The sequence below is a fragment of the Lissotriton vulgaris genome, chromosome 5, assembly GCF_964263255.1.
Source record: "Lissotriton vulgaris chromosome 5, aLisVul1.2, whole genome shotgun sequence".
NCBI classification, from domain to species: Eukaryota; Metazoa; Chordata; class Amphibia; order Caudata; family Salamandridae; genus Lissotriton; species Lissotriton vulgaris.
The window spans coordinates 780,752,702-780,824,790 of NC_141693.1; positions in this window are offsets into that span (position 1 = coordinate 780,752,702).

The window sequence follows — 72,089 nt, forward strand, 5'->3', positions numbered from 1 at the left end:
ATTTTTTGATCTTTGATATGCAAACGTTACATGATCATTGTATAAGTTTTGTAAATCTGGCTCATTTTGTACCAGGTGCCAATGTTTATTGATGATTCTTTTGATTTTGGAGGAGTCGGTAGAATATTTCAATACACATACAGTTTTTTGCGTAGATGGTTTGGTCTTAGGTGTCAATAAATCAATTCTCTTTATTTTGTCAACTTTAGATAAGGCTTGAATGAGAATGTCATTAGGATACCCTCGTTTTTTGTACTTGGCAGTTTGTTGCGACAAAGCTTGTTTGGTTTGTTCTCCATCGGATGTAATTCGCTTTAGTCGAGTGTACTGCGAGAAAGGCAAGTGTTTTTTCAATGGGTCCGGATGGAAGCTTTGGAAAAGTAAACTTGAGTTTCTATCAGTGGGTTTTTGGAACACTTTGGTGGTGATCTCATGATTAGAAATACTGATAAGTACGTCAAGATAAGATATTGCTTCATGGGATATAGTGTAAGTGAATTTAATCCTTTCGTTTTGATCATTGAGTACCTTAATATTGTCTTCTAATGTTTCTCTTGAACCACACCAAATTAAGAAAATGTCATCAATGAATCTTTTAAACATGGTGAGACCTTCAATCCAAGTGCGGTTGCTCAGTATGTAATCATTTTCGAATTTCTGCATGAAAATGTTCGCGTATGAGGGGGCCCCCCCAAAACCCATGGATGTTCCATTAGATTGATTATAGAAAGCACCATTCCATTCAAAATAACTGTGATACAGTGCGTACTGCATCAGTTCCAATATCAAGATTCTCTGATAGTCTTCCAAGTCACTGTTCAATAAACTCCATTCCAGAGCTTCAATGCCCTCTTTATGTGGAATTGAAGTGTATAATGCCACTACATCAATCGTGCATAGCCAGTATGTGTCACTGGGTGATAGTTTGACACTGTATAACATATTCAAAAACGCAGTGGTATCTTTGATATACGTGACACTTTTCTGAACAAGCGGTTGTAGGAATTTGTCGACGAATTTGCCAATAGGTTCCGAAATCGACCCACAGGCCGAGACAATGGGTCTGAAAGGGGGTCTCCTGGGATCCTTATGTATTTTGGGCAACATGTAGAGTTGCGGTCTCCTAGGAAATTTGAGGTGAAAGAAAGCATGAGTCTTCTGACTTATCCATTTCATATTCAAAGCGTGGTCCACAATATTATACAAGATTTTTTGATATTCTGTTGTTGGATCGGTGGTGAGTGGTAGATAAATGTCTGCATTTTGAACATGCTCATTGACACTAGATATGTAAAATTTGGTATCCATAACTATGAGGGCGCCGCCCTTGTCTGCTTTTTGGAACGTGAGATCTTTGTCATTGTTGAGATTTTTTAGCGTATTCCATTCTTTAGCGCTTAAGTTTTGTTTCTTGGCTTTGCTGAAGGAAATTTTATGAATTTCAGACATCACTGACCTCTCAAATGCTTCTAATGTTTTGTGAGTGGTTGGAGCACAGAAGGTGCTTGGTGGTTTGAATTCTTGGTCCCACACTGGGATGGGGTCTGTTTGACTAGTATCTTTAAAGAAATATTTCAATTTTAAGTTCCGGAAAAACTTGAAGAGTGAAAGCTCTGTCTCTCCAATGTTAGACCTGTAAGTTGGTACAAATGTGGTTCCTTTGTTAAGTACTGCCAGCTGCATGGGGGTTAATGGTTTCTCCGAGATATTAATCACTAGGTTGTCTTCTGTACTTGACTGCGAGTTCGCTTCGCGATTTCTTCTGCTGTTTCTTTTCCTTTTTGCCCTTCTTGTTGCGACGTGGACGGTGGGGCGTTTGCTGCTGGACTTATGTCTAAAAAAGCTATTTGTGACACATCTGTTTGACTGGTTGATGCTGCTTCCACTTGTTTGGTGGTTTTCTTTAAGGGTGGCCTGTTTTGTGCAATATCCCCATCGGATACTACACTTTCTTGAGAGGAGGTAGTTGCTGATTGTTTTTGTTGTGCTTGTGGTTGCCATTTCCTTTTGTTGTAAATTTCAGCCCAAGAGTAAACCTCTTCCAATTTGTAATCTAATGTATCGCGACGATACTTGCGGATTTTTCTTTCGTTCACTTCTTTAGCGTATCTGTCGAGTTTCAAGTTTATTTCGTGCTAATTGGAGAGCCCAGTCCAGAAGTTAGTGATCCTAACCTCAATATATCGTTCAGTTGTTAAGGCACGTTCAGGCTACGTGCGACGACCTTGGGCACCCACCTGAAATTTTAAAGCAACTTTATTGAAACTGTTTACAATAAGAGTGCTCAGGATAACACAAATTGTTTACCACAGGAGTTCAGCCTTTGACAATCCTTGAGCACCACCCTCAAACATGCAAATGGATGATATAGCACTCTCTACCACAAATAGAGCTGAAACTTTAGTTTACTCAGCAGAAGCTGCCAATGAAATTTACGGACTCATCCAGGAGACCAGACGCATCACCCCTCAAAAAACAACTACTGCGCAAATTCTCAGGCAATTCGAGTATATAAGTAAAAAAGAAATAAATCAACGGTTGCACGCAACCACCCTTATACACTATCACAAAAATCAAAGGATCCCCAGGGGACTCAGGATAGCGCTCAAGCCGATGTTATGTTCGAACAATAAAAAGTTTTTGGAAAAGTGGTACCAAATTTTGAACAAGTGTTCTCTAGACTTGATACTGTTGATAGTTGAAGAATTATCGAAAGTGTTGTTAGAAATTGAAGAAGAGATCAAAACCGTTAAAGAGCAATTGAACAACATTCCTGACCTAGAAAAACTATTGGAGGAAATAAACTTGAAACTCGACAGATACGCTAAAGAAGTGAACGAAAGAAAAATCCGCAAGTATCGTCGCGATACATTAGATTACAAATTGGAAGAGGTTTACTCTTGGGCTGAAATTTACAACAAAAGGAAATGGCAACCACAAGCACAACAAAAACAATCAGCAACTACCTCCTCTCAAGAAAGTGTAGTATCCGATGGGGATATTGCACAAAACAGGCCACCCTTAAAGAAAACCACCAAACAAGTGGAAGCAGCATCAACCAGTCAAACAGATGTGTCACAAATAGCTTTTTTAGACATAAGTCCAGCAGCAAACGCCCCACCGTCCACGTCGCAACAAGAAGGGCAAAAAGGAAAAGAAACAGCAGAAGAAATCGCGAAGCGAACTCGCAGTCAAGTACAGAAGACAACCTAGTGATTAATATCTCGGAGAAACCATTAACCCCCATGCAGCTGGCAGTACTTAACAAAGGAACCACATTTGTACCAACTTACAGGTCTAACATTGGAGAGACAGAGCTTTCACTCTTCAAGTTTTTCCGGAACTTAAAATTGAAATATTTCTTTAAAGATACTAGTCAAACAGACCCCATCCCAGTGTGGGACCAAGAATTCAAACCACCAAGCACCTTCTGTGCTCCAACCACTCACAAAACATTAGAAGCATTTGAGAGGTCAGTGATGTCTGAAATTCATAAAATTTCCTTCAGCAAAGCCAAGAAACAAAACTTAAGCGCTAAAGAATGGAATACGCTAAAAAATCTCAACAATGACAAAGATCTCACGTTCCAAAAAGCAGACAAGGGCGGCGCCCTCATAGTTATGGATACCAAATTTTACATATCTAGTGTCAATGAGCATGTTCAAAATGCAGACATTTATCTACCACTCACCACCGATCCAACAACAGAATATCAAAAAATCTTGTATAATATTGTGGACCACGCTTTGAATATGAAATGGATAAGTCAGAAGACTCATGCTTTCTTTCACCTCAAATTTCCTAGGAGACCGCAACTCTACATGTTGCCCAAAATACATAAGGATCCCAGGAGACCCCCTTTCAGACCCATTGTCTCGGCCTGTGGGTCGATTTCGGAACCTATTGGCAAATTCGTCGACAAATTCCTACAACCGCTTGTTCAGAAAAGTGTCACGTATATCAAAGATACCACTGCGTTTTTGAATATGTTATACAGTGTCAAACTATCACCCAGTGACACATACTGGCTATGCACGATTGATGTAGTGGCATTATACACTTCAATTCCACATAAAGAGGGCATTGAAGCTCTGGAATGGAGTTTATTGAACAGTGACTTGGAAGACTATCAGAGAATCTTGATATTGGAACTGATGCAGTACGCACTGTATCACAGTTATTTTGAATGGAATGGTGCTTTCTATAATCAATCTAATGGAACATCCATGGGTTTTGGGGGGGCCCCCTCATACGCGAACATTTTCATGCAGAAATTCGAAAATGATTACATACTGAGCAACCGCACTTGGATTGAAGGTCTCACCATGTTTAAAAGATTCATTGATGACATTTTCTTAATTTGGTGTGGTTCAAGAGAAACATTAGAAGACAATATTAAGGTACTCAATGATCAAAACGAAAGGATTAAATTCACTTACACTATATCCCATGAAGCAATATCTTATCTTGACGTACTTATCAGTATTTCTAATCATGAGATCACCACCAAAGTGTTCCAAAAACCCACTGATAGAAACTCAAGTTTACTTTTCCAAAGCTTCCATCCGGAGCCATTGAAAAAACACTTGCCTTTCTCGCAGTACACTCGACTAAAGCGAATTACATCCGATGGAGAACAAACCAAACAAGCTTTGTCGCAACAAACTGCCAAGTACAAAAAACGAGGGTATCCTAATGACATTCTCATTCAAGCCTTATCTAAAGTTGACAAAATAAAGAGAATTGATTTATTGACACCTAAGACCAAACCATCTACGCAAAAAACTGTATGTGTATTGAAATATTCTACCGACTCCTCCAAAATCAAAAGAATCATCAATAAACATTGGCACCTGGTACAAAATGAGCCAGATTTACAAAACTTATACAATGATCATGTAACGTTTGCATATCAAAGATCAAAAAATCTGAAGGAACTGTTGAATACTCCTAATAAAGAGAAAAAGAACTGGAAAGGAATGACTAAATGCTTCAATTGCATCCATTGCAACAATGTGATCTGTGGCAACACCTTGATGCATCCAACTAAAGGCTTTCCCATTGAATTAGAGTATTCTGGCAATTGTGACACCATGAATTGTATATACTTAATAAAATGCCCATGTGGCAAGGTTTATGTTGGGCAAACTGAGCGGAAAGTGAAGATACGAATCACAGAACACAAAAGCAATATAAGGCTTAGCAACCTTAAGTCAGCCATAGCGTGCCATTGGAAGGAATCTAATCACCAAATATCACAGTTAAAATTCATGGTTCTTGAGGTCATCCAACAGCGCCCCGACATGGATCCGGTGAAACAAAGACTCAAAGCAGAGTTTTTTTGGATTAAAAAATTGAACTCGGCCCAGCCCATTGGGTTGAACGACCGAATAGAACACGCGTGGGTCTTATGACTCATCGACTTGTGCTCAGACCCTGGTTTCCCCACAGAACATGTGGAACTGTCATGAGATTTTGTATGCCAGCTTTGCCTTCTATTTTCCGTTATTTTATGGCACATCTTATTTGACTATGCACATAATGTTTATTCTCTCATGTCGTCATGTCCCCGCATGGACGTAAGCATAGCGTTTGCTATCCTCTGTTTGGTTTGAAGCACGCACATTGTACTTATTTTTATTTGATTTTGGTCGTAATGTTTATTCAGTCATGCTGTCATGTTCCCACATTGATGTAATCATAGCGTTCGCAATCCTTCGTTTGTTTTGAAGCTACAGTACTCTGTTCACGTGACCGCTGTGTTGCTACGCCATTGGCCGCAACCGCGATCACGTGACATACAGTTCTGCCTATCAGTACGCAGTTAGTTGGTCAGTGCTTATCCGCCAGACTCTCATAGAAGCGCCAGCGCGCGTTCAACCGTGTAAGTCTTGATCCAGTACTCTGTTATGCTAGCGAGTTAATGCGTAAGATTTGCACACTTGTACTATGGTGGAGCCTCTTTCGGCTCGTTTGTTTAGTGTTGAGTCAATTTCACTATGTGTTCATTTTACCTTGGGTTCTTATGGCACTGCTTTTTTCGCATTTTCGTTTGAGATAGGTATAGCCAGCTACTTACACTTGCACTATGGTGGAGCCTCCTTCGGCTCGTTTGTCCAGCGTTGAGTCTATTTCACAATTCAGTTAATCTTGGGTTCTTATGGCACTGCTTTTTTCGTATTTCCGTTTGAGATAGGCAAAGCCAGTCACTTATATTTTGTTGTTTAGATGGTCGGGTGACTAATTTGGTCCTGTTTGTTTTCCTTTATTTAGACCCCTGACGAAGGGTCATGGCTATTGTTGGACCCGAAATGCATTGGGTATTGCGGAAAATTTAAAGTTTTGGATGAATGCAACTTTGGTTCATACGACATAAGATGTTATTATGTTGAAATATCTATGAACAGTAAATATTCAATTCACGAACAGAAATTGAAAAATGTGAACTGCAAATAAATGTGAATAATCCAATGAGAAAACAGTGTTTTCGTGCTAATTGGAGAGCCCAGTCCAGAAGTTAGTGATCCTAACCTCAATATATCGTTCACCAAGTAGTTTATGACACATCCTCTTTCCTTAGGGAACGAAAAGCAGAAAAGTAGTACAAGCGTATAAGCCTCAGCGTAGAAATGTCATAAACACTGCAGAAGAAAAGATGGAAGAAACATTCCAGAGTAACACATATGAAATGTACTTATAACCATAGGTAGAATATATCAGAAAATGTGGAAGGAACATTCCATGATATAAACACGAAATAAACATGCATGCCCCTTCCCCCTCCCTTGGGGAAGAACAAAATTGCGAGGGCATGACTTGGAGACACTCACCGCCCCACAACCTCCCCGCATATGGGTGCACTCTACACTGAAAACATGACCGTGGCGCTAACCGCCTCCACAACCTACACTTAAAAACTGAATCGGAGCACTCACCGCCCCCACAATCTCCCCGTAATTGGGTACACTCTATACCATTGCAAACTTGAATTGGGCAAAACTTGAATTGGGAACACACCTCTCCCACAACCTCCCGGTAAATGGGTACACTCTATACTTAATAATGGACTGGAGCACTCACCACTCCCTCAACCTCTCCGTAAATGGGTACACTCTACACAATAGAAAACTTGAATTGAGCACACACTGCTGACACGTCAACTGACCTCCCCATGACAGGGTACACCGTAGTGTAAATGTCACCCTAGAAAACAACTTCTCCATAATATAGGACAGATCTCCCTATAAGCCAAAACTGGAGCATTCACCACCCCATGAAAGAGAACTGTGGGAATAACCATCCCACAGCCACCCCCACAAAACAATATAGTAGCAATGAAAATGAACAAATAGGAAGTGTGTTACTCCAGTGAGCAATCTCTCACCCAAGGTCTAAACCCAAAGTTCCATATAGCTGTTGGCATCCAATGCGTTGTACCGCAGTGACTTCCTCCTGGTAGCGTCTCACGTATGATGTGCAACGTAATTAAAGTTGCGATGTGTCATTCAACACTCCACACAAACTGCAATTAAAGTCCACAGTCCTGTGTGTGCTGAATGGCTTGAACAGGTAAGCCAAACCTCAAGGACTCGCGAGAATTAAAGCCAATCATGAGGAATGTTGCGCTTGGTAGAAAAGCGTATCTGCGTCCAAAGAAGAAATGCCACAGTCATGAGGAAGAGGTTCCAAGCAATTTTATTATAAGTCCTCTCCCAAAAAAAAACGTGATTGGCAGTGACAAAATCCACCACAGTATAGCAAGAAATACATTAACCTTGATGTGCTACTTCCAAGCACAAAATTGCGGCACGTCTGTGACGCTGAGCCAGATTGCTCACAGCATCACCGTGCTCCCAAACGTGCCAGACAACCTGAAGTCTCGTTGACGAGCAAACGTCACAGAGGACTGAAAGGAGGCATTGCCGGACTTCTGGATGTAGGTAAGGCAGCGCGCGCTCTGTGTGTGCACTGTGCATAGCCCATGCCAATTTTAAAATAACAGGTAGTGATTCAACTGCCAAGTTGTAGAGGCACACAGTGGTGAAGCGCAAAATGAAAAAAATACTCACAGAAAACATTCAAAACACCGGCTGGCAAAAAATGTGTCTTCCCCATGATAAACACAAGTGTCAGCTCAGCAGGGGTACAAAGTAAGAACAGCTGGTCTTCTCTTTTGTGCTCACTGGCATTGGACACTAACGATTGAATTTATCCCAAATCCAAATGGGCTGGTAAAAGGTGAGCCGGATGGCTTCAAAACTATCTTGTAAACACAGGCAAGCACAGACGAAAACGACATTGCTCCTGTGTGGCACCAAGCATGCTTACAAGTCAAGTTTGTTTCTATTTAGGCACACGTAACAAAGACAACTCACAATAAGTGGGGACTTCCAAATCCATGTAGACGCCTGTTAATAGACAAGTCTTCCAAGAAAGTAGGAAAAGAGCAGGTTCCACAGTAGTAGAAGGTCAAACGCCCTAGGCTGCAGGCTGTCCTGTTGATGAGGGACACTGGTGGGGCTGAGCAGGGCGTTTCCGTAACGTTTCTTTTTCCTTAAGGTTTTAGTGGTTCCAATCTTTTTAGTAGGTTGCTTAGTTCCGGTAGTTCCTTAGCTCCTTCATCCACAGTCTCTCTACTCAACGCGCAGGTTCCTTCAAATCGTCGCCAAAATGTAGAAAATGGAAGATCCATAGACCAGGTGCATAAACAGGTAACTTTATTCAGGCATGGTTCCAGGTAGAATAGTAGGAGACGATAAGTAGATAAAGTGTAGCCCCACCAGGAGCAGCCTCCCTGCAGCTCAGCCTACATCCACCAACTGACACTCCTCACATAAACACCCATTCCAGCATTCATCCTGGCTGAGCATTAGGGAAGAGACAACTACAGAAGAGAAATGACATGTAGTTTATGACAGATACCTTATGTAGAAAAAGGTTATGGAGCCATAAGAGCAAATTAAACCAAATAGACAAACAAAACTAAGAAGAGGGCTCAGCACTGGGGGATGGGGAAGTGGTGCCAAACAAGCCAAACAAAAACTATCTTCCTTATGCATTCCTGTGCAACAAAATGGAAAAGTGACCTAGCAGTGAGCTACACAAACTACTGTACGGAGGACATGATAATTTCCCACTAGGAAAAAAATTAACAACCTCAATTTTTATAACAACAAAAGCGAATGGCTTTCATTCATTTTGGACTTCCTATGTAGCACAATAAAACTAAAAGTACCAACGAAGCCCAACAAATAAACTACAATGCATATAAAATTTCAGAAATACTATATGTACAACTAAAAGACATTTTTATGGTCACGTGATTGTGTAAACCAATAAAAAAATACATAATGAATACAATAGATAAGAAGAAAGGAGTCACATTAAATCTGATTGCCATTTAGTAGTTATAGTTACGATTCCCAAAGATAGAAAGTCCTTGGATTTTTGCTCCATGATAACTTTACACCGATTTGACAAATTATCACAGCACTTTCCAGTCCTATAGCATTTTCTACATTTTGCAATGATGTACATTTTTGTGGTGAGTGAGTTGTTAAAAAGGTGAAAAGATAAAAGGAGGGTCCCACAACGCGTTTTTCCACAAATGCATTTCCCATAGACTGTTGTATTCGACGTAGCCCGAAAACAGCTGAACGTATTTACGTGAATGATTATACATCATAGTGCACAGGTGATCCTTTTTGCGTACTGCAGGTAAGTCGGTTGAGTATTACTTAACTTATAAGCAGCACTTTAAATGGGCCACTACTAACTGGTACTGAGTACTGGCACTTCTGATTTTTCACCCCTTGAGTTACGGCACTTCTCCTTGGCCAATGAGAGTACCTGTACTTATATGTGTAGCAAGCTCAGTGGAATATAAAGGGGCTGCTGACAAGCATGTCAGTCTCAGAGCTAGAATCTGCTGCTTACCGCGACTTGCAGGAAACCTATAAGTGATTACAATTGCAGCAGGGTGCGCTAGAACAACTGTGTAGCCAATCTGAGGTGTTAGGGGCTGAAACAGTGACAGTAAGGTAGAGCATGTGGTAACCGAGGCACAGCAGAGTGGACATCAGGGAAAATAAGCACTTGTAAAAAGAAATGTATTGACTGATATGTAAGCATGTGTGAGTGCCAGTATGTTCCTGTGCATGTTTGACTGTGTAGGTGCAGTTGTTTCCATCACCTTAGCTGGTATATAGCTACCAGCCCCTCAGGCTTTGCATCAGGACAGCCTGTCCTGTCTCGGAATCGTAATCAGCAGGGTTAGCTTGTAGCAGTTCAGAGCCTCCCAATCTCACCAGAGGGGATATGCCTTTTTCTGTGGGGGAGGCCCTACTGTCTCAAAACGAATGTACTTTGGCTCAAAGAAGCCATTCCTTTGCAAAGGATATAACTGTTTTTCTCCTGCCATGGTTTAAAGTGGTTTGTCAATCAAAGGAGGGAGGAGGAAGTACTGATCCTTCAGTTTCCTTTTCTTCAATGCAACTAATCAATGGGGAAGGATCACTTGTCCTGCATGAACCAGGGTATGCAAGAGGTAAGCGAGGTGTCTCCAATAAAAAACCCTCATGCACGTGTTGGGAAGTAGTGGTAGCAGTATATCTTGATTCTCCGCTCTTCATACACGTGTGTGCATAATCATGGGGTTAGTTTTCGTTATGCAGCCTCCACCTGGAGGTTCTTACCCATGGTTAAAAACAGTAGTGACCCAGAGATGTGGACAGTGTGCAGTTTAAAATATCCATACAGCCAGGTAAATAACTTTATTCGGTCTGGATTCGGATGGCCCCTGTAAGGGGAATGCTGAAAAAAGTGTGTTCTGTGAAATTGTTAGGAGTTCAGAACACGCTAGCAATAGGTGAGGTAAAAAATGGCCGACATGTTTCAGCCCAATCTGCCGGTGAATCGGACTTATGGGCTTTCTTCAGGACCAATAGTGAATCGTGATAGTGGTGCAAGTCTACAATATTCTTAATCTTATTGCAAACAAAGTGAGAAATAGGGAACATATCAACCTGTTTCTTTTCTGTAAGGTCTCAATGTACCTGCAACAAATTAAAACAAACATTGACATAGAGATATACAAGGGTATGGGTAAAGGGAGACATATATAAATAGTACTTCACTACTGTTTCATCAAAAATCAGAATCGATTGTATGGCAACTCAAAAAATGGCAATCCTTTATAGACCCCCTAGTAATTGGCAGTGTCAACTCTCTCTTTCTCCGCAAATGTGTGGCATGCAAAAAGTAGATAATTCATGGTATTAGTGATATTGGTCGTCTTCATACTGAGCATGCAGGACTGGTGTGATACCAAATCAGTGCTCGCTATGGCGCGTTCTTTAAAAAGCGTGCGTATTTGTTTAGAACATTAGAAAAAACGATTTCGACGTGCATGCTCGTCATCTTAACAATGCGCGTTTTAATGTGGGTCCCGAATCTTTCTCAAAGGCAATGGTTGTAAACATACCTGGAGTGTGATAATGCCACACTTCCTTCGGGTTTAGTCAAGGGCATCGAGGGGGCTAGACCCAAAAGAGAGGTATAGAGACTTTAGTACTAGTTCGTTAATACTTGCGGTTTTGTAGCCCTGATGTCGTACGATCAGAAACTCCCGCTACCTTCAGCTCCAATCCTCGTGCATCGCTTACGCTGATGCTGCCTCTCGTAACCCGGAAGTAGCTGACAGGCGCTTCCGGGTCTCCTCTTAGCATCTTAGTTGCGGTGAACATTAAAGAAAGACTATCGCGCTCTGTGATGGTTTAGGAGCCGAATTGGAAGTTATTCATATTAGGCTTTATTTCTAAGGGTTGAGCAAGGTTAATCACAAATTAAATTTTTTATTGTTTGTTTACAGAAGCACAATTAATAATTGTTTTAAAGTTTTGAGAAAGGGAAAACTTGGAAAACGGACTGGGTTAGCTTTTGGAAGTCTGTTTTTGTGAACCTGGATATCGGCACGTAATAAAGTGATTTTTGGACAACGTAATAATGTTTTAGGCTTTTCTATGTTGTGCAATTGATTGTAATGCCGAGAGGAGGTCTTAATAGTGACAGTGAAAGACCTACTCGGTGATAAACGGTAGAGTCTCATTTTGCGACCCATCTACCGTACTTGTTAAACAGTTCCCTGTCTGATGTATCCTTGTTACGGAGAATATGACCAAAGTCTCATGTTATCTCTCATGTAGTAGTGATGATAAATCCAAAAAAGGGCCATGGTTGTGTTGGGTAGTGCGCTGTAATGTCAACACCTGATTAAACCAGGTACATAGGCGATTCAGTTTTTGTGGCACTGTGTGAACACCGTTTGTAGGTATAGTTCTTATAACTCCTTTAGATTGGAAGAGGTTTTAATTTCAACAGGCTCAGCCATGGGATGTTATCATTAAGGCCTCTGGAGTCGGTGCCCAGACGATGGACCCAGCGATGCTCCTTTTCAAAGAGAATTTTCTCTGCATTTCTGTCTTTATTCTCTAATGTTTCCAAAACAACACAATTGAGTTCTTCCACTGTGTGGCCTTTCTCCAGATAGTGATTGGCCATCTTGGTGATGCTTCTTTTACATTTTATCTTGCTTCTGTGCTCTCCAATCCTCTGCTTCACTTTTCTGCATGTCATTCCGATGTATCGCATCTGACCGGGGCAGGCTATCACGTACACCATATGACTGGTGTTGCAATTGGTATGTTTTAATATCTTCCATTTGAAGTTAGGGAGAAGTTGCAGCTCTTTTGTTGGTTGAGTGAGGCTGCAAACTGAACAGGAACCACAGGGATAATGTCCTGTGGCTGGGGGGTGTCCGCACAAGTTCGCTCTCTCTCGTGGTATTGAGGGCGGTGGTCTCGTGTGGACAAGTATGTCTTTTAGGTTCCGGCTTCGTCTATTAGCGAACCTCGGTTTTGGCCATGTGAGAGAACCCGACGTCAAGATCCTCCAATTCTTGTTGATGATCTTCTTGACTTTATCAGTCACTGGGCTGTAAGTCGTGACACAAGTCGTCATTGCTTCTGGCTCTGTTTTGTCAAATGTTTCCAGAAGACCCGAAGGTAACGATCTCAATTGGGATCTGAGAGTTCAGTGGGCAGAAAGTGGATTTGTTTCTCAGGGATGTGTCACCATCCGTAGTGCTGATTGGTTGGTCCTTAAAGAAAGCTTTAAGCTTTAGTTTCCGACAGAACTCTGCCAATTCACATTTTGTCTTGAATATATCAGTGTTCGGGGTCGGCACATATCCTAGAACTTTATTTAGAATGCTTTCTTGTTCTCTGGTCAAAACTTTATTGGTGGGGTTCACAATGAGGGTGTTCTGCCTGGTCCTGTCTTGGCTTTTGTTACGCTCCTCGTTTGAACCTGGCGAGTCTGATCGGACCAAGTCACTCCTAGTCTCCTCGCTCATTGTGGTGCTTGGCCGTTCCCTAAAAAAGGGACCCTTTGTTGATAATTTTGGCCCTGTTGATGTGACATTTGTTGGTTCATTGGTGGAGGGCCTTGGAAAAAAGGACTCATCCAACCTTAAAATTGGGGGTTGAAAGGTTGGATTATGCATCTGAAAGAATGGAGGTCGCCACGAGTTCCGTCCTCGACGGTTGCCTCTCCTATTCTGGGGTTTCCCCCTGTTGTAAATGGGGAACTCGTCCCCACTTAGGTCTGATCCGTCTCATGAGGATCCGCTGGTTGAGCCATAGTTTGAGGCATTGTCATTGAATTTATAATTAGGGCTCCCGGTTTTATGGTATTTATTTTTTGACCATTTCCGTCTGTATTTATCCATATTTATTTTTTGGGCATTTTTTCTGTATTTATCCACATTTATTTTTGCCACACGCAAAAGACGCCACTACATCTAGTATTTTTCTGCATTTATTTAAATTGACAATGCACACCAGCGCCGGGTTGTTATTGGTCAACACAATACATTCATCTGAAAACTTTGCCATTGTAGTACAAGCACATGTGCATTTCCAGAGACTTTGCAGACATTGAGGCTCTTTCTGGTTTGTTAATGAAATGAAGACCACTGAAAACCAGTTCAATTTTTACTGATGACACTGGAAGGGCTCCTCCGAGCCCTGCTAACAACTGATGGCTATGGGAGGGACTGCTTGCACTAATGAGGTGAAACTACTCCCCAGACAGTATTAAAATGCGTACAAATGACCAAAACAATAGGTAATACTATCACAAAAGATGCCACATTATGCCTCATAATTTGCCCTTTCTTGCTACATAATTTAGTCTACCTTGTCACATAATTCCAATGCCCTGCACGTAGCAGACTCTCCAGAGCAATTCCCAAAGCAGAGATGGGGAAATAGAGGGAAAATACCTGTGCTGATTTGCAGCTGTCAATGGAAATGTCCCCAAAAAAAGTTGACGAATTGAGGAACTTGCTGTTTGCCAAGTTCATGCAGAGGTGAATCTGTGTTTTTTGGTTCACTCAAGGGGGTTGGTGTTTGTTCTCTGGACAAGAGTACATTGTACGTCTTTACAAGCTACTACAGGTTTTTAATTCCAATTTATACTGGGTTACAGTGTGGGACAGGAAGAAAACTAATCGTTTGGGGAGTGCTCTAATTTCAACTGGGTGAGTTACTTCAGTCATGCACTGCAGATTGCCCAAATGGAGCACACAGTGCTCCAATCGCAGGCAGAATATTGTGCCAGTGTGTAGTGCCGAGCACTTCCAATCAGGGGGTTCTTCCTTTTTCTTTATGCACCCTTCCAACGAGAATAGAGTTTGTAATGTCTGGGAATTGAGGAGTCTGTCGGGGAGATAGATGGCGCATAGCAAGAGAACAATCTGAATGCTCTTGCCCATAGGAAAAGAAAACGTAAACAGTCTCTCTCTGCAAAAGAACAAGGAAGCAACCACCATGAGGGGGCTGTGTCTGCTTGTTAAATTGAAATTTCCGGCATTGCGGGCCTTTTGCAATTTCTCGCCTAGTTAGCAATTCGGTCGCTATAAGCTGGCGGTTATGGCCTATGCACCTCTCATGCTCTGCAGTATGGACTTTGTGGATCAAAAGGCAGCATCCTTTTGCTACTAAGCATTGCGCTTTTTCAGGAGAAAAGAATCCCTGATTTCTGGAATTAATTTTTTAAGGACCGAATGTTTTTGCTTCAAAAGCTGGCTTGGCACAACATCTGTAGAAGAGCATATTGAGCTGCATTGTATTGCGAGAGTTGCTCCTGACTGGTTGTGGATTATTCAGAGGCTTAGGTTTGGTGAACATTTGCAATGCATTGTGGCAGCAATTAGTATGTGAATTTAGAATACAAAAATGTAGATTTAACAAAAGAGGTTACGTTGTGACTTACGTGTATGTCAATGGAAAAAATGTGGTGGGTAAAAAGGTGCCTTTTTACTTAATTGTTGCATTGTGCATAGACCAACATGAACCCCCCCCCCCCCCCCCCCCCCCAATTCTGGGGCTTAATCACTGGCCTCTCTAAGCTGCTTCTCTCCGTCCCTCTGCAGCCTCGGGCTACTGCCCTCCCTCCCCCACACCACGTAGGCAGAACCAGCTGTTTGCATCCCCGGTGGTCATTTGGGTTTTTCTTGTGATTGCATTTTTATTAGTCTTAGAAAAGTAACAAAGTCATATCTTTTAAGATTAAAAATGCAATCACAAGAAAAACCAAAACGAACACCGGGGATGCAAACAGCTGCTGCTGCGTGGGTGGGGGCGGTAGGGCAGGAGCCTGAGGCTGCAGAGGGAGAGAGAGAGGCAGGAGCGGCATTTAAGGCTATTGATCTGTCCACATAATAGGGCACATACAGGTGCCTTGAAAGTGCAAATGGCGGCGGGCTGGCGCAGGCTAACTCCGGCGGCGGAGTCCTGGATCCCTGGAAGGCTGGAGGTATTAGCACGCCCACACTGACTCTTCTAAACAACCGGGATTGGCTCAGGGTCACTTGAAGACCCTGAGCCAATAGGTCCACAGTACGTCACTGCAAAGGAATTCCCAGATCTGAGCAGGGCACGGCAACTCTGAACAAAGGCAGCAGCGCGGCAAAATTGACTTGTTTACTCGTATTTTTCCGCTTTTACATATAAATACTTTTCCGTCTGTATTTATATGTAAAAATCCGTAAATACGGAAAACCGGGAGCCCTATTTATAATCCTTACTGCTATAAGGGTGTACCCGCTCCAAAGAGAATCTTTTAAGTTCCTTCGCCAATTTCTGCAGTTTTGTTCGTGTGAGGTATTCCTGGGTATCATCCATTTCCTTATTTATTTCTTCTAGCCTCTTTTTGTAGATCGTGACATTAATCGTGTTGTTAAGTTTTGTTTCTAGAATTTTGATCTTCACAGTGAGCTCGTCCATTAGTTGTCTTAATAATTAGGACCAAATAGTCCCTCGTGCACTTCCATCAGATGGCCGACCAGTCTTTCCTGAATGCCAAGTTTTTGAGAAAAATGTGGGGGGCGTTGGTCACCCAAAGGCCTCTGGGGGTCGGAATTAGCATTTACAAAACCTTGAAAATTCACTGAAAAAACCATAGGTTATAGACCATATATAGTTAGGAATTAGCATTTACAAAACCTTATTTTACTCACACAAAACCATTGAAATTCGCATATATAGTTAGTTGCACTAACTATATATCGCGCACCCGCAATCCACTGCTGATCATGTCACATATTACATCATTCATGACATGGTCAGTGACATCACTGATGACATCACCGGTGACATCTCAAATGACATCACTGATGACATCACTGATGACATCTCATTTGACATTACTGATCACATCACTGATGACATTCATGTGATAATACGATGAACCTCTTCAGACTCTAATATAACCTTAGATACACTCAGTGTAAACAGACACTCACAGACTGTCACTCATCCATGGAGTTACTCACACACCTAGTCAGTCATGCAAAGAATCAATCACACCTCCATTTCCTCAACTATACAGTTATACACACCTTACTTATTCAAACATATACTAACACATATTTACTCTCTTATACAATCCCTGATACAAGTTCACAATGATCCATACAGCCACTCACACATTCACTGGCTCTTATGCATAGTTATTTATATATGTCAACTCTCACATGTACTGTGTTTTACATATGTACTTACTTTGACATGTAGCACTGAGCTATCCATTCACTCACCAATGCACTCATGCACACAGTCAACCGCCCATACAGCTGTTTCCACATGCACTTTTGAACCCATACATCTAGTGAATCAACTGCTCACACATCTATGCACAGAGTCATACACCTCCCAGCCACCCACACACACACTCAGTCTCCCATACAAATACTTGGCCAACCAATCAATAACCCATATAGTTACTCATATAGCTACTGATCAACACATGCAGCAGTTTACAGAACAACAGACATAATGATGCACAAATTAAGACAGTTTAGTCACTAACCCATGCACTCAGTGAGACACATTTAATCACTCACTCATACAGTCAGTCATGCACCTACTAAATCCTTCATCCAGACATTTATACATCCACTCATTCTTCAATATGTAAGACATATTTTAACTTTACAGAAACATACAGTCACTGGATGTTGTCATCAGTGATGTCATCAGTGATGTAATTTGAGATGTCATCAGTGATGTCATCAGTGATGTCACTGACATGTCATGAATGATGTAATGTGACATGATCAGCAGTGGATTGCGGGTGCGCGATATATAGTTAGTGCAACTAACTATATATGCGAATTTCAATGGTTTTGTGTGAGTAAAATAAGGTTTTGTAAATGCTAATTCCTAACTATATATGGTCTATAACCTATGGTTTTTTCAGTGAATTTTCAAGGTTTTGTAAATGCTAATTCCTAACTATATATGGTCTATAACCTATGGTTTTTTCAGTGAATTTCAATGGTTTTTTAATAGCAAATATCAAAAGCTGTAAAATGTATTCTTCTTTTAAAGGAAAAATATATTTTATATGTATTTAATATAATTTTTTTATGTATATACATTTTTTGAGGGAACAAATTTATCAACTATCATGCTGAAGAAGAGTGTGGGGAAAAAAACCAAAGAGGAGGACTAAGAGGAAAGAACAATCAGTTCAAAAATACAATTGCTTTAAAGCATGAAGTGCTTTTCCACACATTTACATTTAAATAACCCATATTAGAACATACAAAATATCTACAGAGGAGACGGTGTACATTGAATTTTAGACTCTTCATTGGTACCTACTTGTTGGTACTTACATCACCCACACAACACAACAGCTCTATTCAGAGCTACCCTACCTCAAAGCACTCTAAAATATTATTTTACTATTTCCCTTGGTTTTCCCTTTGTTACGCTTTCCGGAACACTACCCGGTGCGCGGACCGGGCGCTAACCGTGCAAAAATTTTTTTTTTTTTTTACATATATGGGCCTCCTCAGCCACCCTCAGAAAACCTAGGGGGTCAGGATATGTCTCCCGTGCCCCCTTATACCCATTCCCAACATTGTTTATCCTCCATCTTGTGACTAAATTCGTCCGAAATACAAGATGGCGGACTCCCGTTACGCTACCCGGTTCGCGTACCGGGTAGCGCTTCCACCGCGAAAAATCGAAAAAAATGTATTTTATTTTTTTGCCCCGCGGGGCCCTTTAATAGCCCCCACATCAATCCTAGGGGGTCAGGAGGGGTCTACCTTGCCCCTTTCATTCATTTCCCCCTTTGTTTATTTCCACCTCTTGTCTCTCGATCCTACCGAGAGACAAGATGGCGGCCGCTCCGGACTATTTAGAATGTTGAGAGTCACCGGAGAGCCAATCCGCTTCTCCTCGCGAAGTTCCGTTACGCGTCTGGTACGCGAACCGGGGCGCTAACCGGGACGCTGTCACAGATATATATATTTTTTTGAAAGTTAATTTCTCAAAATCCACAGGAGCACATCTTGAGACCTAGCAAAGGCACATCGGGCAAACAGTCTCTACAATTTTGCCAAGTTTCATAGAAATCCATTCAGCCGTTCGAGCTAAAAGTGAGTCCAACCGCCCTATGGAAAACTCAATGTTAAAAAAACGTTTTGGGACCCCCCTTTTTTCTCGGCCCCCGCTTGACGAAACCCCCCCCAAACTCTCAGGGGACCCTCAGAAACAAAATGTGACATTTTCCTGAAAATTTCAGCCAATTCCGTCCATCAACCCCAAAGTTATTCAACATAGAATTTTCAGAAATCCCTATTCACAAAAATCCTAACTATATATGCCTACTGGCGACCGCCAGTAGGTAATATATAAATATATATATATATATATATATTATGTGTTAAGAATTGTTACGGAGAACCACAATACATCCTAGGAAGTACTGTGCTACATAAAAAAAATCTTACTAAGTTAAAAAATATTGTAATACACTATAAAAGTGCTAAACAATTAAATACCAAACACAGAGCTTACCAGAAAACCGGATCAGAGTCTGCCAAAATGCAATTTAAATCAGCTGCAAAAATCCACTCTAAACTGGTTTGGAAAACAAGAAGAGAATGCACGGAGACAAAATGGCTTAAGATCTTTGACCTGTTGGCATCGAGTAAATCCCAAGAATTTTGGCATTACTTAAGCAACCTTACCCACGGGGCCACTAATAGAGAGAATCTAATTGACGCAGGCACTTGGGTAGCCCATGTGAAAAGCTTGTACTTGGACGTTTCCAACCCAACTGCTCTAACTAGCCCATTAACACCAGGGGGAACAGGCAACTTTACTCCTGAATCCACTCTTTCGCTTGATGATCCAACCCTTCCAAGTAAAGGATTAGTCTGCACTACCCTAAAGAAGATTCGATAGAACCTAGCACCTGGCCCGAATGGGCTGCCCGGCTCCCTCTTCAGAGAAGACATAATCTTCTGAATGGAAAACTTCACACAGCTATATGCCGAATGCAGGCTCTTGGAGGATGTTCCAGATTCCTGGAGGGGATCATTGCTCCACCCAATATTTAAAAAAGGGCTCAACACCGATCCAAGGAACTACCGCATGATCGCCCTGCTGGACTTCGAGGGCAAAGCTTATGCAAACACTCTCCTAGAGTAACTAGCAGACTGGGCTGGCAATGAAGGCCTTCTGCCCTTTTTTCAGACCGGGTTCAGACCTGGGGGCTCCACTGTGGATAACATCATTGCCCTGTCATATCTAGCCCAACAAGCAGTGACCCATCAAGCCCTGCCACTCTTTGCCTGCTTCATTGACTATTCAGCAGCCTTCGACGGGGTAGATCGTACCATCCTCTGGCAGAAATTGGCACGTTGGACTATCAGCCCGCCTTTACTACAAGCAATTAGATCACTGTATTCACAAACTTGGGTTAAAGTCAAACTCTCGACTGAGTTCGCCACAGAGGAAATCTCCACAGATCGGGGGCTAAAACAGGGCTGTGTCCTGGTCCCGATGCTATTCAATTTATATACAGCCGACATGGGTCAAGCCCTGCATGGAGCCACTTTATCCACCCCCAGGATCGGGCACACAAAGATCCAACTGATGCAATACGCAAACGACCTGATGATTTTAGATCACTGACTTTATGTCATAAAAGATTCTCTTTGGGCACCTTAATTAAGAGACACCAATTCTTTCGACAAATATAACTAAAACATAACTATTGAAGCAATGTCTAAATTATAAAAACATAACTCTATAATGACAAATAAATTCAGTTTGCACAGTTTATTCAAGTATCTTTTAAAAAAACAGGTTAAAATAGAAACATAATTAAAATTGGGAACACAGACAATATGTAAAGGAACAAAAAATATACAAAAAACCATAGACACTTCCTATTGCTAAGAAGGGAGGTACAACATAAGAATTAATATTCCGCAGCTGTCAGAATAATCCTTAATCAGTGTGCAATGTACTTCTCCCTTTATTTCAACGCGTTTCAACGGACAAATGTATTATAGCCGCCTTCATCAGGAATATATTAGCTGTCTTCCCAAAGACCACTGAAATTCAAATATAGTTTGTTTTAGATTCCAGAGAAATCATAATTAAAAATCTGATCTGAACAAACAAAGTAAATTGGAGTTGAGTTATCTACACATTGCTCCTGAAGTATTTACACATAGCAAGACATTAATACTAATCATATAATCCAACACAACAATACTTTTAGACTGTACATATATCAACATGTAAACAAACATCTTTAGTATAGAGACAACACCTAAAAAAGTTGCAAAGATTAAAACAATTGCAATAATCACTTCAGATAGTGTCCATTTCGACAGACCAAAATTCTTCATGCAGTTCATTGAAAGATATACAATCAAAAACCATATATGTAAATCTCAACACTTTAGTACATATTGGCTGATGGGTAATATCAACAGGGCATTAAACTGATCCCACGCTATAAGGAAAAGCTACATTCCCACACATACCTTTAAAAGCAGAACTGCCTTAACATAAGGGCTTTAAAGCCTCCTTCCTTGATGAAAAGACCACGGGCGATGTAACACCAGGTTATTATTTAGGTTGCACAAGGGTGTCTGAAATATATAATATAATGCAAAGGGCATAAGTATGTACATTAACTCTTTTCATGAATAAAAAGGATCTCCAGATTTTTCTTTCTATATACCTTAATCGAATTTCCACAATTTCTTTAAAATATTCTCTGCCGCAATCAAATGAATATGGAAAGCTGAAAAAGCAAGGGAGAATAGGAATTGGATAAAAATATCTTAATCCCAGTTGTCATCCCTAAAACTGGGACTAGAGATGCAATACTTACATCCTTATCACAAATTTCTACTTGGAATTAGCGACCCAAAATACATAGTCTCTGGTTCGATAAAAATTGGAACCTGTAAGACAGATATATAAATGTACCCTTAGTTCACTGGACATGCCACAATGAATCCCCGCGTTTGCATATGGCCCGATACCAATACTCACTTTATAAAGCGTAGCAATACGAAAGTTGTGCACGCGGTACTTTGGTCATACAGAAAAACGGTAAGCGTGTTACATGTGTTCACACTCGTCTCATCGTTCGCAATCTGCACAGAATTTAGAGATAAACAGAGGACACACGTTAGTACAGGGGTCTCCAACGAGTAGCTCGGGAGCCACTGGTAGCTCGCCAGTACCCTCAAAGTAGCTCTCAGAGGTGAAGTCAATACCAGTATCTCATTCAGAGAATATATGCAGATACTCTAAGTATATTAAAAAAGGTAGCACTGCTCATATGAAGATCTCTAGCCAACCAGCCTACAGGAGGGACTCATCTTAACAATCAAACACATATTGTGTCGGCCTACTGAGTCTGCCACATGGCCACCTTTATCCAGACTCAGACTAAGTCACAAAGTGATTGGCCATGTAGTAGTCCTCTGCATTATCAATTTCACCATGTGTGTGATCAGTGGGCCATAAATGAAGAGCGGTAGTGGTAGCCTGAGCAGTAATCAGTGCTGACTCACTATAGTGTGGGACTGCATCAGTCAGAGTGAAAATGTTTCAGTTGGGTGCATCAGGTGCCAAGGCCTGAGGAAAGCTATAATTCTGAGCAGAGAATATTAAGACCCACATCTGCATTCATTTATGTGTGCACCCATTATAAACACTATTGCTTTCTGTAAACTACACCGGGTGTCAAGGACCACCAAATGGGTATGCTCCCCCCAACATTTGGGTTTTGTCTGTGGCACAATTCTGTCAGTTTATGGCATAATAGTGCCAATTACATAATTAGGGCCATCCTTGACTATTTTGGGTATTCTTGGTCTAGTTATGGTATACTGGCAGTGATCAGTGACATATTAAGAGCATGACTGCACTATATTCAGGTGTCCCTGATATAATTCTGGCTGCCCCATGCGTCATAATGGCCTTGACTAATAATATTGTGGCCATCCTGGTCCTTATGGTGTTCCGCCTTGGCACAATTGTATACGGCTAAGCATTATTGGCATCATACAGTCGTCCTCTGTGCTATGGTGCCATAGCTTATGACTGTAATAACTGAGCATTTAAAGCAGTCTGTCCATGTGAGGCGTTTTTACAGGTGAGTGCTCAATTAAATTGACAAGCTGATGTTTGGGGGCTGTGTATTTCCTAAAAATGAAAATGTGTATTTTAAAGGACTTTATATTTTACAAACAAATGTTTTCTTCAGGAAAATTTAGTTTGTTTGCCCAAAATGGAAAGTGGTGATAGAAAAATATGTGTATTTTCAGACATTGATATACTGATGAAGACAAAAGGTTGCAATTCCAAAACACATTCAAAGTTGATACTTAAAAGATAATTCAAGCTGAATTGATGAGACTTATTGCTGTGGTTATGTCCTTTGTGCCACAAGGCATGTGAAGATTTGAATGTTACTTTATCAGTCAGGTGGGGATATTGATAAATGTTTCCTTAGCATCACCTGGAATACTTGGGTGCCACTTTTTAATCCAGCCTAGGGTGGTCATAGAGTAATGTTGACATGTGCAGTCAATATTTTACAGCGATAAAATATGCAAGTAGCTCGATAGGACTTTGCTTGAGCTTAAGTAGCTCTCAAAACATAAAAGGTTGGAGACCCCTGCGTTAGTATCACTCTTATATGTCGCTAATGTTACTAAATAATAGGGGAGCTTTAGGCCGCTATACTTACATAGATAATTTTTGGCTGACGGAGACTGTACTTAGAAGATGGAGAGCTCTATCCAGCCTCTCATGTCAGTTCCGTTAAATTAAATGGCTTCTGTGAAAATATACAGGCCAAAGTTACAGCCATTGAAAGAGCGATGCTAGCTTACTACAGCAATCCCTAACTAAAAAACAAATTTACGGGGGGCGTGGCTACGAGCCGACCGAGATGGCGGCGTAGTGCGAGAGCTCCGAGACCGAAACAGCTCTAACTTCATTAATCCGCCTATTCATCCAGCTTATTTTGCCTTCTGAAGCCTGACCGGAACGCCGGGGCGGAAGGGGCACAGACTGTCCCAGTCCCGGGCGTAATCGAGCGACACCAGCCGGAGATAGATCGAAGAAGCGAGGCAGGCCCTGCCGCGTATCCGGATACCTGGTCGACTGCGGACCGTGTTGGAGAGCGGCTCGAGTGAGAGCGGAGGTGGGCCTGTTCTCGGACAATCGCTTGCCCAGCGGTGCCATTGCATCTAACTGTGAGGAATCTGTACTGGTAAAGGAGACCAGGGCATGCTTTGCTGACCGCTGGGAGTCTGAAACTGTACCCGGCTGGGACTACGGTGATCGGTGGGACTAAGTAATAGTAACATCTAGACAATCAATACTGTCGGGCGATCAGGGGAGTTGAGACCGGTGACTTTGATACTGGGACAGCAGAGGTGCCTACACTGCAACACTTCCTCCTCGCGTCCGCCATCACTTTGCTCCCCTTGGTGACAGACAAGGGGCCCTGAAATGAGGAAATATACATTTTATGGTCAAGAAATGTTCCCTAACGTGTACCCCACCGTCTCCATGTACGAGCTTAAAGTGCATGTAACTTCCCTCCTGTGTCAGCTATGAAGACGCAAATACATTTGCGTCCAACGTTAACATGTCCTCTTTCAGATCCGCCCTGAATGGGTCGGATATTCCATTCCTAAATATGCCATGCCACCGTCTTTGTATGGTGCACTTTCACGTATTCCTGGCTCTGTGCGAGTTAGGCCCTGTTTTCTGTCATCGAGCCTCTTTTCAAAAGCATCTCTGCCTCCTGAAACTGCAACGTGGGATGCCCCCACCCGTGACTCTGTCCTACTCCCTGCGAGGCGAGCGGAGCCTGGCTCGGCCTGCCTGCCTGCCAAAGACAGTATTTTACCTTCATGCTATCAGTATAGCCAAGCTCAGCTTCCCGAAAACACATTCCAGTCCAGCAGAATAGATAAACAATCCTCCGCTGCAGAGCAAAGGGCCCGGCCTCTCTGTCTCCATGCAAGTAATTCATAGCTCCCGTTACCATGGTAGGCCCATGACCCCCTCGCTCTACACACAGACACGTAGGCACATATGCACGCATTCATAGTCAGTATAGGATAGCCTCTGCCCAAGAGACCTTTCCTTCTAGATAATATGGTTCCCAAACATCAGATATCAGATATGCTATAGGTACGAGTTGATCTGACATGCCAGACTTCTGTCTCTTTCCTCTAGTGTAAATGTCAAGTCCCCTTGCACCCTCCAGTTTCACGCCAATCACACGTCATGCAGCTGCGCGCGCATCCAGACTTCAGATTTCTGCTGACATTGCAAGATTCTGCTATGTACCCACCCACTTGTGACACTTTCATATGACGTCTTCTAGCACACACCTCTGTACACGCCCTAGTTCACGCCTTCTGATTACGTATTGCTAACACGTGTGTGTTCTTATCTTGTTTCTCTCAGCTGTTACGCCTTCTGCATTGATTTTCATTTTGTGCATTAAGTATAAAAGTTATGTATTGTCAATAAAGTATGCTCTATCCCTTCCTGAACCCCAGTGGTGTCAGGAATCCGATATCCGGTTCTAGAACCATTCCTTTTGAAGGAATAAAACCCCTAAGAACTCTAACACCACGGACTCTGCGTCTTTCTTTCCGATTGAGTTATTTTATTTTAAGTACTTACCTGCATAGAAATTAGGACGGTAATTAAATATTTACCACATTAATCTGGCGCCCGAATAGGGACCCCTCCTCCACCCCACGCGCCGGTTGGTGCGTTGCAGCCTGTGCCCCCTGCCACAGTCGAGACGGACAACTACGCGTACCCGCAGGATTTCCTGTATCTCCCTCAGGCCTACGGAGGTGACGGAGACTGCGATCAGCACCCAGACGAGGCGGTGAGGAGTGCGGAGGATCCCGACCAGAGCCTAGCCGAAAGAAGCAAGGTCCGAGGTGTCAAGAGGCCCACCAGTTCCGAAGTATTCACGTATCGAGTCGAGTCGAGTCCGGTCCAGTCCAGTCGAGTTTTCCGAGGCCTTCTGTTCCGTGCTTCCCGGTGAGTACCGTTGCTGGGGACGCATCTAGACGGGTGCATTATTATGTATCCGGTAAAGACGGGTTTGGGTACACAAACACGGTCTGCGCTGTTTTAGGCAGTGTATCTGTGCTGTTTAGCAGTACATAAAGTATTCAAGGTTTCAATTTTTGTTCTCGTTTTTCTGAAACTCAAGGGTAGTTCATATGTGTTCAAATGTTTCATGTGATTAATGTCGTGGTATGAGTGACTGTTTGACGTATATTACTGTGCTCTTGTGTAACTAGCTGTGTTCAGAGTAAGTAACAAGTATCGAGTGTTCAGTATCAAGTAACAAGATGCCGTTTTTCAATAAATTAAGACAGATAGGAACTAGGAAAGGGATACTAGAGGAAGAAATTCCTATTCCCCCTAGGGATACTCCTGGAAATTTTATGTACCATAAGCATGGCATAGATGCCATACTGTATCTAGATTTATGGGCTGATTATACCAAGCACCTAGAAGAGAGACACCGGTGGCCTGCTACAGGAACATGGGATGCCGAGTGCATCATGAGAGTAGAGGAAGCGCTATGGAAAAAGAAAGCCAGACAGTCCCAGAAAGATGCCATAGAATTGTGGCGTAAAGAATCACATAAGCGTACAGAAAAAGCACTCCGAAAAGCTGAGAAACATAGAGAAGAGTCAGATGAAGTCCGAGAGAACGAATTAGTTATTGAAGGTATCCGAGTAAAAGCAGAACAAGTAGACCGCATGCAAAACACTCTTGCCAATGGCATGTATTTAGTGACCGAGGGTTCACCTAAGGCCACTCCAGAAATACCGAATGATCTGCCGCCACCATTGGTTCCGACTAAAGTAAGCCACAGGACCACAAAAGACATATTCCTTGCCTCCTATCTAGACGATGTAGCTCCCGCTTACACCAATTCACGTACTAATGTACCGCCTACTGACGGTGACAGTGGTGGCAACCCACCCCGAGACAATGCCCAGCCCGTACCGCAACAGAGTTCACCTGCCCGAAATCCTGTTCCACCTGTTGCTCCACCACTTCCAACACCAAAGATGAATACACTGAATCCATTTGGGCCTGACCCTGGTAAAACACCAGTTCAGTTACTTACACAGACTCCACAGACAAGTCATGCTCAAGCCTCCGCCTCAGGAGGTGCGACAGGAGGTCACCAGACCCCGCCACAAACACATAGGTTAAACCTTAGGGACATATTAAAGCAACGTACACCCCGAACACCAAGTTTCAACATGCTTAAAGAACCCCTTCCAATTTGCAGATACGATCCAGTACCCGGTAAAGACGACAGGATGTTGTTAGCATCTCTACGCTTACGAAAAGTTACAGATTACTTATTGTTATTCCCAGGAATGACTGAATACCTAGATAGAATATACCATTTTATCCAGACTGGGGAAGATCCTGAAAGTATTAAAGAGGCCCTGGCTCACCAGAAAGTTGACACTCAAGGTTGTATATTACGCTTCTTCATAAACTGTTTAATAAGAGAACGAGACAGGCCTGGGGTAGACCAGGACGAGATGGATGCACTAAACAAGTGGGGTCAGAATATAGCCGATGGAAAACACGATAAACAGAATTGTATAGCAAGTATGTATAAAAAGATCAGGAAAGAAGTAATAGAAATACACGAAAGAAAGGAACAAGAAAAGGAAAGAGATAGCGACAGGAATAACTCCTCCGAGGAGGACGAACCAGAGGAACAAGACTCGGCTAAAGAAATAATAGCATATGTAGGTAAGGGAAATTACCTTAAGAAAGGCATTCGTCCAGAAAGCAAGAGAGTTTTTCTCTCTGGCATCTCAAAAACAAGTTCTCCTGAATATCTGTTTCAGGCTACCGATAAAATTCTTCAAGAACGAATGGGATACCATGTACTCAATTCTATGGATGAACAAGAACTAGCCCGGTCAGCAGTACTATGGGCTGACAATCCTAGCACATATAATGATGATACAGTAGCACAGACATTTTTGAACCTTTCCCCAGACGAGCAGAAATTAGCTGGTATGTACATGATTCAGCATCTCATCACGTTATACAGACATCAACATTCTGATCCAGGTCCTTTACCTGATACATTAGAAGCACTACTTATGAATAGATGGAGAGGCCTAAGTACCAAGTTAATTCAAATAATTCTAGAACAACGGCACAGATATAACGCTTTCTTAGGCCCACAATACGTTCCAGCTCCGCCCCCAGAAAGAAAAGAAATGTTTCATTTTGACAGGCAGAATCCTTTACGAGAAGTACACCCAGTTATGAATGCTGATAATACCCTACGACGTGTGTTTGTGTACACACCTTTAACAAAGTTGGAATTGTTAGAAATGAAGAAACTAGTGCCCTGTCACGATAAAGACCCTGCAGGTTTTCACCGAGAACTTAAGGACATGTTACTCATGGGAGATTACACGTATACGGATATTATGAAATTGTTAAAAGTACTGCTGCCCACGGGTATTTACGAGAAACTAAAGGAAAAAGAATGGGAGGTGGGAGACAAAAAGATTATATGGACAGAAATAGAGGACGAGGAAAAGGGTCGTACTCCAGGGCTAGGCCTTGGGGACAAAGCTAAAGCATTACCAGGGTTAATAGTACAGGTCCTGCCAAGATTACTGACAACTAAAAAGGAAGATTGGGACGCAATCTCAGCTTGTAAACAGAAACACGATGAAGATACTAGTGACTTCTATTCAAGATTCGAGAAATGTTTTATTATTAATAGTGGCCTGAAACCAAGCAGCGAGTCATACCCACACCTTTTTGTAAGCAAATTAGTCGAGAATTCCCTGACACAGGTTAAGAATCGTGTATATAAAGTCGAAAGTACATGGCAAGCAAATACGCCATCTCAGATGTTACAAATGTTACAATATCACCAGAACAGAATTAGAGAAGAGCAAGAACATGAACATAGACGTATGAAAGACACGAAAATGAAAATGCTAGTTGCCCAGTCAGTCCCAGCTGACGGTCAGAAAAAGGGTGTGACACAGACGAGTAATTCAGCAGCTCCCGTTAAAGGGACATGCAACTATTGCAAGCAGCCAGGCCACTACGTAAACGAATGTCCAGTCCTGAAACACAATATAGCAACAGGTAAAACTAAAGAAAGACCGCGTCAGCCTAGACAAGACCAGGTCCAGCAACAGACTTCACAGAATATACAGCCTATGCATGCTTCCCCACATACAGCGCAGACCGTAGCGGTATCACAGCCACAGCCCATTGCCGCGACCCAGCAAGTTTCGCAGCAGATGTACCAGTATGCCCAATCTGATTATCCCGATTATCAGCGATACACATGAAATAGCCTAGAGAGGGAGGTTGGCTTGCCTCTTATTGAGATTCCTGTAGATCAAGAGGGTCCTTATGTACATAGTCAAGTATTAGGAAAAGACAGAAAGTTTCTAATTGACACAGGGGCAAGTCGCACCACAATCAGTCACGACGAAGTTCCAGGGGCACCCCTCTCAGGCTCACAGAATGTTTCCCTTGGTTTTTCAGGACAGCCTATTGTAAATGAAGTATCAGAACCCGTTTCCCTAGCAGTAGGTCCATTATCACGTGTTACAGACCTGTTACTCACGAAGTCATGTCCAGAAAACTTATTAGGTATCAAGACACTGAAGGCTCTAGGAGCAGTGATATGTTGTTCTCCGGAAGGAGTTAGACTTTTTCTACGTGACTTTAAGGGTCACTATGTATTACGAGAGTTTGATGTCAGATTGAAAAATGTACCGAAACACTTGTGGGCACAAGGCCCAACCGATGTAGGTTGTATGCACATTACACCATACCGTGTTACACTCAAACCAGGAGTTGTTTTACCCCGAATCAGACAATACAAGTTACCGCCCGATGCTGTAGTGGCTTTACTGGAAATCATTGAAGAGCTTATTGCCCAAGGAGTGGTCGTAGAAACCGACTCCAATATCTGTAATTCCCCTATCATTCCGATTCTTAAACGTACTGATCCCAATGCACCGCCAGTATATCGGCTGGTGATTGATTTACGAGAACTGAACAAATGCATTGTACCACAGTATCCTGTGGTTCCCGATATCTCATCCTTATTGACTGCTATTGATTCAGAAGCGACGTTCTTTACTGTAATTGACCTCAAGAACGCCTTCTTCAGTGTACCCATTGATCCAGAGAGCCAATATCTCTTCGGATTCAGTTTAAATGGCCGAAGCTTCAAATTTTCACGCGCACCTCAAGGATTCACAGAAAGCCCCAGCATCTATAGCCAAGCACTAAAAAGACAACTTGACTGTATCCAAATGCCAGTTAACACAGCCTTACTCCAGTACGTCGATGATCTGCTGATCACCGCACGAAGTGAACCCGAATGTGAACAAGCATCGCTGACAGTTTTACACTTTCTGGCTGACAAGGGACACAAGGTGTCTCCTTCGAAGCTGCAATTCTGTGTTCAGCAAGTAGTGTACCTTGGGCACTTGCTGAACAAGTGGGGGAGACAGCTCACACCTGATCGCATTCAGTTAATCGTACAGTTACCACAACCCAAGACACAAAAGGAAGTGCGGGCCTTTATAGGCCTCACCTCGTACTGCAGACAATGGATTCCTCAGTATGCATTTCTAGCTAAACCACTGATACAGTTGACAACACAGGAGGCAGCGACTTCGACTGTCCTCCCTTGGACTCAGGAACATACGCAGGCTTTTGAGGAATTAAAGAAAGCTTTATGTCAAGCACCAGTTCTAGCGACACCATGTTACAGCAAACCTTTTACACTTTTTGTTACAGAACGTGATGGTACAGCGTTGTCTGTCCTCACACAAGATCAAGCAGGTTCACATAAGCCTTGCGCTTATTTTTCAAATACATTGGATCCAGTGGCCCAGGCCCTGCCTGCGTGCCTAAAATCAGTTGCAGCGACAGCCTTAGCAATCAGACAAAGCGATTCAATAGTATTAGGACACCAGTTGACAGTACAAGTTCCACATTCTGTAGAAGTCCTTCTAAACCGAACACAGACTCAACACCTGACTATAGCACGACTGACAGGTTATGAACTGACACTATTCCAGCCACACATAGAAATCAGACGTTGTAACATTCTAAATCCTGCCACGTTGTTATGACAGATTCAGCCCCGCATGATTGTATAGAAATAATTAATGCAGTAACAAAGCCCCGACGAGACTTAACAGATGTTGCACTGACAAATCCCGACCTGACACTTTACGTGGACGGTTCATGCATGAGAACAAGCACAGGAGAATTAGTGGCCGCATATGCAGTGACCACCGAAACTGAAGTCAAAGAAACACACCGTATTGATACACTGTCCGCTCAAGCAGCAGAGCTTATCGCTCTGACTCGAGCCTGTATACTAGCCAAGAACAGAAATGTTAACATATACACAGATTCACGTTATGCTTTCGGAGTTGTACACGACTTCGGAATGTTATGGCAAGAACGAGGTTTCTTGACCTCTCACGGTGCCAAGATCCAACACGGTCCCCTCATTCAAGCACTGTTAGAAGCAATACATCTGCCTTCAGGCATATCCATCATGAAGTGTAAAGCACATACTAAAGTTACTGACTCTATTTCCCAGGGTAACGACCTGGCAGACCAAACAGCAAAACATACCGCATTGACTCACACCCAGACAACTTATGTGACAAAGACAATAGTACCGACACATTGTATGACAGTTAGGGATCCCACACTAGATGTAATAGATATTCAGACACATGCTACTCCAGACGAAATCAAGAAATGGACTGAGCTAGAAGGGATCCAGACAGATCAGGGATGGATGACGAAGGGAAAATCTACATGGTTTCTCCCCGACTCTATGGTTCAAGTCATAATAAATACAGCACATAGTCCAGCACACCTGGGAGAAAAGGCTATGTTAGACAGTTTACAGAATCTCTGGTACAACAAACATTTACGAGCAGCAGCAAAACAGAAAGTGCGTACTTGCATGATCTGTTGTCAGTTCAATCCAGGAAAAAGCGTCCCTGTAGAGCAAGGTGGATTTCATCCTCCCGATCACCCTTTTGAAGTCCTCCAGATGGATTATATCCAGATGGAACGTTGTCGAGGATTCAAGTACGTCCTCGTAGTTGTTTGTGCACTTTCCCGTTGGACAGAAGCATATCCAGTCCCAGACTACACTGCCCCGACCACTGCCAAGCAGCTGGTTCGAGAATTCTTCCCACGGTACGGCTTGCCTCGTATCGTATACTCAGATAACGGACAGCCATTCTCATCCGAGCTCATGAAGCAGGTTTCGCTCCTGCTAGGATATCAGTGGAAATTCCATTGCGTCCGACACCCCGAGGCAGCTGGCCTTGTAGAGAGACACAATCAGACACTGAAAACCCGTCTTGCTAAAGTTTGTAAAGAGAAAGGGGTCGACTGGATAGTCGCCTTGCCAGTTGCACTGTTCTATATGAGAATGGTCCCACATTCGAGATCAGGGCTATCCCCGTATGAGGTGGTCTTTGGCCGGCCACCAAATATGTGGGGGACGCCCATGCCTAAGAAAATAACCGATGTCGACTGTAATATGCTGACAGATTACCTTGCCTCCTTGATGTCTGCACTCCAATCATGTCGTTCACAGGTTGCCGCAGCCTTTCCCGACAACACTGACGTGAAGCCACACGATGTCCGTCCCGGAGATACTGTACTGATACGTAATTTCGACAGGAGGAGTCCGCTGGAGCCCCGTTGGCAGGAGCCGAAGCTCGTCTTCTAACCACGAGGACTGCAATCAAGGTTGAGGGCAGAAAAGGGTGGATACATACAAGTCACGTCAAAAAATGTAATGAACTGCTGCCGCTAGAAACTGACTCTTCCACCCCCTCAAAGGACTGCCCAGATTCTAGTGACTTTAAACTCCCCATGGTAGAGAAAACTCCGCAAGAGGAGTACAAGTTAAAATTGCGGTCTAGCAAGTCAGACAGTTTAATTGTTTAAGTCCTCCCCTAGGTGAATCGGTTAAATAGTTTCTGACATGTATCCCCTAGACCCCAATAGAGAGAGAGATAGAGAGAAACAGATCAAGAAGCAACGATATTGCAAATCTCTCAAAAGCTACGGTATTGTTACCTTATGGATTATGTTTTCTTTAAGTCTTACGATTATTGTCACAAGTGTAATTCTACATATATACTTTCCTATTGCTACACGTGCACATTCTTCTTCTAATGACACTGCCGAGCATTCTTTTAGTGAGTTACCCCTTCATGAATTGTCCTACCGACTTGCGCTGCGCAACAATACATTCATTAGTATGTTACACCACTCGCATCAGACCAGCAACGCTACAAATTGTTGGATATGTGGCCGACTCCCTCCCTACCAGAAATACAAGGGAGTTCTGCCCCTCTTCCCGTACCCGTTCACTCACAATGGGTCATGTGGAGCTTGGTTCAGTTTAATTAATTCCTTAGATTCAAATTCCGTAGTGTATCAGGGTAACTGGGTATGGGGAAACCTGAATACAGTTCTCCATAGAGTATGTTATCCTGACAAGGAGGGACTTCCCATAAGAACAGGAACTGATCTAGAAAATGAAGTATATGGATTAGGAAATTTTACACTTAACCTCATGATTCTAAATGTTGAATCCGAAACCGAGCCAGACTTGCCCACTATGTCAGTACTACCAGTCAAAGGTGAATTATGTATCCGAAAGAAGGGTTCAATACACCTGGGTCATAGTAAATGTACTACCATGATCGAATTTAGTGATAAGGGCAAGTCCACATTCAAAGCTACACGTCATTCCTATTTCATTTGTGGTCAGACCGCATATGTACGTTTGCCTTTAGATTGGGATGGGACCTGTTACATTGGATTCTTACTGCCACCTGTTTTCCTAGCTCCACCAGATTATCATAGAAATTCCCGTCTAGTTCACAGACCCAAGCGGGACCTCCCAATTGTCGACTATACGGAAACGGCATGGGAAAAATTCACAGATTTCAATAAAGGTTTCTTTCCCTACTTAGGTGCTATCTTTAATAGTAAGTCTATACGTCACTTAACCAGAACTCTCGAAGCAGTAGTGAAAGAGACTACTTCCGCCCTAGGTAACCTGACTGAGGAACAGTCTGCTATGAGACTTGTCGTTCTTCAAAATCGTCTTGTTATTGACGTCATACTAGCCGATCGCGGAGGAGCCTGTAAGGTCCTCGGGTCAGCTTGTTGCGTTTTCATCCCAGATAATGCTCCGTCCGTATATAAGGCTATTACCCGTCTCCATAAGATAGCTAGTCAGATACATCAGAATCCAGGCACTTGGACTTGGTCCGGTTGGCTCTGGACTACTATTTCAGCCTGGGGTTGGAAAATACTGTCACTCCTTGGAACAATACTACTTATAGTGTTCAGTTGCTGTCTATGTCTACAATGTGGGCCAGCGATTTGCGGCTTGTGCGCCACATCCTGCACTCCCCATTCAAGTCAACGTTCTAAATCCCATGTGAAAAAGGATGAGCAGATGATGCTAACTACTCAAATAAATAGATTAATGACGATTGATATATCATGAAGGGTCCGTAGGGAACAAGGAGGGAATGAGGAAATATACATTTTATGGTCAAGAAATGTTCCCTAACGTGTACCCCAACGTCTCCATGTACGAGCTTAAAGTGCATGTAACTTCCCTCCTGTGTCAGCTATGAAGACGCAAATACATTTGCGTCCAACGTTAACATGTCCTCTTTCAGATCCGCCCTGAATGGGTCGTATATTCCGTTCCTAAATATGCCATGCCACCGTCTTTGTATGGTGCACTTTCACGTATTCCTGGCTCTGTGCGAGTTAGGCCCTGTTTTCTGTCATCGAGCCTCTTTTCAAAAGCATCTCTGCCTCCTGAAACTGCAACGTGGGATGCCCCCACCCGTGAACTCTGTCCTACTCCCTGCGAGGCGAGCGGAGCCTGGCTCGGCCTGCCTGCCTGCCAAAGACAGTATTTTACCTTCATGCTATCAGTATAGCCAAGCTCAGCTTCCCGAAAACACATTCCAGTCCAGCAGAATAGATAAACAATCCTCCGCTGCAGAGCAAAGGGCCCGGCCTCTCTGTCTCCATGCAAGTAATTCATAGCTCCCGTTACCATGGTAGGCCCGGGCCATGACCCCCTCGCTCTACACACAGACACGTAGGCACATATGCACGCATTCATAGTCAGTATAGGATAGCCTCTGCCCAAGAGACCTTTCCTTCTAGATAATATGGTTCCCAAACATCAGATATCAGATATGCTATAGGTACGAGTTGATCTGACATGCCAGACTTCTGTCTCTTTCCTCTAGTGTAAATGTCAAGTCCCCTTGCACCCTCCAGTTTCACGCCAATCACACGTCATGCAGCTGCGCGCGCATCCAGACTTCAGATTTCTGCTGACATTGCAAGATTCTGCTATGTACCCACCCACTTGTGACACTTTCATATGACGTCTTCTAGCACACACCTCTGTACACGCCCTAGTTCACGCCTTCTGATTACGTATTGCTAACACGTGTGTGTTCTTATCTTGTTTCTCTCAGCTGTTACGCCTTCTGCATTGATTTTCATTTTGTGCATTAAGTATAAAAGTTATGTATTGTCAATAAAGTATGCTCTATCCCTTCCTGAACCCCAGTGGTGTCAGGAATCCGATATCCGGTTCTAGAACCATTCCTTTTGAAGGAATAAAACCCCTAAGAACTCTAACACCACGGACTCTGCGTCTTTCTTTCCGATTGAGTTATTTTATTTTAAGTACTTACCTGCATAGAAATTAGGACGGTAATTAAATATTTACCACAGAAAGACAACGCCATTTTGGATATCGCCTCCCCACAGCCCAGGACGGCAGTGCTGTCGACACGCTGAGTGACGAGGCCACAGGAGCAAACAGCGGAAAAGACTGCCGATTGAAATGGTGGGAAGGGGGCCCAGACATGCTACGGCGCAATCGAAACTGGAGAAGTACGCCTTTGAAAAAGCTGCCGCGCAACATCCGGAGGGCCGCCGGTCCACGGGAAAGAGCCCAGAGGGAGATGGATCCAAAAAAGTGACACTAGAGGACCTCATGAAGACGCTCTCCAGCGTTCAGACAACGGTGGGGTCTATCGCAACGGACGTTGGCCTATTGCGGGCTGACCTCCACAAGATGGCGGAGTGTGTGGCGCAGGTGGAAGTCGTCACTAAATCCTTAATGGAAGACACCTCGAACTGCAACTCACTACCGAGCGACTGGAAGCAGTCGCCAAAAAACTGCAGGAACGCCTAGATGATCAGGAAGGACGCTCACCGAGGAATAACGTCCCCATTCTAGGTATTCCGGAATCGGAAGGCAAGCAAGCGATGGATCTATATGTGGAGGACTTAATCAAAACGAAACTGCAACCGAAAGGCCTCTCCCATTTCTTTTCCGTTGAGCGAGCACATAGAGTTCCAGGGGGTGCAGCGAAGCCGGGGGCACCGCCGCGTCCAGTACTGGCCACACTTTTTAACTTCCGTGATCAGGATGCCATACTCCAGACAGCCAGGGTCTCTGAACCTATTAAAATACTAAACTCCACCATTGCCTTCTTTCCAGACTATACGGCTGAGGTGGCCCGGCGCCGGAAAACCTTCACCGACATAAAAAAAGCTTTGCCGGCCAAAGATTTACCCTACTCCATGCTTTTTCCGGCGAGACTGAGAGTCGTAGACAATCACAAGGCATGGTTTTTCGACACCCCGGAGGCGGCAAGAGACTGGCTAGATGGTTGGAGACGCACTTAGGCCCCGCGATGAACCGGTAGGGGTCAACGCGACCAAAAGACTGCTCAGGCGGATCACCAGGCATCACAAGGACATAGTCGGGACCTATTTGCTGAATCGGGCCTAGAAGAGGGTGAGCCACTGGAGGAGTGAGCGCCGGACCTAGAGACCCTTGTTTGAACTTTATACGACACACTGACTATGTAACCATTGATATCAGGCGGACGAGGTTACACGGAGCTGGTTGCAAGATCACAGAGCTACTTACCCCTTGCAAGCAAGTACAATGGGTTGGGTTGGGATCACGCGCTCTGCTAAGTTTGGGGTGGCGGGCGGTTTCAGGCCCGTGCAGCAGGGAGGCAGGGAGGGGGGAGGGAGGGGGTTGTTTGGATGTTTTTGTTTTTGTTTTTGTAATTTGCGACAAAACACAATATGTTCTGCACAATACGATGGAGATTGACCTATTGGTAACGGTGCGCGGTAAGGCCCATCCCCTGTTGGACTGCACACAACCATGCATGCACTTGAATGGCAGCACAAGTAATGGATACACCTGACAATCCTACGCCGCATCCTTCTCACACATCGACCTTAACAGTGATGATGTGGAATGTCAGGGGACTGGGAGACAGGGTGAAGAGAGGCCTAGTCCTACAATATCTGAAGCGCTGCAGGCCAGCAATAGTTCTATTGCAGGAAACACACCTGGCCGGTACAGCCTCGAAGGCGATGGATAGATGAGGGTATAGGTTTATTGCGCATGCAGACTTCTCCTCCGGCTCTAGAGGGACGGGCATACTTATTCGGAAGAATTTTTAAATGGTGTGTCAACAGATTAAAATAGACAATCAGGTGCGCTTTGCAGCGGTGACGATACTATGGGAAGGCCAACTGTACAATTTTGTGTCCGTATACGTCCCTCCTGGGCTGCATGCCACTGCACACACTGCCCTTGCCACTTTTCTCCTGTCATTGCCGGCGGCGACGCTAGTGTTGGGGGGTGATTTCAATGACGCTCTAGACCATGAGATGGATAGACACCCATGTACTACAGCGCCACAGGGAAGCGGGCGACTTGCTGGATTATTAGATGCCTTGGGTCTGACGGACGGCTGGCGACATAAACATCCCCATGACAGGCAATACACTTATTACTCTGCGACACACCACTGCTTATCACGTATAGATTACATCTTAATGTCCGGTGACGGACTGCATGGCATTGAGGAGGTGGGCATCCACCCCAGACGAATCTCTGATCACTCTCCGTTGCGACTCACACTCACGACTCATCGCTCCAGTAGAAGCCGCGTTTTTCCTATCCATGCGGGCTACCTTCAGAGCGCCCCTTTCAGAAAGTCCCTTTCCAGTGCTGCTACACACTACTTTCAGGAGAATCTGGGTACCGTAGGCTCCCACAGTACCCTATGGGAGGCATACAAAGCGGTTATACGTGGGCAATCGATTGCATCCATAGCCGCCCATAGACGGACTCAGAATCAAGAACTTAGCACTCTTGAGTGTGCACTTAAAGATGCCATCTCTGATCACAAGACCCACCCGTCCCCAGGAGCCGCTCAAACAGTCCAGCTGCGGCAGGTTCAATGGAGGGCGTATCAAAGGGAAAGGATGCAGACTACACTTCGGGCCTCCCGCCATAGGGTGTATGAGCTGGGTGATAAAGCCGGGAAGATGCTGGCTTGGCTCGACAAAAAAGAAAAAGCAGGCAGGGTCATTGCACAACTGCAATTGCCTGAGGGCAATTTGACCTAGGACCCCGGAGTTATAGTTGAACAGCTGGCTGATCATTTTGAGTCAATTTATGCTCCCCAAATGTCATACACGACAGATGAAGCCTATGACTACATTAAAGATTTGACAATTCCCAGCCTCTCACCTGAGGCGGCTCTTTCGTTGGAGGCGGACATTACTGTGGAGGAGGTACGGGAAGCGACCGACGCACTGGCGTCCGGCAAGGCCCTGGGACCCAACGGACTCCCAGTGGAACTCTACAAGCAAACAGCTTCCATAACGGCCCCCCATTTACTCAGAATGTTCGTAGACAGCCTAAAAGTAGGGGAACTCCCTAAAGATCAACGCCTGGCCACGATCATCCCGATCCATAAAACTGGTAAAGCTCCGGAAGCATGCGGCTCTTATCGTCCCATCTCCTTGCTAAACGCCGAGCCAAAGACATTCGCCAAACTATCACAACGTTTGGCCCCCCACCTTGCCACCTTGGTACACCCGGACCAGTCCGGCTTTATGCCAAATCGTAACACCTCCCATAACCTGCGCCGTCTACAGGCGGTGCTAGCTCGTCGGGAATACATACAGGAACCAGCAGTACTTCTCTCCCTTGACGCCACCATGGCGTTTGACATCGTGAAATGGCCTTACCTATTCGCGGTGCTTCGTCACATGGGTTTTGGCCCTAAGTTCTGTGCGTGGGTCCACCTGCTTTATACCGGGCCTTTGGCTCAGATAGCAGCTAATGGTCACATCTCCAGAGACTTTCCGCTTGGACGTGGGACAAGGCAGGGCTGCCCATTCTCCCCCTTGCTGTTCACACTAGTCCTTGAGCCGTTGGCGATTTGGGTTCGGTGGGAACCGTCCATCAAAGGTATCAGATGGTCTCCGTCATGGGAGGATCGGATATCTCTCTATGCAGACGACATCCTTCTTTATTTGACATCCCCTAAAAAATCTATCCTAGAATTACTTAATGTTTGCGAGAAGTTCGGGAGAGTCTCTGGATACAGAATTACCTGGGCTAAATCAGTCCTATACAGCCTTGCTGGTTGCCCGCTGCCACTCCCGGCTGACTGTCCACTGCGATACACTGGCACCCCCTTCAAATATCTGGGAATCCACGTATCGCCCAACCCAGACGAGTTCCACGCACTAAATCTGAAACCCCCTCTGGCACGTTTCAATCGAGATGTAAAGGTATGGCGGCCCCTCCCTCTCACCCTCCTGGGCAAAGCCGCGTTATTTAAAATGATGACAAAAAAACAACAAAAATGCAAGTACGTCTACGGACTCTGACCTTGGATATGTTTTCCGTAGTAGCAAGAGGTTTTCACAAGACCCAAAGTCTCCCCCACATATTGCCCAGCCTCAAACTCCATCTTATGCAGGCTGTGGGGAGAGAAGCCCTAAATAGAATTCTATCTGCAAGACTACATCCCCTCCCTCTCAAAGATCTATATCCAACTGGGAAAGTAAGGTCAGCCATTACGGAGTGCCGCCTTTGTAACTACAAACGCGAGTCTTTGGGCCACATTCTACTATGCTGCCCGGCCCTGCGTCTAGCCCGCAGACTCTACCTTAGACCAATTCTGCTCCAACTGGGCACTCGCACTGCACAGGAGGCAGTCCTTCACCTTTACACGTTGGACACAGTGAAGCACATGGCCAACTTTGGCAAATTTGTCCACCTCACTCGCCTAATACTGATAGGCACTTCGCCCTAGGCTGGAAGGCGGGCTCTGCTGGGGCTGCCGTTCGCCCGCCTCCTTAAAACAGACTGATTTAATACAAAAGACCGATTTAATATAAAAGACTGATCAACACTTGGCTGTTTTTACCCAATTAAGTAAAGAAAATCTTACACTGCATCATATATACACTTGCTTTTTAAAGATTTTTTAGACTTTATACTGTTTTTACATAAACTGTATTCTTGTAATGGTTTTAAGTAACCACACAAATAAAGAATTCATTCATTCATTCATATGGGCAGGAGTCCTGGTTTTCTGTACATCTCATCAACCCACTTGGCCAACATTATCATTGTGAACCCACATGTGAAAATTATATTGGAGTTATGGAAGCAACAGCACCCACCTGGGTAGGATATGGAACTACGAGAACCAGCAGGCTATTTTGCCACGCCCATACAGGGCGGAACTTGTACTATTTAAATGAGATGTTCCAGAAAATCTATTGCCTCTGTTTTGATAGCCAGTGATCAAGGTCATAAGATTGTCCAAAATGTGTTTGGCATTTTAATGAGAACCGGTGTAAGATACGGATACTGCTGCTGCCGGTAACTAATGTGTGCTTTACTCCTCGTGTGTGGCGTCTTCAGTGGGGCAACCTTTTTGGGGAAAAAAAAAAATATATATATTATATATACATGTGTTAAGAATTGTTACGGAGAACCACAATACATCCTAGGAAGTACTGTGCTACGTAAAAAAAAATCTTACTAAATTAAAAAATACTGTAATACACTATATTTCACAAATATAGTATAGTACAGTGTATTTTCAATGTTTAACATATTTAATTCCTTAAAACAAAGTGTACGAAGTAGTGCTGGAATACCTATAAAATACTGCACAAATACTGCGCAACATAAAACAGTTTTTTTTAAACCCTAAAAAATACAGTACTTACTAACTGTAGTGTCTTGCGAGTTAACAATGACGGAATACTTTTGGCTCATGACGAACTTGGTAAAGCTATGTCGTAATGGATAGAGTGTATCGCAGTGAAGGTGGCTTTAGAATGTTGAGTTCGCAGTTACAAGCAGACGAATAAAGACATGCGATACCAAGCTCCGTGTGTGGCATAGTTATTTACATGCACCCTGGCTGGGAAGACGCTACAAATGTTGATGAGATAGATGATAAATAACCTGAAGATTGACAGTGCTCTCTCAGAGAGGTTGCTGTGGTCCAGGGAAACTGCTTGTGCGCACAACGTGTGCTGTTGTTGAAGTACATCATTCACACTGAATGCATGTGGAGTCAAAGCGCAATTGCAGCCGCTGTGAAGCAGTTGAAAACAAAAGCATTTACAGAGAATCTACACATTGTAGGTCGAGAACCTGTTGGTCAGGCCATACATAAAGGTACTGTGCTACTGCGCAATATAGAGCCATATCTAGTATCGAGTGAAATCACTGAGATTACAAGTGCTGCCAAGCATAGGTCAACAAAGTGTCAAAAAGTACAGAGTGACAGCCAAGTGCAAGATAACGCTGCTGTTTTAAGTCTTGCTGGTAGAGATCAACCATGTTAAATCAAGTGCACAGAGACGCCTGAGGCAAAGCAACCTAGTTGCAAAAAACAGTTGTCTACTTACCAGAAGTAATTAAAGAGAGTCTTCATGCAGCAGCGCTGGGCAAAGAGCCTGGGGTTGTGCTCATGCAGCCGTCTATACCTGAATAGGCGAGCCCCTAGAGCGATTTAGTGGGGCTCAGAACAATTCCACTGTCCTTTGAAGAGTGAAGATTCACTGACCAAGAAGAAAATCACGTTTCCAGTTATCAAGGTTGATCCAGAGACAAGTACGTCACAAGGTCTCAGTGAGAATGAGTTAGTAACAGTGGCCAAAAGACAGCCACGTCCCGCCTCATTAATTTCCACACTGGTCTACAATGCTGTCGCTTTTTTGAACCCACCATTATCATTCGAAATCACCAAAAAGCAAAATAATGCCGACCAATGGACTATGTGGAAAGAGGCATTTGAAGATTTGATTGATGCACTTGATGAGACTGATTACAAAAAGATGGTCAAATACCTCAAACATCTGGCTGGTGATGGCATAAAGGAAGTAAAAGAAAATGCCACAAACTGATGAAGAAATCACATACTGTCAGATTAAAGACAATTTGAATCTCAAGTACAATCCAATACCAAATGTTGACAAAGAACGATATATATTCGGTCAAGAACAATAGAAAGTTTGGGAAAACATAAATACATTTGTAGAAAGACTTAATTCAGTGATAAAGAAGCCATATGTCTCGGGTCATTGATAGGTGCATGTCCGATTCATTCAGATGGCGAATGCTGGGAGAAACTGAGTATCAATTAGTGTTCATGGCTGCCAGAGCTGAAGAGTGTGCCGATCGACAAGCTACTGACATGGAGGCTGGAGGGGCCCAGAATGAATCAATCATGATTATGAAAGGCAAGTCAAAGTAAAAGATTTGAAGGATACAAGATGATGTCTACATGTAAAAAGAAGTTATGTTTTTGATGTGGATCTTCATTTCTACACAACAAATGTCCCTCCATTGAACAGATATATAAGGGCTGTGGGAAGGAGAACCATTTTATGATGTGCAAAGCACAGGGAAAAACAAGTGTTTCATGCCGCGAAGACAAAATGGCTGTGGGAACGTTCCAGAAGCAACGTTCGATGCACAGCCACAAGGCCCAGGATAGACGTCCAGTATGACCATTCGACACTGAATTAAGTTGATTGTCATCTAAATCATCTTCAAACAGTTCCTCCTTATCAGTATCAAGTGAAAATGAAGTAGATGGTTGTGCCATGTCGATGTTTACTTCAGAAAAGCGTGCTCATGTTGGACTGGCCACGCATGAACAAAATATAAGTCATGAAAAGTCAACATGCCAAAGCACTAAAGCCATTCAAACACTGGCCGGAAATTACACAAAGTAAATGGTTGTTTGATACCTTTCATCATCGACAGTAGTGAATCGATAAGCATTATGCCTGTGGAGAAATATAATGAATTGCATCCCTTACCACAACATATGCTGTTGAAAACCAAAGTGTATATATGGGCTGCATCAACACCCTTAAATGGTCCGGGTTCATTAGTAGCGACGATGAAACACTAGAAAGCGAAGGTGCAAGCACCCATCCATGTACTTCAAGTGACAGCGGCAAGTGCCTGTTTACTAAGCTTCAGCACAGCTGCTGATATGGGACTGATTTCCTTTTAACTACAACATAAATGCTCACCATGAAATAATAAGCCTGTTCCCTTAGTTGTTTCATGGTTTGGGAAAGCTTAAGACTATGAAAGTAAAGTTGCATATTAACAAGGACATCCAACCTGTTGCTCAGAGGCGTAGGCGAATTGCTTTTCATTTACGAGATGCTGTTAAAAACTAACTTGAATCGTTACTTAAGCATGATATCATTGAGAGTGCTACTTGAGCGTGACTTGCATCAGGCAAATAAGGCACTTGAACGAGAAGGACATCCATGTGCGCACATTGCTGATATGATAACACAAGTGAATGGTGCAAAGGTTTTCTCTTGCCATGATTTGAATAAAGGTTATCTGTTGGAACTTGAAGAAAACTGCAGGAACATTACCCCCTTCTCTACACATGTTGGACTATTTGGATATAAAAGGATAAGCTTTGGTGAATCACCAGCTACAGAACTTTTTCAAGACGTCATTAGATGTATCATACATCTGTCATGAATTATAGAGATGACATATTGTTTTTTGGAGCTACCCAAAGAGAGCACAATAGGCCTCTCACACAAGTATGTTGGTTACTGCCTGATGCAGGTTTTACTTTGAATGCTGATAAATGTGAGTTCCATAAGACAAAGTTAAAATTCTTTGGGCATATCTTTTCTGATGGGGTATCATACCTGATCCTGATAAAGTACAAGCACTGTTAAGCGCTGATATATACGAGAAGTGCCTCCTTTGAAAAAGTTGACGAAAAAGAATGTTTCATTTCAGTGGTCACATGAATGTAAGAACAGTTTTAAGAAAATTAAACAAGCTCTTGAGAATGTTAATGAAATTACGTATTTCTTTTTTTTTTGTAAATTTTATTTGAATCAGGAAACAGCAAGAGACATTGTAAAAAAAACAACAGAACATAATAGCAACACGCAGACAAGACAAAATCATGGAGTAATGATTATAAATACAATTCCATATAAACACTTGAGAGATACATAACTAAATGAGAGAAAAACACAGGGGAAAAAATGGCACAAAACAGCAAGGTGAAGAAAAGGAGTGTGAGAAAGTGTTATCTAGGGCAAGATGTGAAAAAAAATTCCCATCCAACAAAATCATTAACCGTATTTAAATGAGATCAGCCAAAATCAAATAGTCCCAGACGCGGGGTTAGGCCTGCTTTCCATTTAGTGACTGGCAGCCAAATGGCATCCCCCCTTTTCTTTGATTTAAACCCTCTAGTATCATAAATGGCCACTTCATAGCTATAAACTGCTAAAAATCTAGCTAGCCACATCTGAAAGCTGGGGGGGTCGGGCTCTTTCCAGCGAGCAGACAAAATTAACCTTAATACAACTGTACCAATAAATAGCAGTCTTTCTTCTGTCTTCGATAGTTTTAAGGAGTTATCATGTCCCAATAAGAAAAGAGTTTCCGACTCGGGTAATTTGTGGCCAAATAGCTCTTCCCAAAAGGTTGAGATCATACTTTTGATTAAGACCAGCTCAGAGCAGTTGCTAAACATGTGGATAAGAGTCGCGGGTCCTTGTGAACATCTGGGACACAGGTTATTCTCTCTTTTGCCCCAAGTGAACAATTTGTCCGGGGTATAATAGAGGTCAAATAGGGTTTTGAAGAGTTGTGCTTTCAGATTACTAGCTATAAAGAGATTGTGACTCCACTCCAACACTCTATCTATGTCTACATTAGGATTAGTTAATTTAGTCACCCATTTTGTTTCGGTTTTTTCAAGGTCATCGTGAGTTTTAGTCAAAAGAATATTGTAAAATGTTCCTATTGTAGTATTTACTCTAAACATAACATCAATAATTTCAATTCTTGACAAACAAATAATAGGCTCTTTAGCTTTAAGTTTAGCAAATATTTGCGCAAATTTGAGAAAATCACCCTTAGACAAGTCGTATTTAAGTTTCAAATCCGAAAACATTGTATCAAAGTCATTTAACAAAAAATCATTGACAGTTCTAATGCCCAGCCTTTCCCACTTCCTTGCAAAAAGATCAAACTCAAGACCATGTGTTACGTTTGAGTGCCAGAGAAGTGTGTAGCGATTAGTTTTCCCAAAGTGCATATGCTTAGTAACTTTATCCCAGATTTTCCAGGCACTAATTATGATTTCTCCCTTAGATTTCTTGTAATGCTTTGCCTCAGTTTGTTTTAGGAATAGGCCTTTGGCTTTTTGACCAAGTAGGAGCTCACAGATTGAAGGTATTAGATCAATATCCATCATACTTTCTTCGGTTGGGATGTTAATTAAAAGGGTGAGTTGTTTAAGAAATGTTGCCCAATGATAGAAGATAATGTTGGGTATAGTGAGCCCCCCTCTATAGAGTGGAAGTGACATGAGACTATGGGATCTCCGGATCTTGCCATTCTGCCAGATAAATTTGGACATGAGAGAGTTAACCAGTATTAGCATTTTATGCTCTACAGCTAGAGGAATCGCTCGAAATAAATATAGACATCTGGGTAACACGTTCATTTTTTGAAAATTGATTCTGCCTATAATCGTAAGGTGAAGACTATTTATCCTGTCCAAATCCCTCTTTATCTTAACAAGAAGAGGATCAAAATTGAGCTTCACTAATTGTTAAGTGTTGGAGCAGATGGTTACACCAAGATAGGTGGCTTTCTCAGCTCTCCTTTGATCCGAACATACAATGTTGTCGGTACACAAAATAACTGTCTTTCCTCTGTTAAGGGAATATCCCGAGCAATTACCATATTCTGTTGCCAACTTCTCTATTTCACGGATAGCCTCAATCGGGTCGGGTGTAATAATGCGATATCATCGGCATAGGCCATTACTTTTGTCTCATATTGACCACTGAGCACTGGTTTAATAATATTACTCTCCAAAAATTTCAAAATTAACGGATTAATATACAGAGCAAAGAGCAGGGGTGAGCATGGACAACCCTGCCGAGTGCCTCTTGCAATGTCGATTTATCCAGATTCTGATCCTAACATTTGGAGTTTAGCTTTGGGGCGTGAATACATAGACTTGATTGATTTCACAAATTTTGGGCCGAAATTGTTACGAGACATGGCTGTCCACAGAAAGTTCCATGAGACGCGATCAAAGGCTTTCTCAGCGTCCAGTAGGATCATTGACATCCGGCTCCCCGCGACAGACATGGCATCGAACAGGGCTATAGCCCGGCGTGTATGGTCAGTAGTCCCCTTACCCGGGACGAAACCATGCTGCCACGGAGAGACAAGATGTTCAATGACCACACTGAGCCTGACAGCCATCACCTTTGCGTATAATTTGGAGTCCGAATTCATTAAAGAAATAGGGCGATATGAGGATTGGTGTCAGTACAACGCGTTCTTTTATGTCGCGTTCCGTTACAACGCAGATTTTACAACGCAGGATCCATTACATCGGATGCCATTACAACGCATGGCATTACATAGCAGATGCTATTACAACGCATGGCATTACATCGTAAGTATAGGTAAGTATACCTTTTTTTTAAATGTTATTAAGTTAATTTAATTAATTTTATTTAAACAATTTAATTAAAATACATTTTAAAATAGTCATTAATTTAATTTAATAAAATAATATCTATTTAATAAAAGTAATTTTAATAAAAATTGTAATTAATTTAAATAAATTAAAATAATGAAATTAGTTTAATGTACATATTTTTAAAATTGAAATTAAATTAATATTAATAATTTATTTAATTTATTTAATGTAATTTAAAAATGTAATTAATGTAAAATAATTAATTTAATTTATTAAATATATTTTAATTAATTTAAAAATGGTAAATATAATTTAATTATCCCTAAACACAAACCTACCCCTGAACCCTAAAACACCCCTGTACCCCAAAACCCAAACCCTGCCCTAAAACCTAAAAACACCCCTGTACCCCAAAACCCAAACCCTGCCCTAAAACCTAAAAACACCCCTGTACCCCATAACCCAAACCCTGCCCTAAAACCTAAAAACACCCCTGTACCCCAAAACCCAAACCCTGCCCTAAAACCTAAAAACACCCCTGTACCCCAAAACCCAAACCCTGCCCTAAAACCTAAAAACACCCCCATACCCCAAAACCCAAACCCTGCCCTAAAACCTAAAAGCACCCCTGTACCCCATAACCCAAACCCTGCCCTAAAACCTAAAAACACCCCTGTACCCCAAAACCCAAACCCTGCCCTAAAACCTAAAAACACCCCTGTAACCCAAACCCTGCCCTAAAACCTAAAAACACCCCTGTACCCCAAAACCCAAACCCTGCCCTAAAACCTAAAAACACCCCTGTACCCCAAAACCCAAACTCTGCCCTAAAACCTAAAAACACCCCTGTACCCCAAAACCCAAACCCTGCCCTAAAACCTAAAAACACCCCTGTACCCCAAAACCCAAACCCTGCCCTAAAACCTAAAAACACCCCTGTACCCCAAAACCCAAACTCTGCCCTAAAACCTAAAAACACCCCTGTACCCCATAACCCAAACCCTGCCCTAAAACCTAAAAACACCCCTGTACCCCAAAACCCAAACCCTGCCCTAAAACCTAAAAACACCCCTGTACCCCATAACCCAAACCCTGCCCTAAATCCTAAAAATACCCAAACACCCCAAAACATATACCTCAGTACCCCAAAACATATACTCCTAGTCTCATACTTATTAAAAAAATTACTTAAATTAATATATTTAATTTATAATATTTAAAAACATAAATAAATATTTATTTTATAATTAATAATAATTAAATCAAATATATAATATTAAATAAAATTAAAAAAAATGATATACTTACCAATACTTACGATGTAATGGTATGCGTTGTAATAGCATCTGCTATGTAATGCCATGCGTTGTAATGGCATCCGATGTAATGGATCCAGCGTTGTAAAATCTGCGTTGTAACGGAATGCCTCGTAAAAGTTGCGTTGTAAGTGTTACACACCCGATATGAGGGTAGTTGCGGGGTATTAGCCTCATCCCAAGACTCTGGGGAAAGCCCACTCCACTATACTCCTAGAAATAAATCATGAAGAATGGGAACGGAATGTAACGGAATGCGACGTAAAAGTTGCGTTGTAAGTGTTACACACCCGATATGAGGGTAGTTGCGGGGTATTAGCCTCATCCCAAGACTCTGGGGAAAGCCCACTCCACTATACTCCTAGAAATAAATCATGAAGAATGGGACATAATTGATGACCTAAGATTTTATAGAGGTCGATTGGCAGTTTGTCTGGGCCCACCGCTTTGCTGGGCGCTAGTAAGGATAGTGCAGCTATCACCTCGGCAAGTGTAATTTCACTTTCTAGCTCTTCCCTGGTAATGACATCTAACAGCCTCACAGCCTCAGGATTATTGAGAAGATTATCAAGATATCCTTCTATGTCATTCACAGTTGCAGTCATTTCCTCCGAATACAATTTTTGGTAGAATTGTTGAAACCGATAGATAATATCTGCCGCTTGGGTAAAAGTCTGCCCGCTATCTGTTATTAAGGCGATGTTATTTATTACATTTTTCTGGCGGGTTCGGAGTGCCAACTGCCTACCAACTGCCTACCAACCTTTTCACCACTCTCGTAAACTTTTTTCCTGAGGGCGGCTTTGTGGCTGAGACAGGAATTTAATTCAGACTTCCATACTGCCACTTGATAAATCAAGCGGTTAGCATCTTATCCTTGCGAGATCATTAGGGTGTGCTCTTCTTCAGCTTTAGCCAGGGCTGAAACCTTTACCTTGTATTCATTTCTTAATTGTTTTCTGGCCTTTTTTTTGAAAACTAATAGTTTCCCCCCTGTAATGGCCGGATTTTATGCTTAGATGGGATCAGCCCCTAGGGGCCCCTCTAACCCAGCCAGAACGTAACCACATCCCTCCTCAGGACCATCTATCCAGGCACCTGGGTACCTACCTGAGGATGGGGAACTCGCAATATACAAGCTCATATTATCAGAAACACCACTAAATCTATAGGGATACTAAGAATACTCACTGATTACTAAGGATATCCATGCCCTACACCACACTCATACCTTATAGTCTAGCGACCACATGGGTCCAGACTAATCTACCCTGGGGTAGTTCTGATTATCTACCATTACACACCAGTATCCTCCCTGGTGTTCTCATTACACACATGGGTCTGCAGCCCCAGTGCTCTCATTTATATCTGGTCTACAATCCGGCAGACCTCCACACCGTCTCCTTCCGGTGCTCTCACTTACACACGGCCCGCAATCCGGCAGGCCTCCACACCGTCTCCTTCCGGTGCTCTCACTAACGCCACTTACCAATGACGACCACTTTCCTATGGACACCTATGGTTTTCTCTCTATATGTTGGGAAGTCTCTCTCACTATTCACTAAGGGCTTGCTACTACAATAATAGAAATTGGTATAAACCTTTATCCCTTAGTTGCAGGTCTTCTATCTCCCTAATTATTCACTATTACTTACCTGATCAGGGGTAGCATCTGTTCAAACAGTAATAACTGACTAGGAAACTAGATTACCCTCACTGTATAGGGACAAAAATATACACACTATGTGATTGAGTTATTCCTTGATTTAAGCGCTCCCACTCCCTTCTGAAGACAGGCTAGCTTTATCATAAACAAACTCATGCACACTAGTTCACTAATTAAATGGGGTCACTTTATTGTAACAATGATAAAGACACATACACAGATCTGTATTATAATGGACACATCCACATGTAACTGACAAAGACTATAGATAGAACACACCGCTGCAAGGAAAAGGATTAGCAATACAAAAGCCTAGGGAATAAAGACAAGATTAAGATGTAAGTGTGAAGGGGATTAGTTCAGACTACCTCACCTATAAGAAGGAAGATTTCTCTCTGACTGGTGGGATCAGGGCTCTCTCTGTCTCTCCCTCCGTCACCACATCACCACGCCTCTGGTTCAATTGCTTCAGCTGACAGCCTTCTTTGATGCTCTCTGCACTGCTCTCTCTCTCTTCATCTTCAGCAATCATCTGCCTTCTTTCTCCATTCCAGAACTGCACTCTATTCTGCAGCTCCAGCAGACATCCTGTTCTCTCCTCTGCAAGAACCACTCTGCTCTGACTCCAAGCTGAACTGACCTCCAAGCTGAGCTGCACACAAGCTGGACTGAACACTCCTCCTCTCCTGCAGTTCGCTAATATGGATTCCTCTCCCCTCATGGAAATTTCCAGCAGAGGGCTGCCTCCTACCGAATTCCTGTGCCAGCTCCCAGGCTTCCACGCAACCGCAGTGGCCAGCTGCTTGTTACGTCTGGGCCCAAGAGAAAAACACATTCCTCGGATAAGAAGCAGTCCTAACCGGTCTTCCTCTATCACACAAACAGCCTTACTGTAAACTTTACCTTTACCCCTGAAGCCTCTCAGCTCCATCAAGATGGAGTCCCTCTAGTTCTGGGCCTGTACGCCTGAGAAGGATGAAATAACCCTTAGCTCTGTCAGAGTACCTACATAAACCATACCAATGTGTAATATAAAGTCAGGACCACACGATCCAACCTCTACTATAAGCAAGTATGTCAAAGCCAATAGGCAATAGACAGATTAGAGTCAAGAATAAGGGATCTATCATCATATTAAGCAGCTATCCTCTTCTAGGTCTGGAAAAAGAGCTTAAAAGGGCCACCACAAGCTAGGAATACGTATCCTAGATGTGAGCAAGATTAAAGTCTATACCACTGCTAAATAGAGCCAAAAACCCTGCCAAGACATTCCACCCTTAGACTTTAATTTGCGAACATCTAACAACAACAACACCCATATAAACAAACATCAACATAATCTATCAACAAATCAAAAACCAAAAAACTCTCTAAAATGAATGACAACTTAAGGAAATTCCACCTGAAAGTTAATGTAGGGAATACAAATCTAACAACTAGCTGAAAACAAATCGAAGCACCCTTGACTTGAATGCTGAAACATATCTAAGATTTGATCTGATAACAACAGAAACTATCCAAAGCATCCTCAAACTAAATGTGCCTCAACTTCTAGTGATAACCGATGAAATCTAGTGATGTAGGGACTTATGTGTTGAATGAAAACAGCAAGGGGCCTAAATGGGGCCTACCTACTTCGGACAACTTAAGAACTAAATGTGTTTCAACTTCTAATGATAAAACAACAAAGGGCCTAAATGAGGCCTACCTACTATGGTCAACTTAAGCTAATGATAACTCATGAAATCTATTGGTGTAGGGCCTTGTTTGTGGAATAAGAATAACAATGGGCCTAAATGAGGCCTACTGACATTGGTCAACTTAAGGAAACATTTGGTGAAATCTGAGAAATAAACATGACAAATTGTTCTCAAGGTCTGGGCAAACATTAATAATAGATGTAGGACATAATCATACTAAAAGACACACCTCCCAGGACAACCTAAAGTCTAGGGTAACCACCCTTTGATCAATCAAAGAGAAAGTGTAATAACAGGAAAATAAAGACAACCCCATTCCTACAAAATAGCTGGTGTAGCACTATGCATATAAAATTTATCTAAACGTGGTGCATACATAAAAGCACAAAACAGTTAGCACCTAGTTTTCATCACACTGTGGAACACATGTGTGTGCCACCATTTTTTTTTTCCGTTCCTCCATACTGTTTTGCAGAAAACAGGAAAACTATAATAGGTGACTGCATCCTAAAAAGCAAAGATAGTACTTCATAAACATCAAAACCATGAAAACATTTCTTTTTGTTTAAAAGTGGGGCCTGTTCGTAGTGATTGCAAAGAAAAACATGGGAATAATGCAGGCCAAGGACTTACATAACATATTCCCGTTGTGGGAAACATTATCAAAATCCAATAAGAATGGGTTCATGTAGAATACTATTGCCTTTGTCAAAAATATATCCAATATAATTTTATATGGGGTTTGAACCTGACCGCTGAGGCAGCCAATTGTAGAATATAATTAACCCCTTCCATGCTCATGACGAGCTCAGTCAATTGCAAGTTGTAAGTCCAATGTCCTAATATTAAGATTTAAGGCAGTCAATTTTTTGGAATATCAGTGTAGGTCACCACCCTGCATCTTCATCCGGTAGCAAGGAAGCACGTCCTCCACCGTTGATCCACCACCAATCCGGTCTGGTTTGGTCTGGTTCCATCTTCCAAAAATAATAAAGTAACATAAAAACATGAAAATAAAAAACTAAAATAATAAAGGGAGTGGGAGGGGGGGTGGGCCGACGCACACACCGAACACCACAACCCAGCAACCTAGGACAAGAAAACAAGTATCATTAATCTTGCAGGATAAAATTTTCCATTTAAAAAGCACCCCAAGTGCTTTTCATTGTCGAAAAAAAAAAACTTAATTAATTAAAAACATTCTTCTAAAGTCCAGAAATAATTATAATCATATACTTTTAAATTTGTTAGGGCAAAATCTAATTCTGTACATACACAGCCAGAAGGGCCTAGTAATACCCTAATCCTCTGTGAGACAGCCCCTCCCTTCAGAATACGCAGGAGCCAGGCTACAGTGTGAAGTAATTTGAATCACTGCCAAGTGCTGATCTCACTGCAAGGGGAAGGCACTGCCAAGCACTCGATCCAAGCATCTCTAGTCTCTAATCAGGGGAGCCTACCCAGGCCTACTGTATCTAACTAACTCCAAGGGCCAAGAGTCTGCCAACTACTCTGCATGTGCAAGGATCCCTTATCAGTAGGCAATGAAGCTGTCTGCACCGACAGCCAGGAGGAGCGAGTTGACCCCCCCCTTACATAAACATTCCGTCCGCGGAACAAAATTGGATGTTGGCCAATCATAACAAGACAGGCAGTGTTCGGAGCCTCTAGAGGGAAAAAGCCCCCCTTTACAAACCAGCTGGTCTGCCAAGGTCGAACAACACATTCTTTGTAAGCTGTTCCCAGGCCTGATTCTCTAACTAACGAAAGCAAATTCAAATGTGGTAAAAAGCAAAGTAATCTGTAACACAGTCATATGCAAGCAATTTAAAATATTTCTGGTACAGTGTACTGCTACTTAAAAGCTCCACTTTCTAAAAAACACTTTTGTCTAATTAATTCAGCTAGAAGGCAAGACATTTGAAACATGGGCATTTATTTAGCATGCAGATCAACACACAGAAAGGGGCAATTTGCTTCTGCACACAAGACTATGCATTTTGCATTTGAAAAAACGAATTATCATGGACTGTTGGGTTTAATATTTCTCTGCACATATATATATCAGGCAGCATGTTTAATGAACACTGCTTTTACCGTGCAAGGTATTACCTTTCTATCAACAGCTTGTCAAAGTACATAGGCGAGCCCTGTAACTAAATGCAAATTAAACTAATGTAAGGGACACATAGCAATGTATTAAGATGGTAGTGTGTCATAGTTATCATTTTTAATCAAAATAGAACAATATATTCTGCTCCACCCTAACTATACACACTACCATCCAAAAAATAAAAAACGAAATCACAATATACTTGCAGCTGTTGAAAGGGAAATAATATTAAAACAACATAAAATGCAAACACATTTCATCATTGATTTTTTTCCAAACAGGGGCAACATGTAATTTTGCATTGCAGCACAATTTATCGTGCAAGCCTTTCAATTCAACCTAGTAAAAGGGCCAAATTCATATATTATCAAACAGCCATTTATTTTCCAACTGAGTGGGTTAACTTACGTATGCCGGTCTGCTGCACATTAAAACAACTACATTTGAAAAAAAAAAGGTTCAGCTTGCATCAGGGAAAAATAATAATGAGAACACATTTGTTTTAAAAGCACACGGTTGCCTGTCACTAATTAAAAGCACATGTTACTGTGCACTGTTGGGCAAGATTTATTATTCTCAACCTGTGATCATTGCAAAACACCGGCCAGCACATTCCTTTCTAGATGGAAAACCCTCAAAGAAATAATTAATGAAAACAGCCCGTAGCGTGCACTCTAACTGGGCCATCTTTTTAATCATTCACTCATTTTAAATCATGCATTCAAAAATAATTCTCCACACGTCTGTGGATGCATATCAAGTAGCACATTTAAAAGAACACCGCTCTCTCCGTGCAGACCCTTATCTCAATCCGACTGGTTGATTTATAACTTACCGACCTCTAAGAGTCAGACCCATGAAACATCAGCTCCAAGGCAAACCCACACAAATTCGTAGACGCAATTCAAAAAGAATGTTAAATGAACAGAGCCCTACGCTCAGCACAAGATGTTACCTTTCCATCAAGAAGCTGACAAAGCACATAGGCAGACCCAGAAACCAAGAAAAGTCAAATCAAATCATCAGCTATCAAAACACTCACTGACTTTTATAGTCAGCTCAAATAACCATGCATGTTAAACAGCATGTTAAAATAAATACTGCCATCTCAATTCAAGATATTAACCCTTTGGCAGCTCAAACAAAATCATTCCCAATGACCGTAGTACATGGGAAATTCAAGATAGTATCCCTCCACGTTGTCACATAACACGTACGCACATCTTCAAAACGTTATCCCCAAGCACCCGAAAGAGATCCAGCTCTCTCCTGCCTAACGTAATTATAACATGCCCTGGCCAAGCCATGACCACATGGCGCTATTCACAAGCCATATTTACAAGACAAGCTCTTCACAAGTAATACAACCAAGGCGCAATTCACAAGGAACACAGCAAGTCAAAATGAGAACATACTCCTCACAAGCCACAATTACATGGCGCTATTCACAAGCCATATTTACAATGAAAGTCAACAAGTTCAAAAAATGACATGCTCCACACAAGGAATATATGCAAGGCGCAATTCACAAGGAACACAGCAAGTCAGAATGAGAACATGCTCCTCACAAGCCACAATTACATGGCGCTATTCACAAGCCATATTTACAAGGGGCTATTTACAAAGAACTCCACAAATCATATTACATTGAACACATTTCACATTGCACAGCATAAGCAGACGCAGCAAGCAATATAAAGGGCAATTTAAAAGCATTTTTCACACACATTTGTACAAGAGGATCATCACAAAGATGTTACTGGCTCCTTCATGTAATGTCATCCTTCAACCCTGACAGTTCAAACACCAAAATGAAAACCATTTCTTCCACCCTGCGTAAGTCAAATGCCATGATGTACTGCAATCTCCTCTCACTGCAACTGTTCAAGCCCATAGGTCACACAGGCTACATAAACTGCAAAACAACACCAGATGGAACTGGCGCTCAGGGCACTCCCTCACAATACATGGGAACCTCTCCAAGCACATGGCCAGGACACACAGGAGACGTAAACGGACGACTACACCAGATGGAACTGGCGTTCAGGGCACTCCCTCACAACACATGGGAAACAATCCAAGCACATGGCCCGATCACACAGGATTCGTAAGCAGCCGACTACGCCAGATGGAACTGGCGATCAGGGCACTCCCTCACAACACATGGGAAACAATCCAAGCACATGGCCAGATCACACAGGATTCGTAAGCAGCCGACTACGCCAGATGTAATGGCCGGATTTTCTGCTTAGATGGGATCAGCCCCTAGGGGCCCCTCTAACCCAGCCAGAACGTAACCACATCCCTCCTCAGGACCATCTATCCAGGCACCTGGGTACCTACCTGAGGATGGGGAACTCGCAATATACAAGCTCATATTATCAGAAACACCACTAAATCCATAGGGATACTAAGAATACTCACTGATTACTAAGGATATCCATGCCCTACACCACACTCATACCTTATAGTCTCGCGACCACATGGGTCCAGACTAATCTACCCTGGGGCAGTTCTGATTATCTACCATTACACACCAGTATCCTCCCTGGTGTTCTCATTACACACATGGGTCTGCAGCCCCAGTGCTCTCATTTATATCTGGTCTACAATCCGGCAGACCTCCACACCGTCTCCTTCCGGTGCTCTCACTTACACACGGCCCGCAATCCGGCAGGCCTCCACACCGTCTCCTTCCGGTGCTCTCACTAACGCCACTTACCAATGACGACCACTTTCCTATGGACACCTATGGTTTTCTCTCTATATGTTGGGAAGTCTCTCTCACTATTCACTAAGGGCTTGCTACTACAATAATAGAAATTGGTATAAACCTTTATCCCTTAGTTGCAGGTCTTCTATCTCCCTAATTATTCACTATTACTTACCTGATCAGGGGTAGCATCTGTTCAAACAGTAATAACTGACTAGGAAACTAGATTACCCTCACTGTATAGGGACAATAATATACACACTATGTGATTGAGTTATTCCTTGATTTAAGCGCTCCCACTCCCTTCTGAAGACAGGCTAGCTTTATCATAAACAAACTCATGCACACTAGTTCACTAATTAAATGGAGTCACTTTATTGGAACAATGATAAAGACACATACACACATCTGTATTATAATGGACACATCCACATGTAACTGACAAAGACTATAGATAGAACACACCGCTGCAAGGAAAAGGATTAGCAATACAAAAGCCTAGGGAATAAAGACAAGATTAAGATGTAAGTGTGAAGGGGATTAGTTCAGACTACCTCACCTATAAGAAGGAAGATTTCTCTCTGACTCTGGTGGGATCAGGGCTCTCTCTGTCTCTCCCTCCGTCACCACATCACCACGCCTCTGGTTCAATTGCTCCAGCTGACAGCCTTCTTTGATGCTCTCTGCACTGCTCTCTCTCTCTTCATCTTCAGCAATCATCTGCCTTCTTTCTCCATTCCAGAACTGCACTCTATTCTGCAGCTCCAGCAGACATCCTGTTCTCTCCTCTGCAAGAACCACTCTGCTCTGACTCCAAGCTGAACTGACCTCCAAGCTGAGCTGCACACAAGCTGGACTGAACACTCCTCCTCTCCTGCAGTTCGCTAATATGGATTCCTCTCCCCTCATGGAAATTTCCAACAGAGGGCTGCCTCCTACCGAATTCCTGTGCCAGCTCCCAGGCTTCCACGCAACCGCAGTGGCCATCTGCTTGTTACGTCTGGGCCCAAGAGAAAAACACATTCCTCGGATAAGAAGCAGTCCTAACCGGTCTTCCTCTAGCACACAAACAGCCTTACTGTAAACTTTACCTTTACCCCTGAAGCCTCTCAGCTCCATCAAGATGGAGTCCCTCTAGTTCTGGGCCTGTACGCCTGAGAAGGATGAAATAACCCTTAGCTCTGTCAGAGTACCTACATAAACCATACCAATGTGTAATATAAAGTCAGGACCACAGGATCCAACCTCTACTATAAGCAAGTATGTCAAAGCCAATAGGCAATAGACAGATTAGAGTCAAGAATAAGGGATCTATCATCATATTAAGCAGCTATCCTCTTCTAGGTCTGGAAAAAGGGCTTAAAAGGGCCAACACAAGCTAGGAATACGTATCCTAGATGTGAGCAAGATTAAAGTCTATACCACTGCTAAATAGAGCCAAAAACCCTGCCAAGACACCCCCTAAGTGCGGATTTAAAGCAATCCCACACGATATTTCTTGAGGCACTAAACCGGTTGGTATTAAAGAATTCTTCTGTCCATTTCTTAATAATGTTAATGTTAATGTTAATGGTTTTTGACATTTGTTAAGCGCTCGTACGCCCGGAGGCTTCATGGCGCTGTAGGAAGGAACAGGCGTGGCCATCGGTAGGTGGAGGTAAGGCAGCTTAGTGATGCGCCTGGGAGAAGAGCCAGGTCTTCAGAGAGTGTCTGAAGCTGAGGATGTTATCACTGAGTTTCAGATGAAGAGGGAAAGAGTTCCAGAGGGCAGCTGCAAGGTGGTCAAAGCAGCTGCCTCCGAGACGCTTCTTCTTATAAGGAGGGATAGTCAGAAGGGCTTTATGAGCAGACCGGAGGTTGCGAGAGGGGCTGTATTTTTTAAATAGGTCTCTGATGAAAATGGGACCAATGTCGTGTAAAGACTTGAAAAGAATACACCCCGCTTTGAAGGCCACGCGTTGCTCAACCGGGAGCCAATGCAGCTGTTTCAAGCCAGGTCTGATGGATTGCCTTCTAGGAATGTTGAGAAGAAGTCTAGCTGCCTGGTTTTGAACCAGCTGGAGGCGTTTAAGCTCTCCAGTTTGGAGCCCAAGGTATAGACTGTTGGAAAAGTCCAATCTGGACAAAACCAGGGAGATGACGATCTGAGTGAGGGCAGCTTGGGAGAAGAAGCGGGCGATTTTTTTTATTTTCTTCAGCTGAAAGAAACTGGAGGAAACAACAGCTCCAACTTGTTTTTTCAGGGAGAGATCCTCACTAATGAATATACCAAGGCTCTTAACCGAGGATGATTTGGATGGGGGGTACCCATGCAGGGGGGCCAGAAACTGGGGTTCCAGCTGAGGGTGCTCTGTCCAGGCAAGACCAGTTCGGTCTTGCCTGGGTTAAGTTTCAAGTGATTGCAGCTCATCCAACTCAAAATGTGGGACATGGTGTTTTGGAATTCTACCACAGAGTCCTTGGTGTTCAAAGGGAAGATGAGCTGCAAATCGTCGGCATAATTGAAAATGGTGACCTTAGCGTGCCTGAGGGAATACAAAAGAGGGCGTAGATACAGATTAAAAAGCAGAGGAGACAATGAAGAGCCTTGAAGTACTCCACAGACGGTAGATATGGTGGGAGCCGTGAAGGAGGCCAGTCTGACCGATTGAGTTCGGTCAGTGATAAATGAACGGATCCAGCTCAGCGCAGGGCCCCTGAGGCCCGCCTGTTCGACACGGTCGACCAAGATGGTATAGTCGACCGTGTCGAAAGCAGCAGAGAGGTCTAAGAGCACCAGAGCCTGATGGATCCCTTCATCCGCATTCCGCCTCAGGGTATTCTGCACCGAGAGGATGACCGCCTCAGTAGAATGGCAAGGGCGGAAACCGGCCTGATTAGGTGCGAGATACTCCGAGTTTTCCAGGAATGTGGAGATGCTGTCACATACATGAGACTCCAAAAGTTTGGCGCAGTATGGCAGCAAGGATATAGGCCTGTAATTGAGTGGGTCTAATGGATTGGCTCCAGCCTTTTTTATGAGGGGGATAAGGAGGGCTTTTTTAAAGTTGTTTGGAACTTTACCCTGAGTAAGTGAGCCATTCAGCATGGGAAGTAGGCCCTCAGGGATGCTGGTACCCACTTCTTTCAGGATGTAAGGGGGGCAGATGTCATCAGGGGAGCCGGATTTGATCTTAGAAAGAAGTTTAGATAAGTTAGCGTTTTCAATGGGGGGGTAGGAGTCAAGGGTAACAGGGTTATAAAAGGTGTCTGCAAATAAAAGGCGAGGCTGAGTGGTAGGAATGTTTTGTTTAATGGTGCAGATTTTGTCAAAGAAAAAGGAGTTTAATGAGTTGCAAAGTTCTTGAGTGGGAGCTGTCGGGAGGGAGGTTCTGTCATTGGTGCTGAGATCTTCCACAATGTTGAACAGTTCTTTGGATTGATTATGAGCCTTAAGATTTTTTTCCGAAAAATAGTCGGTTTTGTGTTTTAAAAGAAGCTTTTGGTAATTTTTGCGAGCCTTGCGATAGTTAGCCCTATCTTGTTCTAAGTAGGCTGTGCGCCACTTTCGCTCCAGTTGGCGGACTTCCAGTTTGTGGGTTTTCAGTAAAGGTGTAAACCACCTGTGGGCATCATTGGGGCGAGAGCGTGGGAAGTAGGTACAGGGGGCGTGAGCGTCCGCTGCCTGGAGTAGCCACCCTGAGAAAGCTTCTTCCATCTTATCGATGTCCTGATCAGGCGGGGGAAGGGAGGAAGTTAATGAACCAATAAAAGCGGGGACATCAACATTCTTCCATCTTCTAGTTTTTCCTCCTGGCTTAGGCAGGGGATTTCTACTTCTCCCGGTGGTCATAGTGAAGTTGATCAGATAATGATCCGACCAAACAACGGGAATGATAGACTTAATAGCCAAGGATATGTTTTGGGACCAAATTTGATCTAGGCTATGTCCCCTGTCATGAGTAGGAAGGTGAATATGTTGGGAAAGGTTCATGTCGAGGAGGGTTTCTTTCAGCGTGGCTGCCTGAGAGTCAGACTCGGCAGAGTCCAGCCAAAGGTTGAAGTTTCCCAACAACACAATTTTGTTATGGGAGATTATCAGAGGAGCAAGTTGTTCAGCTAGGGATGCCGTGAAAGAGGGCATATTTTGAGGGGGGCGATATATAAGGATGAGAAGTAATGATCCAGTATTAGTATCCATTTTGAAGATCAAGTTGTCTGTTCCTAATATGTCAAAGGACGGTAAAGAGGAGACTTTGTGGGTGCTGCGAATAATCGCAGCAACCCCCCCACCTCTTTTGCCGGCTGGTCTGTCGACATGAAGTATATAGTAGTTTGAGGGAACTGCCGCTAAGATGTCGGGTAGGGAACTCTCAGTAAGCCAAGTCTCAGAGAGAAACAAAAAATCAGGTTGTTCATCCTGGAGCAAGAGAAAGATATCCAGATGGTGTTTGACCATGGATCTAGTGTTTAGATATAGGCATTTAAGAATGGCCTCAGAGTCATTGGGTGTGGAATGAGGTGCATAGGACCTTGGCTTAGGAGCCTTGCCGAGAGAAAATTCGGGCTTCAAAATGCCGTGAGTGGCGGCACGCTTTAAAACAAAAGCGGGTGGGGCGGGTCCGGCGCTGTCAGTGGGCCTAAGTGACAGCAATGAGGAGGAGGAATATGTATGAAAATGACCAGGGGTTTTGGCCCCAGGCCCCGGTCTGCCGCGGACGGGCGCAGACCGGCTTGCCTTAGGCGCGCCTTCGGCGCGCAAACGGCGCTCCCGCTGCGCTGGGGGGGGTCGGCACATTTGTAGTAGTTGTTATGGGCGTGGCCTCGCAGTGGGCGTGGCTACACCTTTGCCGCGCTGGCGGTGAGGGCGTTTTCCCTGATTCTGAAGGGTCTGACTAGCGCGTAACAGCAGCGCTTCCACACAGGTGAGCAGAGATCGTTTTATATTTAAAAACAAAGCACAGAGGTGACAAGTTTAAAATTTCAGAGCAGTTAACAAAACCTCCGGCTTTCCGCCTCAGAGGGGTTCCAGTGAATGATAGTCGTTGCGCTTTCAAGCGTTTAAGTACAAGGTCGGTGGGCGTGGCCTCGCAGTGGGCGTGGCTACACCTTTGCCGCGCTGGCGGTGAGGGCGTTTTCCCTGATTCTGAAGGGTCTGACTAGCGCGTAACAGCAGCGCTTCCACACAGGTGAGCAGAGATCGTTTTATATTTAAAAACAAAGCACAGAGGTGACAAGTTTAAAATTTCAGAGCAGTTAACAAAACCTCCGGCTTTCCGCCTCAGAGGGGTTCCAGTGAATGATAGTCGTTGCGCTTTCAAGCGTTTAAGTACAAGGTCGGTGGGCGTGGCCTCGCAGTGGGCGTGGCTACACCTTTGCCGCGCTGGCGGTGAGGGCGTTTTCCCTAATTCTGAAGGGTCTGACTAGCGCGTAACAGCAGCGCTTCCACACAGGTGAGCAGAGATCGTTTTATATTTAAAAACAAAGCACAGAGGTGACAAGTTTAAAATTTCAGAGCAGTTAACAAAACCTCCGGCTTTCCGCCTCAGAGGGGTTCCAGTGAATGATAGTCGTTGCGCTTTCAAGCGTTTAAGTACAAGGTCGGTGGGCGTGGCCTCGCAGTGGGCGTGGCTACACCTTTGCCGCGCTGGCGGTGAGGGCGTTTTCCCTGATTCTGAAGGGTCTGACTAGCGCGTAACAGCAGCGCTTCCACACAGGTGAGCAGAGATCGTTTTATATTTAAAAACAAAGCACAGAGGTGACAAGTTTAAAATTTCAGAGCAGTTAACAAAACCTCCGGCTTTCCGCCTCAGAGGGGTTCCAGTGAATGATAGTCGTTGCGCTTTCAAGCGTTTAAGTACAAGGTCGGTGGGCGTGGCCTCGCAGTGGGCGTGGCTACACCTTTGCCGCGCTGGCGGTGAGGGCGTTTTCCCTGATTCTGAAGGGTCTGACTAGCGCGTAACAGCAGCGCTTCCACACAGGTGAGCAGAGATCGTTTTATATTTAAAAACAAAGCACAGAGGTGATAAGTTTAAAATTTCAGAGCAGTTAACAAAACCTCCGGCTTTCCGCCTCAGAGGGGTTCCAGTGATGTACTCATTATTGGACAGAAGCTTCCGATCAAATGACCAGGGCCGGTGTTGCGTAAATGAGGCGTCAAATGTGATCAAAAGAACAAGTGCGTTGTGATCCGAAATAATTTTCGGAGGTTTGTTAATTAATAGTTGGGGTGCTAGGTCACTAGAAACAAACATATAATCGATCCGGACGTGTTTTTGGTGTGGATGTGAGAAGTATGTATAACCTGGATCGTAGGGATTATTTTGCACCCACGTGTCAATTAAACCAAAACTTTCTACCAATTTTTTGACAGCCTGATATACCTTTGGTTTGCGACCAACATATTTCTGTTTTAAAACAGAGTGTCAGAACAGTGGATGAAGGGATATGTTAAAGTCGCCACATAAAATTAATGGACCTTGCCAAGTGGCAAGTTCAGATTCTAACATCTCAAAGACTGCAGGATCATTGTGATTGGAAGCTTAGATGGTACAAATTGTGATGCCAATTGCAAGTTTAACAATGGCCCATCTACCGTGGGGATCTGAAAGATGACGTACTCCCAAACCAAGACGTGTTTTAGCTAGGATTGCTACACCCCTTATATTCGATGATTGGGTAGATGTTATCAGCAGATTATACCCATTGAGGTTCAGTAAGGATCTCTTGGCCCAGGGCAAATGTGTCTCTTGGAGACAGAGTATGTCTACAGGGTATAAGTTTATTAGTTCTCCCAATCGACGTTGTTTATCGCCAGTCAAAAGACCCCCTACATTCCATGTTTGGACACTTAGCCTACCCATTGTTTATAGGAACATTTAGCTGTAAAACTCTCATCATGTATTGCTTAGCGCGTTGCTCTAGTTCCTTTCTAATTATTTTAAGTTTAGTTAAGTCTCTTACTAGTAGACCTGATTCTTTTTTGATTTTTTTTCCTGCAGCCCCCTTTCCAACCTCCCTCCCAACCCCCCCCAACCCCCCCGTAACCACCCTCCCCCAACAGTAGGCATTCAGACTCAACCAGAGTCTGGGTGATGAAGTTGCAGCACCACATCTGAGCTACCGCCCTCTAATATGAAGGATATGTACAAAAGAATAGCATAACCAAAGAAAAGAAGAGAAAAAGGGAAAAAGATTCTAGCAGAGTACTACTAAATATCAGCCGAAGCTTAGGCCTAATAAGACATATCTAACGCACCCACATAGAAATTCTGCAGTTCTAGTTGAGGATTTACTGCATTGTAGACTTTTTCAAACCCAGAAGTAGCTGTACAATATAGTGGGGTCATCTACCTAATTGACCCTTTTTAGGTCAATTCATCGAGATAGGCCCTTGATTTGATCTCGGACTGGAAAAATTTTGTCTGACCACCTCGCACAATTTTCAGCCTAGCCAGATTATTCAAGTAAGCTTGGGCTCCCTTATCTTGGAAAGGCTTAATTATTGATCGCAACGCCCAGCGTCTTTCGACCGTTGCGTGGCAAAAGTCGGGTCTTGTAAAATATGAAAAGTCGTTATATATCAGCTTATGATCAGGTCTCGCTTTCTCAGCCACCGTCTGCCTTAGCAAAAAGTTCCCAAAGTAAACTAGGATTTCTCAAGGGTATACCCCAGGTTTGGAAGGCATATTAAACGGCTTTCGGTGGGCACGCTGGATTTCGACATCCCAGTTCCAGTTCTTTAATTCGGGCATAGACTCCTTGAATAGTTTTATTACAAATGCCTGTGCATTTTCACCCTCCATTCTCTCCAGAATTCCTAGGATGCGAAGATTATTTCGACGCTGCCGATTTTCAAAATCTTCCAGCTTCCATTTTATAACAGTTAGTTCAGCTTCTTGAAGTTTTATTTTTCCGGAGTTTGCGGTTGCCTCATTTTCATTCTATAGAACCCTGGCCTCCATCTCTGTAACTCTCTCGCCTACAAGGTTGCATGTTTTAGAGAGCTTCTTAACCACCCCTTGCATTTTACGAAGTGCTGCTCGAGATCTCTTGGTATCTAGGGCTGTCTCTTCTCTATGTGCAGCAATAGCCTGTAGGATGGTCTCAACAGCTGTTTGCGGAATCTCAGGATTGTCTGAGTTGTTGTCAGGGCCATGACTCATACACAACATAGGCCTGGGTATCAGGTGGTCCTCGACTGGGCCTCGGTGTTTAACTCTGGGTATTGACTTTCTTTTAGCTCTAACAGTGTTAGCATTCAAACTCTCTTCACCATAGCTATCCTCAGAAGTGCTGGGCAAGAGATCAGACTCGTCATCATCTTCCGAACCCCCTGTAGACTCATAATCCTCTGACCATTCCTCCACAGCCTCGACTCCAGTGTCTTCGGAGAAGGAGTAGAACTTGCTTAATTCCTTATCCCCTTCAGTGGGTACATTAACCTTTGAGGTTGAGGTTGAGGGACTTACACCAGGTGTAGGGTCGTGTGCAGGGTCAGATGTAGCTGTAACACTTTTCACAATAGCAGAGTCAATGACCACTGGGGGCATACCAGTAGAAATAGAATGGGTTGTGTCCTGGCTATACTCCGCCAACATGGCGGTTGTTTCAACTTGTACCCCCAAAACATTTTCACCTTCTCCAGTGAACTACATACAGTGCCCTTCTAAACCCTGCTCCTCATTAATATGAAAATTAACAGTTCCATCAACAGTTCCGTCGGGATGAGTATGTTGCTCAAGCTCAACTATAACAGGAGTTTTTACAGTACTTACAGTTTTTTCGACTGAGGCAGGCCGTGAGCTGGTATGATCGGTTGCGATAAGTGTAGTCCCTGTAGCAGAACTCGTAGGGGTATTCATTTGAGGCTCCAAGGGCTCAGACATCTCCACACTGCACCCGGGATTGCTTGCATTCGGTGTGTTATCAATGTTTGAAAAACTGTTTACTGCTTCCTGGGGTGTCGATTTTACTGAGTCCATCTCTGATTTGCTCTGCACCCCCTTTTTTTCCAAAAATAAATCCATGACTGAGGCCCCCGTGGCATTCAGTTTTCCTCTGGAGGCAAGTGCATCCTGCCTCGGAGAATGCTGTGGAGAGAGCTGTTTAGGCGTACGCTGATTCCTGGTTTTTGATTTCCCCTTGCAGAAGGAGGCACTGGCTGGCCCGTCTTCTTCCAGTGTAACATCTAATTTCTGCCGTTCGGCTTCTTTACGAAGGACTACTCTGGCAGCCTTCGCTACTCTAAATCGGGATGCAGCAGCCGAGGCAGCAGACGCAGTCTTCGGGGGCATTGTTACTTGCTCAAACGGCTCCAACGGCTCAAACAGCACTGCCACGAGAATCTGGACTGACAGAGTAAGGTTGTAACACAGCACCTCTGTGGAGAGATCAGGGGTTGCTGTGAAGCTGCTACGTTGTAGCCGCAGCGGCGGCTTTGATGCTTGGTGTAAGCCCCCGGAACACTTTACCGGAGCAAATGCGATGTTGCAGGAAATGGCCCTGAGAGACGCTGTCGGTGGCCGCGCAGCAAACACGGGTGAGTGCGGGCTTAGAAATCTTCGTGATGTCTCCCGAACCATTACGCTTCGGACTGCGAGGTGAACAACAGATTAGTTTCACAGCGGTAGACGCGTTTCACTCCTCGAAAAGAAACGTAGATGCGGACATTTTCCTTTCCCGATTCAGTCTGTGCAGGGAACAAGGTGAGGCTAAAGCAATGCTCTCTCCTCTGGTCCTGGCGGAGCTCAGGTGTAGCGCTGCATTACGGTCTACGGCCAGACCGTCAACTTGCCTCCCGTCTCCACACAGTATTTCAATCCAGAACTTCATACAAAGGTTGTTGTTGATGCTAGCCCAGTTGGTTTAAGAGCTGTTCTTGCACAGCAGACACCTGAATGCTCCAAGGCATATTGTGGTGTATGCAAGTAGGAGTTTGACCCAGCCAGAACGTGCTTACTGACAACTTTAAAAAAAAAGTTTAGTTGTGGTATGGGCGAGTGAACAACTCCATATATTCATGTACGGAAAGCCTTTTACGCTAGCAACTGATCATCCATCTTTACTAACAATATTTGCCATTCCAAAGGTCAAGATGTCCCCCCGCATTGAATGTTGTGGACTACGGCTACAAGGGTACAACTATAACATTGTGCACCATCCGGGAAAGGATCAGAACCCTGTTGACTACTTTTCCAGAGTGTCCATTCAAGGACTTGGCACTCCATCCACGTCAGCTGATACTTATATCAACTTTGTTCTAAAATCAAACACACCTGCTGCCTTTTTGTTAGCCCAGATTTTCACTGCCACAATAGTGATATTCTAAAGTTGAAAGATATAGTCACTCATCAGTTGTGGAACCAGCACACTCAACATCCTAGCTCTGAAGGTGAATATCAAAAATACAGAAAAGTCAAAGTGATCTGTTAATAACTCAAGTGGGAGTTCTATTGCGAGGATTGTGAATCTTGATTCCGGAAAGTCTGCGGCAGAAAAGGATTGAAATGGCCAATGAAGGACACAGGGGATCGTTGCCACTAAACTAACTCTCCGAGACCCAGTCTGGTTTATCTCAACGAATGGTTTGAGAAGGAATTAAAGGCCTGTCATCTATGCAAAAGCCTATCTACAAGAGTTACTCAACACATCCTAAATGTGTCAGAACTTCCAAAGCAAGCCTGGGAGAGAATAGCCATTGACTTGTTTTGGTCCACTTAATAACAGACTTCACCTGATGGTGATTGTGGACGAATACTTGAAATTTCAATTAATTGAGGATCTCTCATCCACCACACAAAACTCAAGTCATTGAGAGATTGGATGGCATCTGTGCAACATAGGTTGTTCCAGTCATACTAAAACCTGACAATGGGCCGCCTTTATATAGTCGAAAGTTCAAAGATTTCGTAGAGCATCTGAATATAAAGGCCAACGGATTGATGGAAAGATTTATGAGCGCGCTAATGAAAGATGTGCATCATGCTACCCTTGAGAAGCTCAATTTAAAAACTGGGTTAAACTCTACATTGAGAGCTTACTGTTCAACACCTTACTCAACCACCTGTGAAATTCCGGTGTCATTCCAGGAAAGCAATGAGAACCAAGGAACCTTAGTGGGCCTATCAGAGAGAAAGATGAGAATGCAACTCATATGAGGGACTTGGTTCAGAAACAAAAGATGAAGGCATATGCTGACCAAATAACATGTGGAAAACATTGTCTTCCAGAGAGAGGACAGTGCTCGCATGTCAGATGTGGAATAGAAAATATGATGCTCCCTTTGATGCAGCACCTTTTCAAGTGGTGGCGACCAAAGGACACATGGTGACTTCTCAGCGCCTTTGGAAGTCTATTACCAGAGACTCTTCTCACTTTCGGTGTTTGATTCATTGTTCACCAGATCCACATGGTAAAGGAGGTCGAAGCACCAGTGTCTGCTGCTGCCTTTTCACCATCACAGCAGATCTTGGATCATTATGGTGGTAGGTTTCAACTTCACACAACACATTCAAGTCAAACAACTACAGCGCCAAAGAGATTAATTGAGAGATTTCAATGTATATATTTGTATATATTTTTTTTTATTAGTACGTTTTCGTTAAACGGAAGGGGAGATGTAGTGTCTTGCGAGTTAACAATGATGGAACACTTTTCCCTCCTGTTCCGTAGAGTTGTAACGTAATGGACAGAGTTTATTGCAGTGAAGGTTGCTTTAGAATGTTGAGCTTGCAGTTCCATGCAGATGAATAAAGATCTATGATACCAAGCTCCATGTGTTGTGTTATCATAACAGGTACCCCGGCTGGTAAGACGCTACACTAGGTACATTTCCCTACCTGTTACCACTTTTGTAAAGTGGTAATAGGTAGGAAACTACAATAAAATCTACTACTTACTTATATCTAAGTCCCTAACACAGAACACTGCCAAAGTGCAGTAAAACCAATATGGCTACCATTTCATTTTCTCAAAATAGCCATTACCCATCACCATGTTCCACCATCACATTCCATTCTGGTGGACCGTTTAGCCGCTGCCGGGATAGCGGGAAATATACTGGACTGGATAAAAAGCTTCCTGGCAAATAGGCGCCAAGTAATCACCTTAGGCCATTTCCGTTCAGGAGAAAAAGAACTTAGCTCAGGAATACCGCAGGGCTCATGCCTGAGCCCGACACTTCAATGCATATATGGCCCCCCTGATTACACTCATATCATCCTTCAATATAAATACCAGCTCATATGCGGATGATACACAGCTCACCCTAGTACTGGACGACGACACCGGAGAGGCGGAAACAAACTTAAAAAACTGCCTCAAAGCCACGTTCAAATGGATGAGCGAAAACCATCTGAAATGTAACTCAGGGAAAACTGAGATCCTGGGATATGGGAAAGACAATTTGTTCAGACCACCCTATGGTGGCCTGAGGACGCCACCCCCCCTCCAAGTACCGTAACATCAGTCAGAAACCTAGGGATCAGATTTGATTCAGCCCTCGTGTTTAAACAACAAGCAATAGCTGTGGCTGGCACTTGCTTTGGTATCATTAAAGGGTTAAGAAAATTCTTTGACCTAATCCCTCTCCCAGCAGGGAAAATAGTTGCAGTAGCACTGATTACATCACGTTTAGACTACTGCAACAGTCTCGATGCAGGGACAAACAGGACGGTCTGCCACAAGCTGCAAATGGTACAACACGCAGCTGCAAGACTGGTGTTGGGATGGAACGGGAAGTCATCCGCCACAGCAGCAATGGATGTCCTGCACTGGCTACCAATACAAAAAAGGGTTCTCTTTAAAATCGTCTTGATGGGGGCGTGGCCAAGATGGCGGCGGAGTAGGACGTGCTTTTGTGTCCCTCCGGCGCCTGGCCTTTATCAGCATTGAATAGCACCCTTCCCGGGCCTCGGTTGCCACCGTTTGTGTGTCCCTACCTCTCCCCGAGGAGCTGTGCCCTGCTGCCAGTGCTCTGCTGCCCTATCGACGAGGTTCCAGGAGCTGTGGGTGGTGCGGCCCGCAACGTGGCGGCCATCGGCCTGTACAGTCGAGCCGCGGCGGGGAGCTGATGTGTGTTGCCGCGGCTCGGGTGGGCACCTGAAGTCCCGTCGCCGAAAACGGAGTGGCGATCGGAGGAAGGGGCTGTGCTGGACGGCGCTCTGCGGGCGGCGCTCCAGGGAGAGCGTGGAGACGGACGCCCAGCGAAGAGGGTCCGCGGCCCCCGGCCCGGCGGCCTACGCGAGGCCGTGGCTTCTGGGCCTGCGCGGCCCGGCCGAGACTGAGAGGAAGAGCGGAGTGAGCTGCTGCACGGCACCCGGTGAGGAGCTCTGGCGGGTGCGGAAACCGGCAGCCGTGAACACGTGTGCAGTTTGCCCCATACCTTCCCTGCTGCGAATAGGAACGGCTCTCTGGGCTTGTCTGCTGACTTTTCCTACCCGGTGAGAGCTAAGTCTGGGCCCAGTCACTCGAGCGGACACATGGTGTACCCCGTTTGCGCTGCCCTGCGTGTGGTGGTGTTGGACTGCCCGTCCCGAAATTGGACCTTAGGGCCTACGGAGTCCCCCGCTGCCTGCAGGGTGCCCTTATACAGCGTGGTGTTGTCTCGCGCTCCGGTCCCGATCCTTGTCTAGCCGGGTGGCTGTTGGAGCTGCAGGGTGCCCTGTTGACACGGAGTGTGGCCGAGGTCGGCCTCCCTGCCCGGTGAGTGCTGCGCTTGGAGGCTTCGAGGTGTAGGGAGGCGTATTGGACAGGTGTAGGAGCCTGCTGGTCGCGTGGACACCTGGGCCTGACTGTGCGGGTGGAGCTGCGGTCCCGCCTGGGTCAGTAACTCAGCGCGTAGGAGGGGTGTGCAGGCCGTGTCACCAGCAGCTGACAAGTCCCCGGGTCGGAGCCAGGCGGAGGAGCCCGCGACCAAAGCCTTTATGCTTGAACTCTTTGTGGCAATCAAAGAGAACATTATGGGACTACGCACTCAGCTGGCTACAGACTTAAAAGATGTCCGCAGGGACGTGGACGGTATAGGAGAGCGCGTAGCCACACTGGAAGAGCACAACCTTGAGACGGGGGGCGACATATATCGGCTTCAGCAGGACATCATCAGACTGACCGAACAGAACCTCGACCTCCAGGCCCATGCGGAGGATTTGGAGAATCGGTCCCGCCGTAGCAATATCCGGATCAGGGCGGAGCCGTGGAAGGGCGAGGGAGCAGATCTACGAGAATATGTTGATGCTCTCTTTAAACAAATCCTGCAGGACGATGAGGTGTTGGAGATTCATATAGACAGAGTGCACCGTGTGGGTCTACCGAAGGGTACGAAGGCACCACCGCCGGACATCCTCGTCTGCGTACATGATTTTCAACTGAAGGCACGCATCCTCAAGCAGGCGTGCGAGGTCGTCCCTCTGCAGTTTCGTTGGCACAACCCGGTGCTCTTCGAGGATTTAGCAGCATCGGCGCTGCAGAAACGCAAGGAATTTAAACCAGTCACGACCCACCTGCGTGATCGCAACATTGCATATTCATGGGGACACCCATTCAGACTTATCTTTCGCTGGCAAAATAAACTGGTTCAGGTCCGTTCACTCACAGACGCCATGGATCTACTGGGCATGGAACGCATGGATCCGGAGTCTGCTGGCAGTAGAGTGGCAGAAAGTAGGTCGCTCTGTACCCAAGACGGGGCCTGATCCCTCAGTATGTCTCCAGGAGAGGGGTGCAGGTGTGGCCTCTGTGGCTCTGGTTACGGAGGCAGCGACAACTGGCGTTCCAGAGGTGCTGTGACGCCCGGGAGGGTACAATGCCGGCGTCGGAGGGGGCTCCCCCTGAAGGTACTCTAGTATGTCCTGCTGGATGAGAGAGCCCTGTATCGGGAATTGGAAGACTGTGGACTGGTACCTATTCCCCTTGCCTTTGTGGCCTGTATTACGAACGTTCGTACCTCACTCTGTCTTTTTCTGCTCCTGTTTGGTTCTGTTGTGGGGGGGTTCAGTGTGTGTGTTGGGAGGGGGGGGTAGGGGGGGGACTCCGCATCAGATCTCTGCCGCTTGTGTACGTATGTGCATTTTTGCTACTTCCCTTCATGCCGATTGGTGTGTGCACTGGACGTGTGGGCCGGCAGTGCTTTGCCTTGGATTTGCTCTGGGGAGCATGCAATGCTGATCTGGTTAGAGTGGGATGGCTAGGGAGCTGAAAGTGGTGAGCCTCAATGTCCGGGGGCTAAACAACCCAGTGAAACGCTCTACTGTCCTGTCCCTCCTTGAGCAATCTGGGGGAGATGTTTGCCTCTTGCAGGAGACGCACCTCCTCCACAAGGATGAGTGTTGAATGCGAGACAGGAGATTCCCGCTTCAGTTGTGGTCCTCGGGCCCGGCTAAGAAGAACGGAGTTGCCCTCCTCTTCCGCTCCTGGATGCGATGTAAGGTTTTGACCCATCTGGTAGATATACGGGGGAGATTTCTGGCGGTGCGGGTGCAATGGGGAGACACGACTTTCACCATTGGGTCCTTGTACGCACCGAACACACAGTAAGAGCCTTTTATGCGCACAGCTCTGGCCCAGGTCCTTGCTTCCCCTGACGCTCTCCTCTTGGTTGGGGGGGACTTTAATCTTGTAATGGATGAGACTCTTGATAGATCAGCGAAT